At 43.3% G+C, this 72089-nt stretch overlaps 1 protein-coding gene across 2 annotated transcripts; it reads left to right on the forward strand.

The window, feature by feature from the left end:
• The first annotated feature begins 25001 nt into the window (after window positions 1-25001).
• On the forward strand, window positions 25002-58014 carry LOC147447341 (Cyclin/Brf1-like TBP-binding protein). Of its 2 annotated transcripts, none has more exons than XM_086523173.1 (18): window positions 25002-25232; window positions 25462-25543; window positions 25655-25763; window positions 26819-26904; window positions 27000-27076; window positions 27166-27222; window positions 27301-27413; window positions 27808-27902; window positions 27984-28070; window positions 28179-28351; window positions 28436-28526; window positions 28614-28976; window positions 55570-55764; window positions 55838-55918; window positions 55997-56134; window positions 56430-56516; window positions 56634-56687; window positions 56956-58014. In XM_086523173.1, exons 1-18 carry the CDS (start codon window positions 25168-25170, stop codon window positions 57250-57252), a joined length of 2250 nt encoding a protein of 749 aa, XP_086379299.1. In that variant the 5' UTR covers window positions 25002-25167; the 3' UTR covers window positions 57253-58014. The 2 variants fall into 2 exon arrangements, with proteins under 2 accessions (XP_086379299.1, XP_086379300.1); XM_086523174.1 differs by having other exon boundaries at window positions 25003-25232; window positions 28179-28259; window positions 28368-28526.
• Window positions 58015-72089: the final 14075 nt, after the last annotated feature.

Genomic DNA, 72089 nt, shown 5'->3' on the forward strand with positions numbered 1-72089 from the left:
ATACTACTTCTTGGGTATTATCAACTTTCATACAGATTGTTGGTAGCTGTTATTGGAGTACCAAGGTTGATATGTTATGCCATATGCTAAATATCCATGCCAAATATGGTGTACTTTAGAGGGCAATAAGTGCTTGAGGATAATCTTGTCAGGAATGTCAACCTCGCTGCTCACTCAATTCATCCCATCATTTCCCCTTCTTTTCCCATTAAAACCCTTAAAATTGCTTTAATTTGGGAAGAGGAGATGTGGCAACCATGGAGGGTGTCTGATGATGCCGAGAAAGAAGATAAAAATGACCAGTGGCCCCTAGCACCCCTTTTCAACCCTTCTCTTGGCAGTTTTTGAGCAGCTCCATCTAGCTAACTGCCAATCATCAAGGCTTGTCATACGCCACATCAATCAGGGTGTCCTGATGGGCAGGAGAAAAAAGGGGGAGGGGTACTATGCAAAGAAAGGAGTATAGGGAACAAAGCGCGAGGAGAAGTGTGGCGAAGCAAGGAAATCCCTCTCTCTCGCGACAAAGTTTGGCTAGACTGCAGGCCATCAAGGAGGGCCCAAGGGAAGGTCGCAATGTCTCTCTTGACAAGCAAAGGGGACTAGGGTTGTGAAGGAGAAGTGTGTCAAAGAAGAGGATACAAAGGAGGAAAAGGATCTAGCACTCTATCTCTCTCTCTCTCTCCAAAGCTAGGCTGAAATCTCTCTTGCTCTCTCTCGACTAAGCAAGGAAGGAGAGATCAGATTCAAGCTAGCACTCTCTCTTCATATCAAATTTTTGAATCAAGCATAACAGGGAAGATCAGAGAGGGAATCAAAATTAGTAACATCTCTCTCTCTCTCTCTCTCTCTCTCTCTCTCTCTCTCTCTCTCTCTCTCTCTCTCTCTCTCTCTCTCTCTCTAAATTGTGAATCGAGCGAAAGAGGGAAGCTCTGAGAAGAAATGAAGCTTGGTAGTGGCTCTCTTTCTCTCAACCAAGGCAAAGGGGCACCATTTTTAAGCGCTAATAGGAGGAATACTAAAGCTAATAAGCTTTCAAGGTGTAACGAGGGTTGACTTTTACTCTCTCAAGCAAAATTTGGGAGGATTAAGCTATCAGGAGCTTGGGAATTGATCTAGTACTACCATTAATAACAACTTTTGTAGTTGAATTCTAGTGTGGTTAACTATTAGCAGCTTAAGGCTTCCAGGGTGTTAATTTTAAATAATATAAGTGTCATTTGAGCTTTTTGTTTGGTGTCGTGCATCTTGTCTCTCTTCTTTTCCACAACGAGTAGCCCGGTACTTGCAGGTACACAGGGGGTTTTTTGAGCCCACCTACACCAGTTTCTCCAGGTTTTCAGACACTTACGTGCATAGAGCCTTTCAGGTAGTTTTGACAATCATTTTGACAATATTTTCTCTGCAGGCAACTGCGTTTGACAGATGCATGTTTGTTTGAGCACATCTAGTGCTATTGAGCTCTTTTGAGAGTAGATATCCCCGCAAGGATCCTTTTTATTGCGCGTAGCATTTCTTGGTGCCTATTCGTGCGTAGTCACTAAGGATGACACATCCTCTCAGCACAGTGATTCACAAATGAGTGAGTCCATTGCAAAATCAGTGGAACCTATCAATCAAGATACATTTATTAATGAAATGGTCAAGAGGTTAGCTCCTCTGGTAAATGTTGATTCAAGGGAGCTTAAGTGGTGTAAAATTGAGAGAAAATGGACAAACCATACGAGAGAAGAGTGTTACTATGGCATGGAATATGCTAGGGAGAGGTATGTACAACCTGTTCCAGTAGCACCTCCTCCACCTAGATACGCTACGGGGAATATGCCAGGACCAGTAGGAGTTGAAAGACCACAACCTGTCTTAGGACAACAACCTCTATTGCCAAGTGCTAGAATACCTGTAGACATGACATATACACTGATGATGGAACCATCCAGCAAACAAGCACTGGTACCAGCTACAATGTATTATAACAACCAAAGTAGGCACTGCCCTTCGAAGCAACAGAAGATGAGAGAAACACATGGAGTGGTGAGGCATGTACAACCTCCACATCTTGTGTTTCAACCTGAAGAAAGAAGGTATGTGATGGACGAAAGGACATTGCGGTTCATTGCAAATAGAGGCTTAGCTAGCTCAGAGCCTGTTTGCAGCCAAGAGGAATTGCAAGAAGAAGCTCCTCAACCAGAGATAGACTGTCACAAAAGCCGTGACAACCACTTGGTCAAACAATGTCCTCAAATGGAGATCACACAAGTAATGCCTATTGTCTTGATTGTGGTGTCATTCACTTGATCCTTGATTGTCCAAAAAACCCAAACCAAGTCAGAAAGATCACAACCAATGTCTCAAGAATTGTTCAGCTACCCAGTAGCTCAAAAAATAAAAAAGGCCGTACAGTTCAGGTAGTTACGAGAGCACAAGCTCGAAAGGAAGCTGATAAGAACCTAGAGATAGAGAAAACAAAAATTGACGCAAGTCTAGAGATGAATGAGCCAAAGACCGACGCACCTAGTCAAATAACCAAGAGCAAACGGAATAGCTGGAAAGGTAGAAAGGCTAGGATGAAAGCACGTAGGGAACGAGAGCAAAAATCCATGGCTGAGAAGCTTACCCAAGCTGAAGAGAAGAATAGACAACATGAGGAAATGGTAGCACCTTCTCTTACACAAGATGTCTCAACCTCTAGAAGAACCATCCACAGATGAGAAACCGAGAAGTTCTAGTTCAGAAGGATCAACGTTGGTCGAGAAGGTTAATGAGCCATTACAGGCCCTCCTAAAAGCCTATGAAACACGTCTCACAAACAACCAACCCCAAGAACATAGATGGATGACATATCCATATACGCAACTAGAAAGGACATGCTTGAAATGTGCAAGAAAAGGATTCAAACAGCCCAAGCTTTACTAGAACCACAAGTTGAAAAACTTGAGGGTGTGATCCTTGTCCCACCTACACCAGTAATCCCACCAAACCAGGAACCTAAGAGCTAGATTTGAGTCACAAGCACATACAAAAGCTCAAGGACCCCGCATCAGAGCCAAGGATAGTGTTGAATACCGCGAACAACTCTTTCAAGGGATTTTAGATAGCTATACATGACAGCTGTAAAGAAATAGATGGTCTTGACGAGTTGTGGAAACAAGTCAGAGAGGCCAATGAAGCAAGTGAGATAAGTAGACGAGTCAACCAGACAGACGATGGAAGAGGAGTGTCTCTTCCACCAATAGAGGAAATTGAGACTGGATCTCAAATGAATCTAGAAGTGGAGTTGTATTGGGGTGACAAAGGATCTATACAGTCTATGGGACAGTCAACCCCATTCGCTAAGAACACTACCATTCTATACGAGAGAGCACGAGGCCAAGTCAGAGGTTGCTGCGGGCCCATCACAGAGACTGTCTCCCAACAAGGTCATCAATTCAAAAGGGCCGATCGACATTTTGTCTACCCCAGTCAACTATACAATAACGTTACCCGAGTTGTTCAGAATACGACCAAACATGCGGGCTACTATGGAAAAATGCCTAGAGAAATTTGGTATTACAAAACCAATGACTCAAATTGAGGAAGGGATCAAAGAGCTTGAAATGTCTCAGCTAAACACTTGACCAGTACCTCTAAACAAGGTAGGCAAGTACTATGAGGGAGAAGATGGGAACACCACTCTTCCTATGGAATTTCAAGGTGTAAGAACCATGGAAATCCTTGATAGCGGAGCTGGTATTTTCATCGCAACAATAGAGGTCTGAAAAAAATGGGAAAAACCAGCAATGAGGGCTACTAGGATGAAACTGCATCTTGCAGACGGACACATGGAAAGACCCATAGGACTGCTAGAAAAAGTAATTGTTACTTCTTGTGGAATTGAATATGAGCAAACCTTTGCTATTTTTTACTTCGGCAAGAAGAACAATTATGATATCATTCTAGGAAGACCATTCATGAGACAATTGAAAATGTTCCAAAATTGGGGTTATGACTATATCTACGTGAGACATATGAAAACTATGACAAGAATAAATCTGAAGGACCATAGTTACAGGGATGTGACGAGAAAACATATGGAGGAGTTTGATTCTGCTATTGTAGTAGGATCAGAACTTCCAGCATGGTTGGGTAAGCCTAAAGAACTGTGGATGTGTGGAGCTTTGCAATGCGGAAGCTTAAAGCGAGAGGAAGGCATCCTAGAAAGGGAAATTGAAGATACATATTATATCCCAGAACCCTTTCCTGAGGAAGGTTTAGAGACACTTGAATGGGAACACATCTTGACTACTCTTGATGTGCGCTATTCAAGACGATCCAATAACAAAGTTTTGTGATGAAAATGGCTATGATGTCGTTCCTTACTTTGCAGTGGTGTGATCCAGGAAAATGAAGACGAGTTCTATGACTCTGTAGAACACTTGGAGCTTCAATAAGATGCCAAGAACGAAAATTCGGACGACACAACAGGTGACATAAACAAAACTTTAACAAATGCACGGTTTTATGATTGTCCAAATCAAAGACTCAGGAAACATTGTCATCTCTACAAGAATAAAATGCATCAAAAGTGGATTCCAAAATCCTCGGTGAAAACATAACTACAACAAGCATCCTCATACGTGGCTCCCATACATGAAGAAAAGACTCATCCAAGAAGAACACAGCCATGTCAATGAGCTACCAATGCTCTAATGAAGTGGATAGAAAAGTCATCCCAAAAACAACAACCCAAGAGCAAACAGGCAGCAGCTTTCCATAACCAACCAAACCATAAAGGGAAAGTGCTAGAATGCAACCTTGCAGAGGATAGCAACGACGGTGATGATTCTTATGACATTCCCTATATCATAAAATCTAATATCTAACCAACCCAAATCATTTTCTCATATTAAACTAATCATTTAATGTGGGAGAATAAACGGGAAAAAGGGTTAGAATATAGACATGTGCTTATGGATCTATCTCAATACGGGGCCAAGGTTAAAGGGGTCCAAATGAGAGATGGTATGTTAAGGAGAAATGCTACCTAATGGAGCTTAAAGACCTTAGGGTTAGCTTCATTAAAGACCTCCAAAAGTTAGTGTTGAAATTTTCTTTGACCTTAGGCAAGCTAGGGCTGACCTTGAGGTGGGAACCCTACCCAAGCATGAGGTGCTTGTCGGCTTGCTAACTAAAGTTCTTAAAGAGTTTGTGGGAACCTTGACCAAAGCTTGAGGTGATTTTTATGCTTAAAATGATTGAGGTTCTAGAAGTGTTCAATTCAAAGATAAACTCTCAAGAGGCATAAATGGTTTCCATGCTTGATTGACTAAGTGTTTGAAGTGTTTAATTCAAACCAAATGACTTAAGAAGCATAAAAGACACATGGAAAAATTCTCCACATGTGGCCCTCATGATGTGCTTGAATCTTACTGTAGGCTTTAAAGGGGTCCAATGAGAATTTAGATGCATAAAAATAAATAATTAAGTTTTTTCTCTCAAAGAGGAAAAAGAGGACACATGCCCCAAATGATATAATTAAATATTATTAGAGAGAGAGAGATGTGGACCAAGCATGAGATGGGGGTATACTCTCCCCCACACACACACACACACACGCATTCTCTCATTGTGTAGAGTGCAAAGTGTAAGAGCTCCATTTCCTTCTCCAAGCTTGTTGAGAAGTGGAGAGCCTACACCAACACTCTTAGCTATGGAATGCAAATCCGACCAAGAGCCATGCTTCAATGCTTAAGCTTGCCATATTATTCATCTTCATTACTATGCTATTATGCTATGCTAAGCAAGAAGAGTGATAATAAGTGAGGAACTATTTCTTTCTCCTATGGAGGATTCTTCTTTCTCTTCCCTACCCTCATTCCTCGCTAGCTCTCTCCACCTTCGAAGGTGTTTAAGGCTTTGGGACCGAGTCTTGGGATAGTTAATGCTTTTTGCAAAGTTTATGTTATGCTCGTGATGCATGAAGCATTCCATCTTCATAGCATCACCAAGGCCACAAGGAACACAAAGATTGTGTTGTAACAAGTCTCTCTTGATGGGAGAATCTATAATACAAACGCCTTTTGGAGGGGGGACCGGCTCCAAGTAAATCCGGTCCTCAACTATTGTCATGTTCTCTAATACTCTCTCTCTTGCAAAAGTATTGTTCATGCCAAGTTGATTAAGTACTATGTTTATGTTGCTACCATCAATTAAGTTCACCCCCTATGTTCTCAAAGTAATCTCACAAAAATTCTCACTCTAATTCTCTTAATTCCGTTATTCTCAAAGTTCATAGGCCATTTCCATTACATTGGTATCAGAGCATTTGGTTTCTCTTTTCTTGCTTAAGAAGAGAGGTCCTTGAGTAGCCTATTAACGGTTGATTTTGTAAATTATATTAGGGTAAGTGGAACTGGGATCTATTCGGTTTTGTTGAGCCCACTATGTGGGATATGGTGCACACCTCGCGAGCTTTGGACTTAATAATGGGGTATTTGTAGACTTGCCTACGGCTTTACCATTATTGAGCCATAAGAAGTCTAAAAGGAGCTATCCCTCGACAAAACTGCTATGTTAGACCACCCCACTACTCTCTGTAATTAACCAATTTGAGTCGTGGGTGTAGCAACTAAGGTTTTGGATTGCCAAAGAATATACTAAGTAAACACATAAGTACAATTAACATGGCTGACAATAACCAAGAGAGTAGAATGAACATTGATAACTTTGATTTTGCACATGAAGGTGCTAATGATGATGCCCCCATGTTTATCAATTATCTTGTTACTAGGTTGCATCAAGCTATGGGCAACCCTACTTTGCAAGCCGAATTTACTCAACAACTTCGTACTTATGGGATTTTTGTTCCTCTCCAAGAGGAGAGAAATCTTAGGAGGCCTCTTGATGAGAATCCCAAAAGAAGACTCTCTCCCATACGAGAGGAGGAATCCAAAGGACAAGAAAGTAATGAATCCCTAAGTTCCTCTGAAGATGTGGCTCCCCGAAGACGGTGGTCTAGACGATCACCAACTCCTCCCATGAGGAAATGGTCAACACATAGTCCTTCTCCTCGTCACTTCGAAAGGGAAGAGAGGAAACAAAGGAAGAAAATGTCGAGAAAGAGGTCACCCTCTTCTCCTTCTTCTTCACCTTCCTCCTCTCCCGATGAAAGCTATGGCTATTCTACTAGAGAATACAAGAGGGGAGGACATCGCAAATCATACCCTGCATGGCGAATATCACAAAAGCTCTAGAAGTTCAAAGAGGGAGGAAAGAGTATCTCTTTTCTCATCTATGATAGCACCTTTGGTGCCATCAACAAAGTATTGGCCCTCATCCAGCAATTTGATGCGGCCTTTGGACACAAGGTCTTCACGGAGTCCTCCAAGCTACGCCATGTAGCTATGCACTTCGAGAAATCGGCTCGTCAATGGTGGGCTAGCCTGCGTGGCAACGGTGAAGCCTCAAAGACATGGAAAACTCTACGAGTTTCCATCATGGAGCAATTCCTTGCAAGCGATGCAAAGGACAAATTACTTACCGAATGGTGCAGTTCTTCTCTCACATGATCTATTCACAAATACGTGGACAAGTTTTGGGATTTACATCTCAAGGCTACTGTCTTCCAAAAGATAGACTTTGCTTAGCAAAAGCAACAATTTTGTGCGGGATTACCTGACGAAATGGCCAAATATGTCAACTCCCAACGGCTTGGTTCTATAACGAAGTAATCCACCACACCATGGTTGCTTCCCGCATCAATTTTCACTAAGGGACTAGACGAAATGTCAAACACGTGGAAAACAAAGACAAAAATGATGCAAAGGGGAAAATCAATTCTTCCCAAGGCACTTCCTACAACAACAACGACAACAACAATAGGTCCAAGGAGAAGGGAGTTTACAAAGGTAAAAACAAACTCTCTCATGAAGAGCTTGAAGCTTTTCGCAAGGACCATAAGTGTTTTAAGTGTGGGGAGAAAGGACATGGCTATCGTTCTTGCCCCAATTAAAATACTTGCAATGAGACTCCTAGGGCTTCCACCATCGAAGCTCCAAAAGAGGATGCTCATTGCAAAGGATCATCTCTCTCTTATGCTTGGGGAAAGGTAACAGAGCATGATGCCTTCATCTTGTTTGACCCTGGCTCTACTCACAACTTCATATCAATGGATTTGGCCACCAAGTTGGACATTCAAGCTTTTGAGATAAGAGATATTATAACAGCAGACACAGCTTTCAAGGGACAACAAGCCTCTGTTACTCCCTTGATTGGGAAGTTGAGGCTTCATGTCTAAAGCTATGTCACAAAGAAGACTTTTTCATCTCTCCTCTCCAACATGAGGATGCTATCCTAGGGGCGCCATGGTTTGATCTCATGGCTGCCAACATGAAGTTCCTTGAAAGGAGAATATGCTTCACCTACAGGGGAAAGAACATGTATATAAATGCTAATGAGTTTGGTCGTACTATACCACTTGTAAATTCTCCAACTTTTGATCAGTCAATGAAAAGCTCGATTTATGCGTACATTATTTTTATCATAGAATCCACTAATCACGCTAATAATTTATCAAATGAAAATGGTAGGAATCAAGAAGAGTTAGACTTGTCTACTTTTCTAAATGGATTCCAAGATGTTTTCATTGATGATATCCCTATGGGCTTACCTCCAAAACAAGGGGACGATGACCATCAAATTGAGCTCCTACCAAGAAGCTCACCGCCTAACAAGCCTTCTTATCGAGTTTCCCAAGCTCAACAAGAGGAGATCATGAGGCAAGTACAAGAATTGGTAGACAAAGGGATGGTGAGGCATAGCTCCTCTCCCTTTTGTTCTCCAGTCCTTTTATGCAAAAGAAAGAAGGTACATATCGTTTGTGTATGGACTATCGAGCACTAAACGATATCACTATCAAAAATAGATTTTCCATGTCTTGGGTAAAAGATTTGTTTGATAAGCTACAAGGCTCTACCAACTTTAGTAGGATTGACCTTAAAAGTGGCTATCATCAAATAAGGATAGTGGATGAAGATATCCTAAAGACCACGTTTCGTACAACGTTTGGTCTTTATGAATATCTAGTCATGCCTTTTGGCTTGACCAATGCACCAACCACATTCAATCGTTTGATGGAGAAAACATTTAGACCCTACTGCAAGTTCACTGAAGTGTTCTTTGATGATATCATTGTTGGAATTAGGGTTGCAGAGAAACACACACGGCTTGGAGAAGAAGAAGGAAGCTCTAGGCACACGATAGAGAGTGTGTTACTTAGTGTGCAATGGAAAAATAGATAGCCCTAGAGTGATGGGCGTATATACAATGCACGGGGGAAAAAATCTCCTAAAGAGGGAAAAAATGCCCCGGCGGTCCTAGTGTGTTCATACACATCACTACCACATGTATATGGTAACAAATCCCCCCTGGAGTGATGCGGTGAACAAGAGCTGGCACATGAGTAAAGGGAAGTGCCATGCCCTGAGGACAGGATCAGTCCACAAAGGGGAGTAAGCCCAAAGCTTTGCGGAAAGCTTCAAGCTTCTCACGAGACAATGCCTTTGTGAAAAGATCTGCAAGGTTGTCCTATGTTGGCACATAAGTCAAGCTGATCTCTCTTGCTGAGAGCCTCTCCCTGACATAGTGGTAATGCACCTCAATGTGCTTTGTGCGAGCATGAAAAATTGGGTTCCTCACAACTGCCAATGCGCTCTGACTTTCAGTGTAGATAGTGTTGGCAGTGTCCTGTCCAACACCCAAATAAGCCATAAGGCGTCTAAGCCATACACACTCAACCGTAGCTCTGAAGACTGCCCTGTACTCAGCCTCACAACTCGAAGTGGCCACAGTAGGTTGCTTCTTGCTCAACCATGATATACATGAACTGCCAAGCATGAAACAAAAACCACTTGTGGACACTCGCGTGTCAAAACAACCATCTCAATCTGAGTCCGAAAAAGCATGTAAGTCTGGCGGCAATGATCCCCCCTTGGGATAAAACAAGCCAAGATGTAAAGTGCCACTAAGGTAGCGAAAAATCCTCTTGACAGCCTGCCAATGCTTAGACCCTGGGCTATGCATAAATCTGCTGACTTGTGAGACTGCAAATTGAATATCCGGCCTCGTGTTGCATACATAAATGAGGAAGCCAACAACAGTTTGGTAAAGAGTGACATCAGCAGGATCACCAGCATCATGTAGACTCAACTTCAAACCTGTTTCCATGGGAGTGGCAATAGGTTTGCAATCCTCAAGTCCAAACTTACATAGCAATGTCTCTATGTAACTTTTCTGACACAAGGCAATACCACCATCACACTGCTTAAACTGTATACCCAAGTAATGATGCAACAGCCCCAAATCTTTCATCTTGAAAGTAGCATTCAAATCAGCCTTAAATTCAGCAATATGTCTCTTATTTGTTCTAGTGATCAGCAATTCATCAACATAAAGAACCACAATGAGAAGTACATCACCCTCACGCTTTACATACAATGTGCTTTCTGTTGGACTGTTAATTACGAAAGCCTCGTTTAACCAAATGAGTGTCAGCCTTCTCATACCAAGCACGAGCAGATTGCTTCAACCCATACAAAGCCTTCTTACATCTGCACACTTTGTCCTCTTGTCCTTTTATGACAAAACTGCGAGGCTGCGTTACATAAACTTCCTCAAATATGTCACCATTCAAGAAAGCAGTAACAATGTCTGATTGATGTACATCCCAACCAAAATGAGCTGCCAATGCACATAGAAAATGCACAATAGTCATACGAAAAGTGGGAGCAAAAGTCTCTTCATAATCTATGCCTTTTTGCTGTGCATAACCCTTTGCAACAAGTCGAGCCTTATGGCGATCGATCTCACCATCCGGCTTGCGTTTCAACTTGTAAACACACTTCGTACCAATGGCCTTTTTGCCAGGAGGCAAATCACATAAAGTCCATGTGTCATTTTCTATAAGTGCATCATATTCTGATTGCATGGCAGCCATCGAATTTTCTGAATTTTGTGCTTCATCAAAAGACAGAGGCTCCTCAACATCATGTAAACTAGACACAGCCAAAGCATAACAATCTGATGCATAAGATGCATGGAGAGAGCCTGAACGAGTACGACTAGACAAAGGTGCATCCAATTTACTGTCACGCAAAGTGTGCACCAACCATTTTTGCATACCTCTAGCCTGCTCATTTTCAGCCCTTTCCTCATCAAGTACATCATGTACATCTGCATCAGTAATAGGCTGATCTAAAACATTTTCAGAAACCCCCATAGTCTGTACATTTGTCTCATTGGAACTTACATTCGTATTTCCACCACTGAAAAGAGGCAACAAAGTGTCATAAATGTCCTGTGAGCTTACATTATTGTCTCTAGTACATGACAGCAAGGGCTGAACAGAATCTTCCACAAACACTACATCCCAAGAAACCAGAATACGTTTTGTTATCATCCAATTTTCTGCGCTGCACTTGCGGCACCAAAGCATATGCCAAACAACCAAAAACACGCATGTGCTCAATAGAAGGTTTTCTATCATGCCATGCTTCATATGGAGTAATAGACTGCAAAGCTTTCGTAGGACACCTGTTAAGTACATAAGTGGCACACATGATGGCCTCAAGCCAAAAAGAATGCGGTAAAGCTTGACTTTTGACCATACATCGTGCCATTTCTGTTAGTGACCTGTTTTTCCTCTCAGCAACACCATTTTGCTGAGGTGTATAAGGCACTGTACATTGGTGTTTTATCCCACGACTAGCCAGAAATGCATTAAATTCATGAGACATATACTCCCCCCTCGATCGGAACGGAGGGTGCCCATAGTACATTTCGAGACATTTTCAGCCATAGCCAGAAATTGTTTGAAGCACATAAAAACTTCGGACTTTGCTTTAAGCGGAAATACCCATGCATGCCTGGAGTAATCATCAATGAAAGTCACGAAGTATAGGTAATTGCCCAAGGACAGAGTTTGCATGGGCCCACAAACATCACTATGCACAAGCTGCAACCTGCATGTGGCCCAAACTGAACCATCCTTTGGAAATTTAGAACACTGCATCTTACCCAAAATACAGCCTTCACAAACATGTTTGACAGGTGCTTCAAGAGGCGGCAAAGAAGCAACCATATCAGATTTCTGCAAACGCAGCAAACTGGCAAAATTCAGATGACCAAAACGTGCATGCCAAAGTTTTGCATCTGAAATAGCCCTTGAATCTGCAACACATTTGCAAAATTTTGTCCACACTTGTCATACAAAGTGAGCTTATACAGCCCACGACACAAAAGGCCAAATGCAACAATTTCATCACCAAAACTGAGATCATGAACTGTACATCTGTCATCCACAAATTTGTCTACAAGTCCAAGTCTAGCAAGTGCGGATACAGACAAGAGATTCTTCTTGATCCCAGGTACATAAAGTGCATCAACAAGTGTGAAGGAACTGCCATTAGCAGCAGTGAGCACAATCTTTCCAACTCCCTGAACTGGATAAGAGGCGTTGTTGGCACAAGTGACTGAATTCCCATGAGGGACAGACTCGAGAGAGGTAAACAATTCACGATGTGAGGTAATGTGCTTTGTAGCACCACTATCAAAATACCACACATGTGAATCTGCAGCAACTGACAAGCATGCATCATGGACAACAGGATTGTAAGTGCAATCTGCACTAAAAGCCCATTCTGCATCAACATCAGCAACACAGTCTCCTTTCACAGAAGACTCAACAATGGTTGCATTTGTAGTGGAACCAGCATTTGCAGTGGAACCACCCTCTTTCTTCTTAACCTCTTTGTCCTTCAACTTAGGACACGACTTGATCAAGTGATCATTAGCTTTACAATAATGGCAACGCATCTTCTTTTTTCCCTTATCACCAGAATTGCCAGACGAAGTGCTGCCAGCAGAAGCATTAGGAACAGAATTTTTGCCACTCGCAGCAGAACCATAAGAAGTGGTTGCATTATTGTTACCACCCTTTCTTTGAGAAGCAATAAAAGCCTGTTCAACTGCACGCTGCCTAGTCCTGTTTTTTCTAGAAAGTGACTCTTGCAACAGCAATGTGCATAATGCGTCAAACTTGACAACTTCAGGATTTCCTTGGGTCATCAGTCTCCAAGTACTAGCAAAAGTCTGGTAGGAATCTGGTAAGGCATCAAGAACAGTCTGCACAAGAGAACTGTCTGGAAATAACTTCACCTGCAGAAATAAGCTACTCATTGATATCCTTGACACTAGCAAGGAAAGTGTCCATATCATCTTCCTCATGCATAATCGTCGACTCCAGCTCTTTACGCAGCAAAGCAATTTTAGCCTCATTGCGGCTTGCATAAAGACCTGCTAGAATATCCCAAGCCTGTTTTGCAGATTTTGTTGAACGGATGTGAGGAACAATGGTGCGCTTCACAGACAACGCAATCAATGCCTGATCCTGCGTAGGCAAAACAACTCTAACAGCTGCAATCCTTGCAGCAAGACCTGCAACATCCTCAACATCGCCTACATCCTCAGAACCAGGACGTACATCAATGCCCTGCACAATGTTCCAGACACCCTTTGACACAAGAACATGTTGCATCATATAAGCCCACATAGGGTAGTTGTCCCCATCCAACCTGTCCTCAGCAGCAAACATCTTGAACACATCTGTGTTGTTGTTGTCAGCCATGGTAAATGCTGCACCTGATGTGAAAACTGCCCGAAAATAGGAGAAACGAAGCGGGGACAACCTGTGCTATATAACACAAACCGTAGAAGACTATAAGGCACCTGTTATGTAGAAAACGGCACTGACAGAAATTCTGCACAAAATGACAAAATAGCCTATGCAGTACTGCCTGTAGTGGAAACAGAGGCCGAAATGAGCCCAAATCAAAATTCTGAGCAGACCAAGCTCTTCGAGCACTCCCAAAATTTTTGTCGACTTGCGAACGCTCGCCAAAGCTCACTGAAATCGGAGAAAGTGAGCAGGTGTGTGCTGGAGCAGCTGGCGACTAAGCCCGAGAGGACATGGCCTACTCTGATACCAATTGTTGGAATTAGGGTTGCAGAGAAACACACACAACTTGGAGAAGATGAAGGAAGCTCAAGGCACACAATAGAGAGTGTGTTACTTAGTGTGCAATGGAAAAATAGATAGCCCTAGAGTGATGGGCGTATATACAATGCACGGGGGAAAAAACCTCCTAAAGAGGGAAAAAATGCCCTGGCGGTCCTAGTGTGTTCACACACATCACTACCACATGTATATGGTAACAATCATCATCTACTCCAAGTCCTTGGAGGAACACAAGCAACATCTCCAAGTGATTTTTCAAACATTGAGGGAGAACAAGCTTTTTCTCAACCAAAAGAAAAGCGAATTTTTCCTTCAAGAGATTTGATACTTAGGTCATATTATCTCTTAAGATGGTATCTGTATGGATTCATCAAAGTTAGAGGTAATAAAAGCATGGCCTAATCCAAGGAATCTACATGAGCTAAGAAGCTTTATTGGTATGTGTGCATACTATAGACCCTTCATAGCAAATTTTCTCAAATATCAGGACCATTGACTTAACAAAGAAGAACGTTAAGTATTCATGGAATGATAAGGAGCAAAAAGATTTTGACAAGCTCAAAGAGAAGCTTACCTCTCAACCAACCCTCATGCTTCTGGATCTCTCGAAGCCATTTGAGGTCCAATGTGATGCTTGTGGTGATTGCCTTGGAGCAGTCTTACTGTAAGAAGGACATGCCATAGCATATGAGAACCGAAGGCTCAATACAGATGAACAGGTCTTGGGCATTTATGAGAAAGAGCTTTTAGCTGTTCTACATGCCCTAGACACATGGAAGCACTATTTATTGGGGACTCCATTCATTTTACGAACATCCCATCAAAGTCTCAAGTACTCCATGACACAAACCAAGCTTTTCGACAAACAAATAAGGTGGACAAATTTTCTTTCACAATTTTATTTTCATATTGCTCACATTGCTGGTAAGCACAATCAAGTGGCCGATGCACTTTCATGATGACCAAAAGTCAATGTGGTGTCTATAGCAACTCACAATGATCTATCTTCTATGATAGATGAGTATGCTATTGACCCTGACTTTAAAGATGTAATGTCAGCCCTTGCTTTGGGGAAAAAAGAGGAACCATTCACCTTGCATGATGGTTATCTTCTTCATGGCAATAGGCTATGTGTTACCCACTCCCTTCGTGAGAAAGTCATGTGTGTATATCATGCTCCTCCCTATGCGAGGCATAGAGGCATTCAACCTACTCTTCCAAGAGTAGAGACGTACTTCTATTGGCCTACCATGAAAGTGGACATACAAGAGTATGTTTCAAAATGTGTGGTATGCCAAAAGACTAAGCATGATAGAGGGAAGAAATCTGGATTACCCCACCATTGCCCATCCCTAATTTACCATGGGAGAGCATATTCATGGATTTTATCTTTGGATTACCCAAGTCTATCCATGGGAATACGAGAATATGGACAATAGTCGACAGGTTTAGCAAGTAAGCACACTTTATTCCTGTCAAAAAGACTATTAAGGCACACCAAATGGCAACCATATTCATATGTCAGATTTTCAAACACCATGGATTACCAACATCCATCGTATCAGAGAGAGATCCTAGAATGACCAGTAATTTTTGGAAAGGTCTCTTTGAAAATCTAGGTACAAGATTGAATTTCTCTTCGGCTACCACCCACAAACGGATGGCCAAAGTGAGATAGCCAATCTTACAATACTCGATCTACTAAAGACTTATGTTACAGAAATAGATCAACGATCATAGTGGGAGAAGTATTTACCCCTTGTAGAGTATGCGTGCAATAATACTGCCCATACTACTACAAGAAAAGTACCTGTTGAGATCATAGAGGGAAGACCTAAAAGTCCCTTGCTACTTTAAGTACATGGGAAGATCTTCGCTGCTGATGAGTATAGTCGTGACCTACAAGAATCTTTTCAAAAGGTTAAGGAGGCTATATCCATCTCTCAACAAAGGCAAAAAGCTGCTATTGACAAGCACAGAAGGGCCTTAACTTCAAAGAAAATAATTGGGTCTTACTTAAGTTTCCCAAGGCTCGATTGAGGCAAACGACGGGCAAAAATCCTACGGGCCATCAAAAGTATTATGCTAAATTAGCAAAAAGATACTATGGTCCTTTTCAAATCTTGAAGCCAATCAATGACATGGCTTATCAACTCAAATTTCCCAACCATTGGCTCATACACAATGCTTTTCATGTGAGCCTACTTAAACCCTACAAAGGAGAGTTAACAAGGGGACCAATTATTGAAGACCCTCCAAAAATCAAAGACCAAGAAGAGGTGTTACAACCCAAAGCTATCCTTCGGCATGAAGACAAGGTACTACGGCTTGGTAAGATTATCCAACGGTATCTTATTAAGTTAAAAAATTATCCTTTTGAAGATGCTAGATGGATGTAAGGAATATAGCTTAAGGATAGTATGAACCTTGTCAATGCTTACAATGTTGCACTAAAAAAGAACAAGTCAGAGCCAAAAAGTTTGACAAATTTGGATACCAAAGAGCCAGATTGGCCAAAAACAGGTATGAATCAAGAAGACAAAGATCTTTGATGAAAAATCAAAGGATCCAATGCCAAAAACAGGTATGAATCAAGAAGACAAAGATCTTTGATGAAAAATCACAGGATCCAATGCCAAAAGGAAAACAGTCAAAGCCTGCAAAAACATCTACAAAAGCCACAAAGTTGGAAGCTTTTGTAAATCAGATTTGGGTTCCAAAGAAGTTGACTCAAGCACAAAGAGGTCAGGAGTTCATTTGGACTCCCAAGTCCTCAACCAAGAGTACAAGAGCAGAAGCAAAGACCACTGAAGACTCACACAAAGACAAGGTGGATCTCAAAGCATTCTCTTGAAACACAAACAAAGCAGGGACAAGTATGGGTTCCCAAACGAGCAACGTTAACAAAACAACCAGTAATCACAAATTTGTGAGCCCCAAAGGTAACCAACAAAACTATTGTTACTGCACCGCCGCTTGAATTCTTTCAATCCCTCCTACAATTATAGTACAGTTAGAAGAGAACCCACTCTGAGGAACAATGCCAAATACGACAACGAACAACAAGGCTAACTGGATTCTAAAGAAGCATGAAACAGATAAGTAATCCTTTGAAAAGCTCTACAACCTTTAATCAAGAAAATGACACAGGAGCTTCAAATGCCGTCACATTGCTTAGAATAGGAAGCTTTGGCAGCAAATGCCGATAAGCAAATTGCTTATACCCACATCTTGCACAACATAAATCTTTTCCATGCATTGACTGTGTATGCATAATATGGCTATATTACAAGGCTTGCATAGGCACCAATTTCAATTGCCCAAGCACATCACATACCCTTGGCGATACCTTGTCGTCTAGGAGGACTCCAAATAGGAGGGGGGGGGGGGAGGCATTTTCTAAATGTGAACCTAATATTATGAATATTAGAGGACAATGTTTTGTGAGTTATATTGAATTTTTGCGTTTGATTGTGATGATTTCTTAACAAAATTCAGAGTATATGCCCTCATAGTAAAGTTACAAGAGGAGTACGGAGACAAAAGCCATATATGAGCCCCTAGGGACATTGTACAGTGTACATAGCGTTTAGAATTCTATTAGAATGATTTTGCTTTTTGAGTTGAGTTGATTTTTGGTTTTATTTTGTTATTTTTGAGATTTTCAAAAAAAAGAAAAAAAAGGCTCCGGAATGGACTATAAGGACAAAGAAAGTTGGTGATTGACTAAACAAAAGTAGCCATCAAGTGTAAAGTTGCCTATCAAACATTTCATGCGACTACAAGGCCGTATACAGGGAGTAGATCTTTATACTGTAAATCTTCTACTTGTATGTGAAGCTTAACAAACAAAAGGGACTAACAATACTGACAAGAACAAAAGGGACAGAAATGATAGTTCAGTCATCGATTGTGATCGATGTTTGCAGGCGCAACCAAGGGTCAAGACCAATTCTGATCATCATCATTGGTTCTACATGTGTTTGGTAGCTTGAAGGTGCCAAAGATGCCCATCAGTCATTTTCAAGGCTGAAATCCAAAAAAAAAAAGTCAAACACAAGTCCAAATCAAGCCAAACTTTGTCACGAGGCTATGAATAGAGAGTACAAGCTAAGGGTTATTAAAAATGAAAATTAAAAAATCTAACCCTTAGCCAAAGATGCAATTTTTTCAAATCTGAATCCATGATAGCCATTTACATATCCTTTACATCATGTATATGAGCTTTGGGGATAAATGGATCATGATAGCTCATAGTGGTCATCTATCGCAAATGATGTTGGATAAGCCCTTTTGAAGCAAGTTACTAACTTGGGGCATTAATTGGGGTTTGTCGGGCTTTAACTAAGTCATGTATCAAGTAGAAGCAGTATAATGATATACACATCACACAAAAGCTAATAGTGGCAAATGCGGCTTTGATCACCTTGATGCAAGAACAAAGGAGTCCTCAATGATGAAGAGTAGACATAAGGGTAATCAGAGGATCTCAAAAGCTTGTCCCTGATGAAGCAGATCAAATGTTGAACATGGGTTTGGAACCTCAAATCAAAAAAATCATCCTGGCAGACGATTTGCATTGGCTTGAAGGTTTAGCCATACAATTTCTACAGTATCCTTACAAAGTTTTCATTGGCTCACAAGATCTAAAAGCCGATCACTCAATTCTATAGAAGTTGTTTCCGAGAATGAGAAATACTCATAATTGATAGATTTGCTAGAGCAAGTGATGGATAGAGCTGTATCTATCCATGATGATAAGAGTCAAGTTGAACGAGATTGGATTCTTTTTGAATTTAAATCTGGCAAGAGCCCTATAATGAAAGCAGATGATGTTGCAGCTCAAGGCTTGACAGAGAAGGACATAAAGTTCGTCATCAATTATGATTTTCTTGAATCATGTGAAGACTATGTACGTCGGATTAGACGAATAGGACGAGCTCGTGCAAAGGCTACAACCTATACTTTCTTTACATCAGTAAAATGCTAACAAAGATCATGCCGACATCGACAACCAGGTCATGTCAGGGACGACATGAATGCAGAGGGGGGGAGTGTTGATGGTAGGGTCAACAACATGACATAACTCAACAAAGCCTTATTTTTTGAGAGTTATGGAATGCTGAGGATTATGATTATAAAAATCATTTGTAATAAGTAGGTAGTCTAGTTGCAAAAGTCGGGGTACAATGGTGCTTCCAAATTGTAAATACCAGGCCATTTGACCCCTCAAACTCTATTTTTGGTTAAACTAAGGTAGTCTTAGTATATAAGGTACCTAGGTCACTTTTGTAAGAACACTTTTATCATAATTATAAGTTTTAAGCTGTCGTCAATTGTGTGTGTGAGAGGAAGAGAGAGAGCCTGAGATTCATCCTGGCGCTACTCCCCACTCGCTCATCGCATTGGAGATCCGAATGCACCATCGTGCTAACCTCGGCAAGAGCTACACGACAACGCCTAGCATTCCTCACGGAACAGAACGAATCCGCTGACGTATCTATGAGCTAGTTGCGGTCGTAAGTATATCAAACAATGTTTGTTTTCTACGTGCAAGTATCATTAGAATCGTGGCGACATAAGCTACACATAGATACCATAGACTTCAGTTTCGGGCACTTTTGAAAATCTGGCTTTGTCTTTATACGTGTTTTCTGTTGATGGGTCTTGAGTGAGGGTTTTGAGTGTAGAGGCTTTGGGACAAGTGTATCCTAGTGAGGGGATGGTGTTCCATAAGTTTCATATGATTTTGACATGGTTTAGTGAGTTTCCTTCCGTTGTGTGTATGTGGGTAGGTGGTGTAGTTGAGAGCAGTGAGATTCTAGATTGTGGTTTAGTTGGCCTTCCAGAGTGTTGTATGTGTAGGATGGTCTCAACTTGACAAGCTAAAGAGATTTCCTCTATGTGCCTATCGTGTCATCTGTGTCCTTGATTGAAATTATGTTGATCTAGGTTGTGTTGCATGCAATTTATGGGTGGTGTGATTTGCTCCCGCAACAATGTTATGCTCGTGATTCATGAAGCTTTCCATCTTTGTTGCATCACCTAGGTCACAAGGAACACGACGATTGTATTGTACCAAGTCTCTCTTGATGGGAGAAACTATAATACAAATGCCTATTGGACCGCCGGTTCGACATAAATCGGATCCTCAACTATTGCCATGTTCTCTAAACTCTCTCTCTTGCAAAATTATTGTTCATGCCAAGTTTACTAAATGCTATGTTTATGTTGCTACCATCAATTAAGTTCACCCTCTATGCTCACAAAGTAATTCCACAAAAGTACTTTCTCTAATTTTTATGCTACTCTCAAAGTTCATAGGCCATTTCCATTACATTGGTATCAGAGCATTTGGTTTCTCTTTCTTGCTTAAGAAGAGAGGTCCTTAAGTAGCTTATAAATGGTTGATTTTGATAATTATAATTGGGTAAGTGGGAATGGGATCTATTATCAATTTTTTTGAGCCCACTACGTGGGATATGGTGCTGCACACCTCGGGAGCTTTGGACTTAATAATGGGGTCTTTTTAGACTTGCCTATGGCTTTACCATTATTGAGCCATAAGAAGTCCGAAAGGAGCTAGCCCTCGACAATTTTGCAATATTAGATCCACTCCACTACTCTCTATAATTAACCACTTCGAGCCATGGGTGTAGGTACTGAAGTGCCGATTTTCAAAGGCTAAGAGGAGTAGCAACTAAAGTTTTGAATTGCCAAAGCATACACTAAGAAAGTACTCAAAATTTTGTTAACACGGCTGACAATAACCAAGAGAGTAGAATGGACATTGATAACTTTGATTTTGCACATGAAGGTGCTAATCATGATGCTCCCATGTTTGTCAATTATCTTGTTACTAGGTTGCAACAAGGTATGGGCAACAACCCTGATTTGCAAGCCGAAGTTACTCAACAACTTCATGCTTACGGGATTTCCCTTCCTCTCCAAGAGGAGAGAGAGCTTAGGAGGCCTCTTGAAGAGACCCCCAAAAGAAGACTCTCTCCCATACGAGAGGAGGAATCCAAAGAGCAAGAAAGAAATGAAACTTTAAGTTCCTCTGAAGATGTGGCTCCATGAAGACGACGGTCTAGACGACTGCCAACTCCTCCCAAGAGGAAACGTTCAACCCATAGTCCTTCTCCTCGTCACTCCAAAAGGGAAGAGAGGAAACAAAGGAAGAAAGGGCAAGAAAGTGGTCACCCTCTTCTCCTTCTTCTTCACCTTCCTCCTCTTTCGACAAAAGCTATGGCTATTCTCTTAAAAAATACAAAAGGGGAGAACACCGCAAATCATATCCTGCATGGCGAAGGTCACAAAAGCTCAAGAAGTTCAAAGAGGGAGAAAAGAGTGTCTCTTTTCTCACCTATGATGACACCTTTGGTGCTACTGACAAAGTGTTGGCCTTCATCCGGCAATTTGATGCAGTCTTTGGAGATGAGGGCTTCACGAAGTCCTTCAAGCTACGCCATGTAGCTATGCACTTCTAAAAATTGACTCTTCAATGGTGGGCTAGCCTTCGTGGCAATGGCAAAGCCCCAAAGACATGGAAAACTCTACAAGTTTCCATCATGAAGCAATTCCTTTCAAGCGATGCAAAGGACGAAGTGCTTACCAAATGGTGCAGTTTGAAGCTTCTCTCCCATGAGTCTATCCACAAGTATGTAGAAAAGTTTTGGGATTTACATCTCAAGGCTACTGTCTTCCAAAAGATAGACTTTGTTGAGAAAAAGCAACAGTTTTGTGCGGGATTACGTGAAGAGATGGCTAAGTATGTCAACTCTCTATGGCCTGGTTCTATCACCGAAGTAATCCACTACACCATGGTTGCTTCGCGCATCAACTTCCAACAAGGGGCTAGATGGAATGTCGAGCCCATGGAAAATAAAGACAAGAGTGATGCCAAGGGGAAAACCAATGCCCAAAGTTCTTCCCAAGGCAATTCCAACAACAAAAATCGGTCCAAGGGGAAGGGAGTTTACAAAGGTAAAAACAAACTTTCTTCTGAAGAGCTTGAAGCTTTTCGCAAGGACCATAAATGTTTTAAGTGTGGGGAGCAAGGACATGGCTATCGTTCTTGCCCCAAGAGAAATGCTCGCAATGAGACTCCTAGAGCTTCCACCATCGAAGCTCCAAAAGAGGATGCTCATTGCAAAGGTGCACCTCTCTCCTATGTTGGGGAAAAGGTAAGGGATCATGTTGTCTTCATCTTATTTGACCTTGGCTCCACTCACAACTTCATATCAGCGCAGTTGGCCACCAAGTTGGGCATTCAAGCTTTCGAGATGGGAGACGTTGTAACGGCCGACATTGCTTTCAAGGGACAACGAGCCTCCGTTACTCCCTTGATTGGGAAGTTGATGCTCCATGTCCAAAGCTATGTCGACAAAGAAGACTTTTTTATCTCTCCTCTCCAACATGAGGATGCTATCCTAGGGGCAGCATGGTGCAACCGCATGGCTGCCAACATGAAGTTCCCTAAAAGGAGAATCTACTTCACCTACAGGGGAAAGAACGTGTACATAGATGCTAGTGAGTTTGGTCGTACTATACCACTTGTAAATCCTCCTGCTTTTGATAAATCAATGAAGAGATCAATGGGTTTTGAAGACCTGAGTCCAGATGTGAGAGACGGCCTCTTGGACTACTCGCGTAGATTGAATAAGGAGGGATCTGTGTGAAACCAGCTATTTCTTATCTTGGAATCTTTGTCGTCCAGGGTGAGAACTAGAGGGTAATGGTAAAAAATACAAGTGTTATATCTGGGCCTTGGCCTTTCCTCTTGAGAATGCGTTGGCAATAGACACATTTAGATAGCATTTGTCCAACCAAGCTTTTTTGGCGAGGTCCCCTTTCCCATAGTTCTACTAGGTGAATTCACTTGTGATTCCAACATCCCACAATTGGTGATCGAGCTTGAGTGACTCCCAAGCTTCCTGCTCAATTTCTCTGACAGTAATACCTTTGGAATGAAACGTGTATCCAAAGACTCTACCATATTGAAGTCCCCAACTATTATGAGAGGCTTTTGAAGGGCAACTAGAGTTTTCCAAATTTTTGTTCAATCAGAATCGATCATGCGTAAACCCCTACAAGCCTGACATTAAAAGGATGGGGAGGAGAGCTGAACACCAGTTGTAACTGGAGAGAAGAGAAAGGTTGACATTTCTACTCCTTTGGGACACCAAGAATGCATCCGCCCAAGCCATGCGAATGAGTGTCATGGAGCCAAAAGTGGTTCCTTGAAATCCCCTCCAAGCCTGAAGCCAGATCTTGACTAGAGGTCTAAACCTCCTGGCCGGATTGCTAAGATGCAATCCTCTCGACTTTGTTTGGGTAAGAGAGACCCTTGACATTCCATGAAAGCGCCTTCATTTAATAACTCTTTTGTTTTTGTGATTACCTGATTCCTTGGTGGGGTATGAGCCACACTTGCATGATTTCGTTTATTATCCTTAAGGACCTCCATGGGGGTGGGACCGTTCGGGGCTGAAATCAGGGCGGCCTCTCCAACATGCAAATTTTCTTTGATGAGGTCGGGTAGAGGCTGGTTATCCAAAGCATTAACTTTCTCTTCCAATCTGTCTACGGAAGGAGGTTCCTAGGCTTGAGTTGGAGGGATGAACTTCCCTGACTCTTCAGAGTCGGAGTCAACATACTCCTGTATCCTTGCTAAGACAACGAATCTGTTGGGGGCCTTGCCCTTAGAATCCTATCTCCTGGCATTGTTGGATTTACTAGGGGCCTGGGTACCTCGAGGTTTGCTAGGAATTTGGCCATTGTCCAATTGGGTAGGTTCAGTGTTCTTGGGAGTAGGATCCACCGGGGCTTGGTCGGGTGTGTGTGTGTGAGCGTGTGTGTGTGTATGTGTGTTTGTGTGTGTGTGTGTGTGTGTGTGTGTGTGTGTGTGGAAGGAGCCTTAAGGGGGACACTCCCTCACAAAGTGACCCCGCTTACCACATAGGAAGCAAGTATCGAGCAAGTACTTGTACTCAATGGGTTAGTCAAAGACCTCCACGTCATCAATCTGGATCTCAATAAAGGGTGGGAGCTTGTCAGGGTTAGAGATATCCATCTCCACCAGCACTTGGGAGTGCTAGGGTGGATTATAAAAGTCCTGCCTTTAGCGGCCTCTCAACACCTTGCCTATTTGTCCTGGGCTGGATTATAAAAGTCCTTCCTTTAGCAACCTCCCAACACCTTGCCTATTTGTCCTGCAATGGGTCCGAGCCTATTTGTCCTAGGTGTCCGAGTTTTTCAACATTGACCACACATATTTAGTATTAATATCAAAGTTTAACCCATTAACCCTTTCAATTTTGGACATTGACCACACACATTACTTTACCAATACTGCATATTGGTGGCTGTGATATTATATTCATTTCTTCATGAGATTCCTTCAGATCCCATTGTTTCCTCCTAAGGATCATACCTTATTGTTTTGCTTAGGCTATAAAAGGTCTGAAGCGGGTTCGAACCGTGACCCATGAAAGTATCGTCAACAAATCGACCTCTTAACCAGATGAGCCAACGCGTCAAGTTGCAACATAATCGATCCATAATTAATAACAACATCCGCCAGTGCCTCCCACCTCGCACGTTGCCAACTGCTTTTCCCCACCTCTGCTAGCCTTTTCTCTTGGAGCGACATTTGCCCAAGCGTGCATGACATCTGTAGGCTAAACGCCATCTTGCCTTTTTTTTAGAGATGGCCTTAAAAAAAAAAATTTCAGCTCCATCATTGGAATCTTTTAGCCACCTACTTTGCACATACCTAGCATCAAAGTTTAACCCTTTAACCCTTTCAATTTTGGACTTTGAAAAGAAACCTTCTTCAATTCCCATGAAGCATGAAAAATACCTTACCCATGATGTGGGGCCATTGGGCGCTATATTTTCGTAGGCACCCTCAAGACTCTATCAATACAACGTCCCGAAAAGCAATCACAAGGGCATGAAGAGAATCGAACGCTGCTCATGTGTTTCGTGGGCATGAATCTAGACCGCTAAGATATCATCGTAGCAGGCTCGAGTAAGGGTTGAGCTCTGGTAAAGTGTGATAATCACAGCACTCGCGCGAGCCAGAGAGAGAGAGAGAGCGCCTTTTCTGTATAGTCAGGATGGTGTGGTGCAGCTATTGTGCAAAGGATCAAGTTGCTGAAGCTGATGACATCAATGGTTTCACGTAAGTGCCCTCAAATTTTGTAATTTTGGCAGCCATGAGAGGCCTCTGCATACTTTGCGGTGGCGAGCAAGTCTGGTCATAGAACCAGATGTTTTTGTTTTACAGAAAAAATGGCAACTCATCACCATCACATGCCCTGCTGTTTTAACGTGCTCACTAGACGCTTCAAAATCATGTTTAGAGATGATGTATTGACAGATTATGGGGCTTAATGTATCTCTTTGTGCAGATGCTGTACTGGATGTGGAAGAGTGCTCGATGACAATGTTTACTCCTCAGACCCTACCTTCACAAAGGGTGCAGACGGACAGGTTCCCCCCCGCCCCACACCCCAACAAAACTCCAAAACCATGTTGTTATAGCAAAATCAAGGCTCTCTCGTCATATACATCATGTCACCCTGTTTTGTTGGCTTTTTTCAGAGCTCAGTACAGGGGAATTTTGTTAGAGATAGACAATATGGTACCTACAATGTTGGAGGAGAGGGTCATCAATATGCAACTGACTCACATGAAAGGACTCTTGAACGAGGTGTGGACTATAGACTATGAATCCAGATATGAATTTGGTTAGTGTCTGTATATAACTGATTTGGACGAATGGATCTATGTGTAAGTCTGATCGAGTCCAACGACATTATATTGTTCATAGATTTTGAAGGCTCTTAATTTGGAATAATCAAAATATCGCTCATCTAGCAAAAAAATAGTTCAAGGAACGCTTGGTAAAATTCATGACCACATATTATTCTTCAAAGCAAAATGTAATGAAGCTATGCATCATGAATTGCTATGACTCTATGCTTTGTTTTGATATGGAGGGCTGAGGGGAATAGAAGCACTTGGAAGAAACCGCTACCTTCCAGTTACATCTGCGGGTGTAGGGTCACTATTCCAAATGCCACAGAAAAAAGGTGTCGAGTGTCAAATGTCGAATTCCCACCCGACCACACAACCACCCTAGTGTTCTCTTAATTGCCATTCAACTGAATAAAGGATATGCAGACTTATTCAATGAGGTCAAGGATTCACAGGCTAAATTTTTTAATCAATTTGCTTAATTTTTAGAGGTTTTGTTGTCTGCACCTACACTTCACACATCTTAAAGAAGAATTTACAGCATTACCTTTCTGGTTTGCGCCTGTCAAGAGCTTGCTTATGTGAATTGCATGAGAGTATGACGGAGGTTGTAAAGAGAAAGGGGTTTTATTTGATAATCTGGCCCTAGCGCAGTTGGAGAGTTGAGTGCATGGGGCCAGGAGGTCAAGAGCTCAACTGTCAGAGTCGTGCACCAGTTACGGCAAAATAATGTTTGAACTTGGGATGTCCGAGTCGGAGCCAGTGGCATTACTGCTGTGCTGAAAACGTGCTATGAAAAGAAGAGGGATATCATTGATTGTGTGTTATTTTTTATTTTTTGTTGCCGGGTTGGAGCCAGGGGCATTACTGGTTTGCTGAAATGTGCTATGAAAAGAAGGCTAGCATTGATTTTTGTTTTTTTTGTTTTTTTTTGTTTCCAGCATAATAATCTCAGTAATGCTTGTTTTGGTTCAAGCTGAAAGTTGAGCCCTGAATTTCATTTCTCAGGGCGTGATGAAATTAGGGACATCTCCGACTTTCTCGCCATGAGTTCAAGAGAGGATGCTGTGAATGCAGCTCATCGCTTGTACATAGTGGGTTTTCACAACCACCGACTTCAGCAAGCTTTTTTTGAAGTTTGGAATAACTTGCATCATTTAGTTTGTCTGCTTTCTTTGTAATTTTGCAGATTGCTGTTGAACGGAACTTCACAAGGGGTCGTCGAACTATCCAGGTGGCGGCTGCATGCTTGTACATAATTTGCAGGTATACTTCCAGCATAGACATTTCTTGTTTACAAAATATATAATGACCGGCTGGCTTATCATGATTTTATTGCTATTTGCATCATTCAGGCAAGAGCAGAAGCCTTTTTTGCTGATCGACTTCTCTGACTGCTTGCAAACTAATGTGTAGGTTTTTATTTACATGTGTAATTATATTGTTTCTTTTCTGAAGGTGTACAATCCACTCATGTAATTTTTGTGCAGCTATGTTCTCGGTGCCGTGTTCCTTCAGCTGTGCAGACTCTTAAGTTTAGAACAGCATCCTATTATACAGAAACCTGTTGACCCAAGTTTATTCATTCACAGGTTTACAGATAGTAAGTTATCCTGGTTTTTAGTTACAAATTGTGCATAATCGAACTTCTTTCTACTCTTATTTCCAAAATAGGTGTAAATGCAAATCTATGTTTTCAGGGGATGCACTGATAAGAAACCATCTCTAGCACGTGCTTCTAATGGTATTAAAAAAACATATTGTGAGGCAATAAAATGACCCCTTTTTCTTGTTACTCTTACGGGTTTTCTATTTTCAATTAAAAAACCCCTTTTCTAAAAAAAATAAATTTAAGTAAATTTTATGATTTAAAATACCCCTCCTTTTGAACGCACGTGGACACTAACATCTTTTGAGGTGCATCCTACGAGTCTGTTGGGACAATGACCACTGTCCAGCCTTCTTCTGCCTGAAACACACATGTGCTTTGTCCACAGGACTTTTAAGGAGGAGCTCTGTCGAAGGAAAGCGAAACATTGTTGCACAAACAGCTCTTCGTTTAGTTGCTAGCATGAAGCGAGATTGGATGCAGGTTCTACTCTTGCTGATGGTGGTTGCTTGTCAAGCATGAGAAATGTGACATCTAATTCGGTGTCTATCTTGAATACAACAGACAGGAAGAAGACCAAGTGGAATTTGTGGTGCAGCATTGTTCATATCAGCACATATTCATGGATTTGAATGCACAAAAACAGATGTGGTACTATGAGAGCTTGTTAAAAGGAGCTTTTGCTTTTGCGATTCCTTTCTGTATCGTTGCTTCATGTTTTTTACCAATGCAACAAGGGCACCTATTGGCTTGTGGCAGGTGAGCGTGGTTCATATTTGTGAAGGTACGCTGACAAAACGCCTAATTGAGTTCGAGAACACGGAATCTGGGAGCTTAACTGTCAGTAAGCTTTATGCCAAGGACCATCTCGCCTGCAACAGCGTGCTTGGACCTAGTTCTTGTTTTCTGGATGTTTTGGGTCGTAATGCTAGGTATAGCTTGTTGCAGGCAGAAGAATTTGAATCACGAGCTGAAGAGTTTCAATCACTTTCTCAAACACCAAGGCTAGTTTGCAGTAAGGAAATCGATCGAGAAGTTCTCTGCGAACATAAGGCACAAGGAGCAGCTCATTATGCAGTTGGATTATGTAAAACCTGTTACGATGAGGTGAGAAGGCACTAGACATTACAAAGGATGTTCACTTTTCATAATGTTTGATAGGCTGCTCTCATAAATCATGCTGAATTTGTTCAGTTTATTAGGGTCTCAGGAGGTATGGAAGGAGGTGCTGCTCCTCCTGCATTTCAAGCTTCAGAAAGGAAGAGGGAGGCCGAAAAGAAGAAACTTCAGGAGCAACAACTGCTTTTGAGTGCTAGTGATGCAAGTAAGTTAAAGGCGAAATTGGGTGAGACTCAAAGCCGAAAGCTACCAGATGATAAACCAAGGGCGATGAGGGGCCAGATACCAGACGTAGCAAGAGTCAAAGCAGCAAAAAACACAAGACTACAGAAGGCGGTAGATCACACTACGACTACAGGTCCATCCATAAGTGAAAGTGCATCTCAAATAAGTGAGATTATTGATGGCCATAGAAGTCAAGATCCTCCAGACAAATCGGTAACTTCTTTGAAATATCTGTATTGGTTGAAGTTGATTCGCTAACATAATGACACACCATATTCTAGTTAGTACGAGGAGTTGCAGGTTCTGATGTACATACTAGAGTATAGGAAATGTGAGGGAAAAGGTCATGTAGAAAGACCTAGGTATGAGAAGGAGCATTGACCATAGGCATGCCTAGTTAGCTGTGGATGGGTAGAGATGCTACATAAGACTTCTCTTTTTAAAGTCCAAGGACCTATACAGGTGACTTAAGGTCGCGCTCTCCTCAGGGATTTTCATGGTATCAGCGCAACATTGGCTTCTTCTTCTGCGTGGAAAGCAGCCATGAGTGCTCTTGAAAAGAGACCAGTTATATGAACTTAAGAATTTGTTCCTTTAGAAGTTGTTGTGTGGAGTCTGATTTCTAGGATTAAGTCTTTGAGATGTCTTTTCCTTTTTAGTTTAAAGCTGAGTACTTGTTTCAAGTTTTAGCCAAGTAAGCTGCGTCAATTTATTTTGCGTATGCCTCTTCTAAAAACATATTGAGTAAATAATGGTTTGTTTTATCTAGTTCTGTTTAGTAGCAAATAAAGTGATTTAGTTTTTTTTTTCCGTTTTCTTGTGTCCTTACTTTGTAATTTTATGAGGGTTTTATCCCCTCTTATAATTTGTGAGTTTAGACTATTCTGAACTTATGAAGGTATACGAGTAAACATGCGTTGAGATTTCTTCCAGAGACCTAATTTTCTGTTGCAAACCTTTACTTTTGATGGCACAGGTGTGCCGGCTGGTTGGCGTGGTGCATGGCTGCGTTTTTTTGGCCACTTAGGGAAGCATTGGCTGCACCAATCACCTCTACGCTTGCCAGCTGTGGAGATCACATGATTAGTAGGACCTCACAAGGCCGGGCACATCCACAAAGAAGCCCTCACGCACTAGATTTAGATGGGAAACCTAGGAGATGACCTTTAAGACTAGTAACAAGCTGCCATTTCTGGTGAAATAAATTTGGTCTTGGCTCCGTTGTTGAAGAAGATCAAGGCTTTTTGATCTTGCTTAGCAGACTCCGTACATTCTCCCCGTGATTCTTAAGCATCCCCATGAAATCTGCTACAAGTATTGCTTTGGTCTTGTCCTTCTTTGCCACTCTTTCTTAAGTTGCTTTAGAAGTCTCTGGCTTGTCTTCAGGCTTTTCCTCTTTCTTCTGACACTATGCCAAAGTGCCTCACCTCCCTACCCTTGCTTGAAAAACTCTGCCTTTTACTCCGCAAACAAGTGAGGAACAATAGAATTCTTTTATTGTACGAACTTCATGCCTTTCTTCTTCCCTTTTTTCCTTCTCTATTGCCTCTTGAAACACTTGTTTAGTAAGTCAAGGAACTTTGTATGCAAAGATTAGTCATTCAAAGTGTGGTCCATAAGCTGCAAGCTGCTATAGGACTTGTGCTTCAGGTAGTAGCTTTGTAGCTCGTCTAATAAGCCACAACAATAGCTCTCCATTTGTCCCTTCAAAGAGACCTTTCTGAAAGAAGCTACAGGTAAGAAAGTGTCTCAAAATCCCTGGTTGTATGCATAAGTGTTTCTTCCTTTGTCATCCGAAGATGATTCCAAGGAGTCAACTTTAGCTTCGTACTTTGGTGTCGACCACAATGATGAGAATACGTACTTAAACCCACTGCAAGGTGCTTGTCCATGCAACAAGAGTGTTGACCACCAAGCATGTGCCTCCCCTTTAAATTAGAGGTTGCCTTTCTCACACTAGACTGTAGAGGCTTTTGTGAAGTTGGTGTCAAAGTGGAGGGGATGGTGTGGTGACTAGGGAAAACATGGGAGAAAGAGAGGAGAAGAGGAGCAAAAAAGAGGCACAAGCCCTGTGGGGCACAAACTTTGCAAGCAAGAGAGTACAAGATGCTGGAGTATTGCCAGAATAGAAATCTTGTCCACCAATTGCAACAAATGCGCACAACTGCCATGAGTGTCCGCTAGGTCTATACAACATCCTATGGATATTCATCGTGCCGTCTGTGTTTGCCAGGCACAACTCTCTTCTTCCGCGACTCAAAATCTCGTCTTTTTCCTTTGTGTCATCCAAGTTCTTGTTGTCGAAGTTGACTGCATCCCTATGGTGTTTCACAAAAGCATCCTTGCGGGTACCTCTTGAATCAAATGCATCAAGACTAGCACCCTTTATAGCTTGCTTTCAGTTCAAAAAACTCGAAAAAGACTTCGACTCACGTCGCTTGCGAATCTGGAACATGCCCCAAATTGGCCAGCTCTTCGTAAGCCTGGCGGTGAATCTCTCATTGTAACTCCTTGTGTGTGATGAAGAGTTGGACCCTTTCTTGTTGGCAGAACTTGTCTTCTTTGGCTCTGCTTTGAATCTCATCGACATCTTGGATTTTAGCTGTCACTTCTTGTACAATTTGTTCATTGGCCGAGTTTGTATGTAAGGTGCAGCGGAAGTGACGTTGAACTTTGCTCAAGATGAGTGCTCCGAATTGTGCTCAAGGGTTCCTTTTACTTATGGAAGGGAGAGCCTTTCGTTCCTTTAGTGAGAGAGTGCAAATGATCACAAACAAAGGGGTAAACATTGTGAATGAAGGTGCTGAGATGAGAGATAGAGAGAGAAGAATACGACACCATAATGTCGTCAAACCCTCCTCCAAGGGCCCCTCTCTCGATGTCGAGAGAAGTCTTTGCTATTGATTGCACAAATCTCTACAATGGCCTAAATGCAATGGTCTTGCCGATGATGTCGACGACGATGAGGACGGCGACGAGACGGGCTGAAATCTGAAGGGTTGAAATCTGCAAATCTTGTATCTACTGAATTGACTCCATGTCGATGACGACGGCGATGACGACACGTTGAAAACACAGATGCTGAAATCTGCGAATAGCGGGCTGAAATTGCAAACGTTGGCTGATCTGACCGTGCGGCGAGGATCTGCTGCGGGAAGGTGAGATCTGCGAGGTTTGGGGGCTGCGGTACGGAGTCTGACTGCTGAAAATGCAAAAGGCTGATGCTACTGGGTGTTCTGTTGCGGGGAATCTTCAAAACGCTAAGGGGTTGTAAGTTGCAAAAACGCTATGGATTCTGTTGTCGCCAAGCTGATGATCTGCAATGCTGAAAAACGCTGGGGCTGATCTACATTTGATGAAAACGCTGGTTGGTTCTGGGGGGTCTTGCTGAGAAGGTGCACTGTTAGACTTGTGGTCTCTGCTGCCTCTTTTGCCAGAAAGTGCTAGTGCTAGCTTTTCTTATATACTGATTTGCCAAATTGCCCTACCTAGTTTCCCAACAAAGTCACTTATTAGTAATAAGTGAAAAATGGCTAAAATAGGGAAAATGGATTCTATGCATTGTAAAATGCTCTTGATGTGTACTAACTGTAATCTGATGATCATGCTGTGTGCAACCAGAGGAAATGCAAGTACTCTAAGTGCCTGGACATGCACGGCCTGCGAACAGACTCACAAAGGTGCCAGAACACTTCCTAATCTGAAGTGAACCCTAGACATGAAGTAGCTTGTCCACGTACACATAGGGTTAGATGTGCACGTGACATCCCCTCCTTTTCAAAGTGAGGTACTGACACCAAACTGTATGGCGTCGAGGGAGATTGCCAACCGTGTCGGAATCCTGTGAAGGACTCTTTGCCGGCCCACTTTGATTCGTGGATCGTGCAATACTTGAACTTCGTAAAGGTCTGCAACGCTTGCTTCTTTGGGCCGCGCTGAAAGCGACAAAGTCATCTGTGGCAGCTTCAATGGTCCAACTGTGTCTATGGACGTAGGTCCACCTTTATCAAGAAGCTTCGAGGAGGAAAATTCCTGAAACCACTTCCAACACAAAAACATGAACATACCCATTCCATGTAAAGTGACTGGAAAAATACTTGTAAGGTGCTGTGGATGTGAATGTTGAACTTTACTCAAGATGAGTGCTCCGCACTGTGCTCAAGGGTTCCTTTTAATTATGGAAGGGAGAGCCTTCCTTTCCTTTAGTGAGAGTGCAAATGATCACAAACAAAGTGGTAAACATTGGGAATGAAGGTGTTAAGACTGAGAGATAGAGAGAGAAGAATACGACACCAGAATGTTGTCAAACCTTCCTCCAAAGGCCCCAATCTCTATGGCGAGAGCGGTCTACTATTGATTGCACAAATCTCTACAATGCAATAGACTTGTGACGATGTCGACGACGATGAGGAGGATGACGAGATGGGCTCAAAACTGAAAACGCTAAGGGCTGAAATCTACAAATCTTGTATCTGTTGAATTTTGACTCTATGTCGGTGACGACGGCGATGGCGACGATGCGACCAGGACGCGCTGAAAACGCAGATGCTGAAATTTGCGAATAGCCGGTTGAATCTGCAAACGTTGATTGATTGATCTGACTGTGGGGCGAGGATCTGGTGTAGGAAGGTGAGATCTGCGAGGTTTGGGGGCTGTGCCGAGGCTAACTGCTGAAAATGCAAAACGCTGGTGCAATGATACTGAATTGTCGCCGGAAACTGCAAACGCTAGGGCTGGTCTGCTGTTCCCAAAACGCTAGGGCTGAAAATGTATCTGCTGCAAAAAACGATGACGGGAGCAAAGCGAACCCCGAACCCCGACGGCCTCTAAAACACCCGGGACCGAGTGGCGCGCCTCGAGCTTGTCACGGTAAAGCGAACAGGGGGCACCACCTAGCTTTGAGCGGCTAGGACGCAAACAACACACCACCATAACAAAGTTTTCATCCAAGAGAGATGGATGCTTGGGAGTAATGGTGAAGAGGAATGAGATCAAGTTAGAGAGAGAGAGAGAGAGAGAGAGAGAGAGAGAGAGAGAGAGAGAGAGAGAGAGTATAGCGGCTTAGTACTTAGGCACCATAGAAGGATGGCGAATCCCCACACCCTTCACACATACACAAGCTCACTCCAAACACAAAACTAGGTGGCGATTCCACACACCTCACACGGGCAAAACATTGCAAGAAACATACTCACAAAACCTCAAGCTTTATTTAGAGAATAAGGCGATGAAATGGGGAGCATAGGGTACGGGAAAGAGAAGGGAGAGAGTGGTAGAGCACATGGCGGATAGGTGGGAGCTGATGGCGAAGACTCGCACGAAGGTTATGGCCATCATCCTTCATTTAGCTGCCCTTCATCTTCGATAGCCCAAGGGTGTAGAGGTCATGCTCAAGTCGAGCATGGTGACTGCGGTGATGGTGATGGTGTGGGTGTGTGTGTGTGCGCTAGGCACACACAGTGCATAGTGTACTATCTGGTGATGTTGTGTGTGTCGTTAATGTGATGGTGACCCCTCTTTATATAGGGGAGGAGGGGGAGGATTTCTAGAATTTTGGAAATCAAGAAATTATTATCTGCACCGGCCACGTGACTGTGGGTCCCACTTGTCTGGCTGTGTGTATATGCGCCAGAACAGCAGTCTCATGAGAGAGAGACTAAGAGAGAGAGATGGGTTGATGAAAAAAATGAGTGAGATGGAAAATAAGTAATTACAAGAGGGAAGAGAGAGGAGTGTGTACAGAGGTAAATCTGTGTGCAGATGTGGGTGTACACTAGAAAAAAATCCGATAACCATCATGTAAAGGTGGGTCTGTGGACACCTTTTTCAGTAGAACTGAGTGTGTGAGTGTGGGGGAGGCCATCTAGCTACAAGACAAGAGAGATTTCGAATTTTAGAGAGAGGGGGGGTATTTGGATCATGGGAGAGTGTAGGAGAGAGAAAAAAGAGGGTGGGGTATGCTATTTTGGAAGATAGGAGAGGTGGCATGTGACAAAGAACGTATTATTGGTGAGGACAGGGGTGGGGTAGCTTGAGGGGAGAGAGAAAGGAGAAAGGACAAGGGGAAGAGAGAGGGGGTTGACCTTGGAGGAGAAGAAAAGGGACACACGGTGGGGCAACAGTGAAGAAAAAAGAGGCAGGGTGGGGATGGACTGCCCCGTAGGCATGAGGTGGCCTATTTTACCTTTTTCACTTATTTACATACTCATACTTTATTTATTTTCTTACTTTTCCAATGCTTTTTATCACTCCCTCCCTAAGAAGGGGTTTCCATGGGGTGGGGAAGAGAGAAGAGGGGTATGAGAGCCTGGCTTGTGAAAAGCCCCGATCATTAGCCCTCCCCTTTTGGCTAGAGGCATTCATGCTTCTAGCTCTGACTCTCATTCTTCTTCGGCTTAGCTGTAGGAGCCGATATTGAGTTGCCTTCTGAACTAGCCATTCCATTTGGCCATTGGTGAGATTTCTGGGATATTCATGAATCTGTAACAGGTCCGAGTGATAGCTTGTTCCTTGGAATAGTGTCGGTTTATTAAACGGGAAGCCCATGGCTTCCAAAACTCTGTGCCAGTGTCCTCCTGGATCCCAAGTGAAAAATAGGATCATTGTCTGCAGTGATTGGACAATAAAATTTGCATGCCAAATTGGACCAAATTTGTAACCACCAGTAGCGAGAGGGAAAATGAGTATCTTGGCTCCTGCAAAGACAGAACTGAAAATTATGATTCCCAAGAGTGTACCAAGAATCCACCATATATGGCTGCCTTGTTGGTGTGGTGAGCTCAAGTTGTCTTCACAATCCTGCTTACTACCATGACTGGAAAAAACTGGAAGCATATCATGCTTCTTTTGGGTGTGCTCAAACATATCAGCTTCCTTTACTGATGCTAATAGCAAGCCACCTACCTTGCGGCTTAAATACAAGCGTAAACCACTTACCTTTCTCCAAAGAGAGGATGCACTATTTGTAAAAAATTGTACCAAATTGGGAATGAGGTCTTCATTCTTGCATTCTATCAGCCTTTTGTCTATCCATGGATCCTTAGCTCTTATCTCCATGCTGATCTTATCTCTATATGTTATAGCGGCTAGCCATAGCCATAGGTCTGATGCATCCCATGCAAACACAATGCTGTGTTGTGGAGGAGTTTGGAACATCCTTAAAAGGTTGACAACATATTGATCATTAGGCAAAATTTGGACTCACAAAGGGGCCCTTTAAGGAGTTTGACTTTACCTCTCTCTACCAAAACGGGCGCATGGATAAATTTTTGCAAACAAACTCCAAAGTTGGCGGAGGTTTGACAGTTAGAATGTCCTCTTCAAGCTCTATCTACTGATATATAGCACGCCATGAGATTCCTCATATTTTAGAAGATTCTTTTTTTGATTCACCTATGATGTGACAACTCTGTCGGAATCTAAGTGAATCAAAAAAAGAATCTTCTAAAATATGAGGAATCTCATGGCGTGCTATATATCAGTAGATAGAGCTTGAAGAGGACATTCTAACTGTCAAACCTCCGCCAACTTTGGAGTTTGTTTGCAAAAATTTATCCATACGTCCGTTTTGGTAGAGAGAGGTAAAGTCAAACTTCTTAAAGGGTCCCTTTGTGAGTCCAAATTTTGCCTAATGCATCAAACTTACTCTGAACACCCTCACATAAACTGGAGGCATTACCCATCTCCAGGTTTATAACACCCTTCAGTAGACTAGAGGCATTACCCATCTCTAAGTCATAACACTACACAATAAAGTCTTGCTCGGCTGCCAAGCCTCTGGAGCAATATCCAACTCCAAACCTTCAGTCATACTTACCTCTTTGTTATGGTCCTCTAGTGAAACTGCCTTGATGCAAGATTCCTTTAGCTTGCTACAGTGTCCTGGGTCCATGCTGGTGCACAGGCTCCCGTTTTCAAAGCCCTCCCCTTTGCTTGATATGTTGTCCATCTTCTGCAAAGCCTTGCTAGCAGGTTGGTCTTCCTCTTCTCTTGTATCTTTCATACCCTTTACATTCCTCTTACTCTGACTAGGCCTAATCAACACTTTACACCTTCTTACCCTTACTGCCCAATGCTGTCGATTGATTGCCTTGGTGCCTATTTCATCCAAGGTTAAAGATGTACTCACATTTGTAACACGATTTTCTTGACTTACCTCCCCCACCTGGATAGCATCTTTTGATTCTTTAACCTCTTGTTCCACTGCTTCAGTTCTTTGAATAGTCTTCTTACTTGATCCTTCTTCTGTTACACTCATCTAGACCTCTCCTGCAAGACCGATGATACTTGGTGTGCGGGTACCAATTGGTGGTGGACGTAGGATGATTGTAAGTGGTGATTGTGGCGGTGGTTGCATTGGTGACTGGCGTTGAACTGGTGTGGCTGGCTGTGGTTGCACCGTTGGTGGTGGGATTTGAACAGGTGGGATTGGTTGCCTGGGTGGCGGTGGTCTTGCTCTTAGTGGAGAGATCTGATTCTGTCTCCCTCCTAGAGTGAAATTCTGTCTCCTGGACATTGGATGTGGACAGTAGTACATTCCATGGCCATCTTCCCTGCAGTTGTAACAGTGGTACTCTCTGTTTTGTCGTCGTGCTCTTCCAGGGTCTTGATCTCTTTCCTGACTCCTCCCTTGTTGTATTAAGTGGACAAACAAATTCTGCAGTTAGTCAGTAATATGGGCCAACATATCCTGTTGGTCATCTCTTACCCCAAGAGCCGGTGGTGATGGTGGAATGGTGGTTGTCGTAGTTGCTGGTCGACGCGATGTTCTTGCTTCTGTTGACTCGGTTTCTTTGGCTTTCATTCGCAGCTTCTTGTCCTTAAGGCGAGCAATCTCAACGGCTAACTCGTACGTAGCTGAGAATCTAGCTTCACCTTCTCCTTGAGAAGCGGCCATAAGCCATGTGTGAACCGATCTTTTTTTAGGAAATCGGGTGCAGCTTCCCCCCTTGCCAGTGACTCAACCCACCGTTCCCACAAATCTACAAATTTGGACTCATAGGTGGCATATTCTAAAAGACCCTCCTGCTTCAAGTCTCTCAACTTGTCCCACAACTTTTCTGAAGTGGTACCTCCCCCAAAGCGCCTCTTAAAAGCGGTTTTTAAGGGCTCCTAGTCATCCTTGGTTGCTTGTGGAAGTGCATTGTACTATGATCTAGCTTCTAGCTTCATGAGATGCTTAAATATTCTAACTCGGGATTCATCCGTATCTTTGTTGCTCACTATACATGCTACTTCAAAGTTATCTAGGAAGTCTGTTACCAAATCCTCCCCCTTCTTTCCTTTAAATGTTGGAAATGCTACACTTGCCATGATTACTGAGAGAGAGCTAGAAAGATACACTGCTTAACTTGCAAAAGTTTTTTCTTCTTTACAAGGAGGCGTGTATACCCTCTTATACTAGGACATAGATTAAAACTTCAAATGGTACATTGCCTTGTACCAAAGGTAAGACAAATGGCTGATCTGATGCCAGAACCTCAAAAAACCGCTCCCCACCCAGCATGGTGTCGATGACGTGTTGGTAGTGAGCCTTCAAGTCCAGTATTACCTTGATAGAGCATACACGTGTTGGTATGTGATCTGTCTTGAGGTAGGTTGTACTGATTCATGTGAAGCTTAGAGGTGCTTAGTCACTGTCTAAGCTTGTGGGAGAGGTTGGTGTTTTTTCCTGAAACAAACTCAATAGATCCCTAGTTTCTCTAGTGAGAGTGTGAGCCAATGCTTCCGTTATCTGTCAGGTGTGACTTGGAAACTGACTGTGATAATTACCTCGGTGACGTGAGTTACCCGATTCTCAAAGTAGAATAGTGTTGATTCTCTATTGTGCAGAGCTCCTTCCATCTTGTTGTTGTGGGTTGGTTGTAGGTTGCGGACATGGTTTCGACCTTCTCCTTCTTCTTCTTGGCACTCGGCCTATGTATATCCACTGGGTTTGGCGTGTTGGTTGACTCTCCCACTGAAAATCGATTACCGTTACGCCTGGCACTCCAGCTTCGATGGAGATGCGGAGTTCGTCTAGTTGTGCTTGGAGCTCTTCTTCTTTTGTCGTCCAGTTAGCAAATCCTGCTAGCCATTTATCCATTCACAATAGTTTAGGGGTTTCAGTCTTGTAAACTGAAGGGTTTCATGAAAAGATCCTCGGTGGGTGCACCAAATGACGTGAGCAAAGCGAACCCCGAATCCCGACGGCCTCTAAAACACCGGGGACCGAATGGCACGCTTCGAGCCTGTCACGGTAAAGCGAACAGGGGGCACCACCTAGCTTTGAGCGGCTAGGACGCAAACCACACACCACCGTAACAAAGTTTTCATCCAAGAGAGATGGATGCTTGGGAGTAATGGTGAAGAGGAAGGGGAATGAGATCAAGTTAGAGAGAGAGAGAGAGAGAGAGAGAGAGAGAGAGAGAGAGAGTGTATAGCGGCTTAGTACTTAGGCACCATAGAAGGATGGCGAATCCCCACACCCTTCACACATACATAAGCTCACTCCAAACACAAGACTAGGTGGCGATTCCGCACACCTCACACGGGCAAAACATTGCAAGAAACACACTCTCAAAACCTCAAGCTTTATTTAGAGAATAAGGCGATGAAATGGGGAGCATAGGGTAGGGGAAAGAGAAGGGAGAGAGCGGTAGAGCACATGGCGGATAGGTGGGAGTTGATGGCGAAGACTCGCACGAGGGTTATGGCCATCATCCTTCATTTAGCTGCCCTTCATCTTCGATAGCCCAAGGGTATAGAGGTCATGCTCAAGTCGAGCATGGTGACTGCAGTGATGGTGATGGTGTGGGTGTGTGTGTGTGCGCTAGGCACACACAGTGTATAGTGTACTATCTGGTGATGTTGTGTGTGTCGTTAGTGTGATGGTGACCCCTCTTTATATAGGGGAGGATTTCTAGAATCTTAGAAATCAAGAAATTATTATCTGCACCGGCCATGTGACTGTGGGTCCTACTTGTCTGGCTGTGTATATATGCGCTAGAACAGCAGTCTCATGAGAGAGAGACTAAGAGAGAGAGATGGGTTGATGAAAAAAATGAGTGAGATGGAAAATAAGTAATTACAAGTGGGAAGAGAGAGGAGTGTGTACAAAGGTAAATCTGTGTGCAGATGTGGGTGTACACTAGAAAAAAATCCGATAACCATCATGTAAAGGTGGGTCTGTGGACACCTTTTTCAGTAGAACTGAGTGTGTGAGTGTGGGGGAGGCCATCTGGCTACAAGACAAGAGAGATTTCGAATTTTAGAGAGAGGGGGGGTATTTGGATCATGAGAGAGTGTAGGAGAGAGAAAAAAGGGGGTGGGGTATGCTATTTTGGAAGATAGGAGAGGTGGCATGTGACAAAGAACGTATTATTGGTGAGGACAGGTGTGGGGTAGCTTGAGGGGAGAGAGAAAGGAGAAAGGACAAGGAGAAGAGAGAGGGGGTTGACCTTTTGAGTGGAGGAAAAGAAAAGGGACACACGGTGGGGCAACAGTGAAGAAAAAGGAGGTAGGGTGGGGATGGGCTGCCCTTTAGGCACGAGGTGGCCTATTTTACCTTTCTCACTTATTTACATACTCATACTTTATTTATTTTCTTACTTTTCCAACGCCTTTTATCACTCCCTCCCTAAGAGGGGGTTTCGATGGGGTGGGGAAGAGAGAAGAGGGGTATGGGAGCCTGGCTTGTGAAAATCCCCCATCAACGGTAGGAGATCTGCTGTCGCTAGGCTGATTTGTAAGTTGCAAACGCTGGGGCTGATCTGCACTGAAGAAAAACGTCGGTCCTTGGTGGCTGAAAACGCTAGGTTGCCTGCCCGGGGGGTCTCCCAAAACGTTAGGACTGAAAATGTATCTGCTGCAGAAAACGCTAGAAGATCTGCTATGGCTAGGTTGATCTGCAAGTTGCAAACGTTGGGGCTGATCTGCACTGAAGAAGAACGCTGGTCCTTGGTGGTTGAAAACGCTAGGTTGCTTGTCGGGGGGGGGGGTCCTTGCTGAGAAGGTGCACTGTCAGACTTGTGGTCTTTGCTGCCTCTTCTGCTAGAAAGTGCTAGCGCTAGGTTTTCTTATATATTGCCCGAGTCAAATTGCCCTACCCAGTTTCCCAACAAAGTCACTTATTAATAATAAGTGAAAAATGGCTAAAATAGGAAAAATAGGTCTGTGCACTATAAAAATGCTCCTGATGTTCTGATAGTAATTTGATGATCATGATGTGTGCAACGAGAGGATATGCATCTACTCTAACTGTCTGGACATGCACGGTCTGCGAACAGACTCTCAAAAGTGCCAGAATACTTCCTGAGCTAAGCTAAGTGAACCCTTGTCATGAAGTAGCTTGTCCACATGCACATAGGGTTAGATGTGCACGTGACATCTCCTCCTTTTTAAAGTGAGGTACTGGTACCTAACTGTATGGCGTCGAGGGAGATCGCCAACAACGTCTGGAATCGTGGAAAGGACTCTTTGCCGGCCCACTCTGATGCGTGGGTCATGCGATACTTGAACTTCATAAACGTCGGCAGTTCTTGTTGCTTTGGGCCGCGCCGAAAGCGACACAAAGTCATCTGTGGCTCCTTCAATGCTTCAACTTCGTCTATAGTCATGCGTGTACCTTCTTTAAGAATCTCCGAGGTTGAAAATTCCTGAAACCACTTCCAACGCAAAAATGAACATACCCATTCCATGTAAAGTGACTTGAAAAATTCTGCATGCAATGTAGATGAACATATAGACGGAGTGCCAAACCGTTCATCAAACATACACAAACAATGGAATCGAAACTTGTCTTTTTGATCTAAATCTATCAACTGCGGCAAATCACAATGGAAATGCCGATGCTTGATGCTCAATCCTTCTTGTGCTCTTTTAAATACCGTGTCATGCCAGCTCATTCATGAGTGAATCGTGTTCATCGTACCATATGGCATGCCTATGAAAAGGGATCACATAAGGACGGTGATTAAAATACAGGAAACCATCACGAATGAAACACTCGAACAATGCGTGCTAACTAATCATATGCATACATAATACTTTCTGTGAGGGTTCTTGGGACCTCGACTCGAGAGCCAAGATCAGTTCTTCGTGATTGATCGAATCTGCAATGAGGTCAGCTTCACTAGACTAAGTATCAACTAAACCATCATCCTTGTGAACAATCACATCTTTATCCTGCAAATCATCATCCTTGTGAATAATCACATTTGTATCATGCAAATCATGCGTGTCGTGCTTTGGAGAAGAAAAGACTGAGAGAGTCTTCTTCTCCTGATTCTTTTCAATCTTCGCCTGCACGTTAGAAATGAGAGATGAAGAATGAACAACTTGCTCCCCACGAATGACAATGGAAGAGTCGCTTTTGGTATTGAAAGCGAACGTATTTTCTGCCCAATTAATGAGAGGGTTATGCTCACTAAACCATCGAATGCCCAAAAGCATGCGGAAGGACACTTGTTGCATTGTGAATAACACATCAAGGCACTCTCGTGTAATGAGAGTCGATACCGGGAGCGAAGCCCGACACCTTGAAAGAAGATGTCTTGCTAACCTCCAAGCGGGCTCTTTCGACAAGAGAGGGACTAATCACATCTTGCATACTACCAGAATTGTAAGGTGCAGCGGAAGTGAATGTTGAACTTTGCTCAAGATGAGTGCTCCGAACTGTGCTCAAGGTTCGTTTTACTTACGGAAGGGAGAGCATTCCGCTCCTTAGTGAGAGAGTGCAATGGACACAAACAAAGTGGTGAACACTGTGAATGAAGGTGGTGAGACTGAGAGATAGAGAGAGAAGAGAATACGACACCAGAGACGTTGTCAATCCCTCCTCCGAAGGCCCCACTCTCTATGGCGAGAGCGGTCTACTTATGATTGCACAAATCTCTACAATGCTTGGACTTGCCGATGATGTCGACGACCATGAGGACGACGACGAAACGGCTGAAATCTGAAAATGCTAAGGGCTGAAATCTGCAAATCTTTATCTGCTGAATTCTGACTCTACGGCGATGACGACGGCGATGACGACAATGCAACGACGACGATGCTGAAATCTGCGTTTTCCGGGCTGAAATTGCAAACTTTGCGGGATCTGACCGTGCGGCGAGGATCTGCTGCGGGAAGGTGAGATCTGCGAGTTTCGGTGGTTCTACTGCGGGTACTGATTACTGAAAATTGAAAAAGCTGAGTCTAGGGCTGATTCTGTCGCAAAGATCTGCAAAAACGCTGAGGTGTCTTGCAGATGCAAAAACGCTAGGGCTGAAAATCTTTTGTTGCTGTGGAAATCTGCTAACTGCTAGTGGATCTACTGTCTGCTGTGGTCGCCGGGCTGATCTGCTGTGCAAAAACGCCAGGGCTGGTCTATGGTGCAAAAACGCTAGTGTTGATGCTGCGTTGCAAAAACGCTAGGCCGTGCTGAGAAGTTGCTTGTTGAGCAAGTGCTGCTGCTGTTTCTTCTGCCATAAAGTGCTAGCGCTAGGTTTCTTATATACAAACTTAGTAAATTTGCCCTACCTAGTTCCCAACTAAAGTCACTTAAAAATAAAAAGTGAAAAATGTCAAAAATAGGGAAAATAGGTCTAATGCACTAGAAAATGCTCGTGATAAATTGTGATGGTAATGCTGATGATCATGTTGTGTGCAACGAGAGGATATGCATCTAATCTAAGTGTCTGGACATGCACGGTCTGCGAACAGACTCACAAAAGTGTCAAATCACTTTCTATTCTAGACTGACTTGACTGAACTGAACCTTGGTCATGCTGTAGCTTGTCCACAGACACATAGGGTTGATGTGTCACGTGACATCCCCTCCTTTTCAAAGTGAGGTATTGGTACCGAACTGTATGGGTCGAGGGAGATCGCCAACAAGGTCTGGAATCTTGGGAAGGACTCTTCGCCGGCCCACTCTGATGCGTGGGTCATGCGATACTTGAACTTCATAAAGGTCTACAACGCTTGCTTCTCTGGGCCGCACCGAAAGCGACACAAAGTCATCTTCAATGCTTCAACTTCGTCTATAGTCATGCGTCTACCTTCTTCAAGAATCTCCGAGGACGAAAATTCCTAAAACCACTTCCAACACAAAAACATGAACATACCTATTCCATGTAAAGTGACTGGAAAAAATATCGTCTTCCTCAAAGACTGTGCATGCAATGTAGATAAACAAATAGACGGAGTGCCAAACCGTTCACCACACACACGCAAACAATGAGATCGGATCTTGTCTTTCTGATCTAAATCAATCAATTGGGGCAATTCACAACGGAAATGCCCATGCTTGTTGCTCATACTTTCTTGTGCTCTTTCTACGAATGTGTCATGCCAAGGAAGAGACATGGAATGTGACTTCCTTGAATGCAAACATTTTATCTTTTCATGAGAAATCCGCATACATCTTTGCTCATCCATGAGTGAATTGTGCTCAACGTACAATATGTCACGCCTAGGAAAAGGGATCACAAACGCTGACTAAAATACAGGAAACGATCACGAATGAAACGCTCGTACATTGCGTGCTAACTAATCATTCGAACACATAATACTTCCTGGGAGGTTTCTGTGGACCTAGGCTCGAGAGCCAAGGTGAGTTCTTCCTGAGGGGGCACTTTGGACCTAGGCTCGAGAGCCAAGATCGGTTCTTCCTGATTGATCGTCTCTGCAATGAGGTTAGCTTCACTAGAGAAAGTATCCACTAACACATCATCCTTGTGAACAATCACATCATCTTCATGCAAATCGTCATGCTTGTGAGAAATCACATCTTGATTAGGCAAATCATCATGCTCATCATTATCATGCAATTCATCATGCTTGTCATTATCATTCAAATCATTATGCAAATCATGTAATTCCTGTGTGTCTTGCTTTGTAGAAGAAGAGACCGAGAGAGTCTCCTTTTCCCGAATCTCTTGCATCTGTGCCTACACTTGAGAAAAGAGTCGCAAGAACTCTGTCATGTGTTGGTCGCTCTTTTCTTTTCTTGCTTTGGTCTCGCGATCAAATTCTGCTTGTCTTTCCAGGCGTGCTTGCTCGTGCTCACGCTCTATGGCTTCCATTCTTGCTTCATATACAGGATCTATGGCGGCCCTTCTTTCTGCGGATTCACGATGTATGGCCGCCATTCTTTCTGATTTTCTTGCTTTGCGTTCTAACTCCTTGTCCATCATTCTCTTGTTGAAAGCCTCCATAGGAGTTAGTGCAATCCTTGTTGTAGATGGGGAAGGGGGAGGGTCAGAAAAACCTCATGGTGGGGAAAATTCTTCTTCGCCTCTCTCATGCTCATCACCTCCGGGCGAAGTATCCATTCCGCTTCAAGTGATGACCATCCACTCAAGTCGTGGGTTCTTGTGGTCTTGGGTTCTTAAGTTCACGAGGAACTTGGGTTCTTGGGGTCCTTGAGGTTCTTGAGGGTCTTGGGGTTCTTGGGTTCTTAAGGTTCTTCTTTCGCTTGCAATCTATGTTAGAGAAGGATCTTTTCTTCACCCGAGTTCTGCTCTTTTCCGCGGGTGCACTCCTTGGTGGCCTTACGCTCACACCAAGGTTGCTTTTTCCCACCTCACGTAGATTGGCCGGCCGCAAAGTGCACGGTCCGCTCTCAATGAATGAAAAGAGGCACAAGGGGAGGCTGGACAAGCCCTTCTTTCTTGGGTTTCCCGTCACACTTCAAAAACACGATTAGGAATCGACACGCCCAAGAGGACTTGGGTTACGTGTGACCGCAACAAGCAAAAAAATAAAAATAAAAATTCTGTGGTTCTTTTGGTTCTTTCCTTGAGTGATACAGAACACTGCCAAAGCTCTGATACCAATGTAAGGTGCAGCGGAAGTGAATGTTGAACTTTGCTCAAGATGAGTGCTCCGACGGAAGGGAGAGCCTTCCGCTTCTTAGTGAGAGAGTGCAATGGACACAAACAAAGTGGTGAACACTGTGAATGAAGGTGCTGAGACTGAGAGATAGAGAGAGAAGAGAATACGACCACAGAGACGTTTTCAAACCCTCCTCCGAAGGCCCCACTCTCTATGGCGAGAGCGGTCTACTTATGATTGCACAAATCTCTACAATGCTTGGACTTGCCGACGATGTCGACGACAATGAGGACGACGAGACGACTGAAATCTGCAAATCTTTATCTGTTGAATTCTGACTCTATGTCGATGACGACGATGCAACGACGACGCGCTCAGCATCTGCAGTTTTCCGGGCTGAAACTGCAAACTTCGCGGGACCTGACCTTGTGGCGAGGATCTGCTGCGGGAAGGTGAGATCTGCGAGGTTCGGTGGTTCTACTACGGGTACTGATTGGTGAAAACTGAAAACGTTGAGTCTAGGGCTGATTCGATCGCCAAGATTTGCAAAAACGCTAGGGCTGAAAATCTTTTGTTGCGGTGGAAATCTGCTAACTGCTATAGAATCTGCTAACGCAGTGGATCGGCTGTCGGCTGTGGTCGCCGGGCTGATCTGCTGTGCAAAAAGGCCAGGGCTGGTCTATGGTGCAAAAACGCCAGTGTTGATGCTGTGTTGCAAAAACGCTAGGCCTTGCTGGGGGGATCTCGCTGAGAAGTTGCCTGTTGAGCAATTGCTCCTGCTGTCTCTTCTGCTAGAAAGTGCTAGCGCTAGGTTTCTTAGATACTAACTTAGTAAATTTGCCCTATCTAGTTCCCATTAAAAGTCACTTAAAAATAAAAAGTGAAAAATGTCAAAAATAGGGAAAATAGGTCTAATGCACTGGAAAATGCTCCTGATGGATTCTAATGGTAATGCTGATGATCATGTTGTGTGCAACTAGAGGATATGCACTAAGTGTCTGGACTAACTTGACTGAACTGAACCCTGGTCATGCTGTAGCTTGTCCATGGACACATAGGGTTGGATGTGTCATGTGACAAGAATCAAACAAGACCACCATGTGTTGACCATTCACATGACCATAACGCTTCATGAGAGACTCATCAGTGGAAGGATCATGAGAAACTTGGGACACACTCATGTTGTCATTTTATGGCATTAACAGAGGATGTGGGTTCTGTGGGTTCTTTAGATTCGCTAGATTCAATCTTAGGACATGTTCTTTTTATGTGACCCTTGATGTGACAATGGTAACATCGACCTTCCTTAGAATGAATGCTTTGTTCTTCCGACGTGATGTATGCTCCTAAAATTCCTTGTTCTGTCTTTTCATCCGGAGTGAGCTTAGGTTTAGCAATTGTGTTTGCTTTACCCTTAGGTTCATTGTGTGAGATCTTTTCTGAGAGACTAGAGGAAGATTGGTTAGAAGAGTTACCATTCTTACCATTCTTACCGTTCTGAGGGTTCGGAGGGTTCTGAGAAGCGTGAGTGGTACTTGGAGAAGTCTTGTTTTCCTTAGGCTTTTTCTTATTGTGCTTCATCTCTTGTGCGAGAGCAATCGCTACCGCCTTGTTGAGATCTATTGGATCGAGTACCTCGACATCAAACTTGATATACTCGTCCAATCCATAAAGGAATGCCTTCTTGCGCTCATCATCCGATTTGCGTAATTGGGTATCGAGTTGCAGAACACGATTAGAGAAAGACATAACTTGCATATCATTTTGCTTGAGACCGCGCCAATTGTCTTTCAACCGTGCTAGATACTGTGGTGGCATAAACCGGGCCTTGAGCTTGTCTTGGAAGTCGGCCCAATTGAAGGAAAGGGGCGTGTCTCCGTCGGCTTCCTCTAGGTGCGCGGCCAACTGTGCCTCTTGCCATGCGTGGTACCAATTAATGGCATCACCGGCAAGGTACATGGCTGCCGTTAAAACCTTGCTATTTCTTGTCTTCTTAGTTGTCGCAAAGTAAGCATTAAATTGATGCAACCAAGAATAAATAATAGTAGCATCCATCTTACCGTCATACTTACTGAATGTCAACTTCTCGGTGACGAGGTTTTTGGAGTCCGAATCTCGGCTTGCGCCACTTGATGAACCACCAACATCTTTGGCCCGCTCGGGTTCAAGGTGAGTACCTGTAGGACCAACTCTTGCATGCGTTGGTCTCTCTGCGCTTCATGCTCTAACTCCAACGCCGCGCGTCTGTCTTCGGCCGCCACTCGATGGGCTTCGCGTGTTTGCTCTCGCTCATGCTCAATAGCTGCCTTTCATTCTTCGGCCGCCAAGCGTGCTTGCTGACGCTCACGCTTAGGCTCCAAGGCTACCCTTTTTTCCTCGGCCGCCAAGCGCGCTTGCTCGCGCTCACGCTCCAAGTCGGCTTTCTTTCTGCTTTTCTTCCTTCGCGCTCGCAATCCAATTGTGCTTTTCTTTCTTAGGCCGCCAAGCGCGCTTGCTCGCGCTCATGCTCTAAGACTGCCATTCTTTCTTCGTGTTCACGATCAATTCTGCCTTTCTTTCGTTGCGCTTGTGCTCCAAGGCAGCGCCTTGCGCTTCTTGTCGTATCATCATGTCCATCATCGTCTTGACCAAAGCCTCCATAGGATTTGGTGCAATCCTTGGCGTAGATGGGGAAGGGGGAGGGTCGGAAAAACCTCCTGGTGGGGAAAATTCTTCTTCGCCACTTCCATGCTTATCACCTCCATGCGAAGTATCCATTCTGCTTCGGGTGACGACCATGCACTGAAGCTTTGGGTTCTTAAGTTCACGAGGAACTTGGGTTCTTGTGATTCTTGGGTTCTTGAGTTCTTGAGGTTCTTCTTTCGCTTGCAATTTGTATTAGAGAAAGATCTTCTCTTACCCGAGCTCTTCTCTTTCCCGCGAGCGCACCCCTTGGCGGCCTTGCGCTACACCAAGGTTTCTTTTTTCCACGTCACGTCGATTGGCCGGCCGCTAAGTGCACGGTCCGCTCTCAATGAGTGAAAAGAGAAACAAGGGAAGGCTGGAGAAGCCCTTCTTTCTTGGGTTTCCTGTCACACTTCAAAAACACGATAGGAATCGACATGCCCAAGTGGACTTGGGTTACGTGCGACCGCAACAAGCAAAAAAAATTTATGTGGTTCTTTCCTTGAGTGATACAGAACATTGTCAAAGCTCTGATACCAATGTAAGGTGCAGCGGATGTGAATGTTGAGCTTTGCTCAAGATGAGTGCTCCGAACTGTGCTCAAGGATTCCTTTTAATTACGGAAGGGAGAGCCTTCCGTTCCTTTAGTGAGAAAGTGCAAATGATCACAAACAAAGTGGTAAACACTGTGAATGAAGGTGTTGAGACTGAGAGAGAGAGAGAGAAGAATACGACACCAGAATGTTGTCAAACCCTCCTCCAAAGGCCCCACTCTCTATGGCGAGAGCGGTCTACTATTGATTGCACAAATGGACTTGTCGTCGATGTCGACGACGATGAGGACGATGACGAGACGGGCTGAAAACTGCAAATGCTAAGGGCTGAAATCTGCAAATCTTGTATCTGCTGAATTCTGACTCTTATGTCGGTGACGATGGCGATGATGACGCGCTGAAAACACAGATGCTGAAATCTGCGAATAGCGGGCTGAATCTGCAAACGTTGGCTGATCTGACCGTGCGCTAAGGATCTGCTCCGGGAAGGTGAGATCTGCGAGGTTTGGGGGCTGCGGTACGGAGGTTAGCTGTTGAAAATGCAAAACGTTGGTGCAGTGATGCTGAACTGTCACCGGGAAATTGCAAACGTAAGGGATGGTCTGCTGTTCCCAAAACGCTAGGGCTAAAAATGTATCTGCTTGCAGAAAACGCTAGGAGATCTGCTGTCGCCATGCTGATCTGCAAGTTGCAAACGCTGGGGCTGATCTGCACTTGAAGAAAAACGCATGCTAGGTTGCTTGCCGGGGGGGGGGTCTTTCTGAGAAAGTGCACTGTCAGACTTGTGGTCTCTGCTGCCTCTTCTGCCAGAAAGTGCTAGCGCTAGGTTTTCTTATATATTGCCTGAGTCAAATTGCCCTACCCAGTTTCCCAACAAAGTCACTTATTAATAATAAGTGAAAAATGGCTAAAATAGGGAAAATAGGTCTGTGCATTGTAAAAATGCTTCTGATGGTAATTTGATGATTATGCTATGTGCAACCAAAGGATATGCATCTACTCTAAGTGTCTGGACATGCACGGTCTGCAGACAGACTCACAAAAGTGCCAGAACACTTCCTAAGCTATAAGCTAACTAAGCTAAATGAACCCTTGTCATGAAGTAGCTTGTCCACATGCACATAGGGTTAGAGTGCATGTGACAATACTTGTCTTTCTAAAAAACTGTGCATGTAGTGCAGATGAACAAAGTGACGGAGTGCCAAACCGTTCATCAAACACACTCAAAAAATGGGGTCGAATCTTGACTTTCTGATCCAAATCAATGAACTGTGGCAAATCACAATGGAAATGCCGATGCTTGATGCTCAATCCTTCTTGTGCTCTTTCGGATACTGTGTCATGCCAAGGAAGAGACATGGAATGTGAATTCCTCGAATGCAAACATTTCATCTTTTCATAAGTAATCCGCATACTTCGTGCTCATTCATGAGTGAATCGTGTTCATCATACAATATGGCATGCCTATGAAAAGGGAACACCTAAAGATGGTGACTAAAATACAGGAAACCGTCACGAATGAAACACTTGAACAATGCGTACTGACTAATCATGCGCATACACAATACTTCCTGTGGGGGTTCCTTAGATCTTGACTCGAGCCAAGATCGGTTCTTCGTGATTGATCAAATCTGCAATGAGGTTAGCTTCACTAGAAAAAGCATCAACTAAACCATCATCCTTGTGAACAATCACATCTTTATCCTGCAAATCATCATCATTGTGAATAATCACATCTTTATCATGCAAAACATATGTGTTATGCTTTGGAGAAGACAAGACTGAAAGAGTCTCCTTCTCCTGATTCTTTTCAAGCTTCTCTTGCACATTAGAAATGAGAGATGAAGAATGAACCACTTGCTCCCCACGAATGACAATGGGAGAGTCACTTTTGGCATTGAAAGTGAAAGTATTGGCTGCCCAATCAATGAGAGGGTTATGCTCACGAAACCATCGAATGCCAAGAAGCATATCACATCCTGAAAGAGGAGACACTACAAATTTTTTGCGGAAGGACGCTTGTTGAACCGTGAATAAGACATCAAGGCACTCTCGTGTAATGAGAGAGTCCATACCGGGAGCGAAGCCCGACACCTCGAAAGGAGATGTCTTGCTAACCTCCAAGCGGGCTCTTTCGACAAGAGAGTCACTTATCACATCATGCATACTGCCTGGATCAAACAATATGACAAAACACTGACCCTTCACATGACCATAACACTTAAAGAGAGACTCATCAATGGAAGGATCATGAGAAACTCGGGTCACACTCGTGTTCTCATTTATGGCATTAACAGAGGATGTGAGTTCTATGGGTTCTTTAGATTCCCTAGATTCAATCTTAGGACATGTTCTTTTTATGTGACCCTTGAAGTGACAATGATAACATTGACATTCCTTAGAATAAATGCTTTGTTCTTCTGACGTGATGTATCCTCCTAAAATTCCTTGTGCTGCTTTTTCATATGGGGTGAGCTTAGGTTTAGCAATTGTGTTAGCTTTACCCTTGGATTCATTTTGTGAGTTCTTTTCTGAGAGACTAGAGGAAGATTGATTAGAAGAGTTACCATTCTTACTGTTCTTACCGTTCTGAGGGTTCTGAGAAGTCTGAGAGGTACTTTGAGATGACTTGTTGTCCTTAGGCTTTCTCTTGTTGTGCTTCATCTCCTGTGCGAGAGCAATCGCTACCCCCTTGTTGAGATCTACGGGGTCGAGGACTTCGACATCAAACTTCATATAGTCGTTCAACCCAAAAATGAAAGCCTCCTTGCGCTCATCATCCGATACTTTTCTTTCGTCGCGCTCGCGATCCAAAGTTGTCTTTCTTTCTTCGCGCTCGCGCTCCAAGGTGGCGCGTTGCAATTCTTGTTGTAACATCATGTCCATCATCATCTTGACCAAAGCCTCCATAGGATTTGGTGCAATCCTTGGCGTAGATGGGGAAGGGGAGGGTCGGAAAAAACTCCTGGTGGGAAAAATTCTTCTTCTCCATGCTCATCACCTCCATGCGAAGTATCCATTCCGCTTTGGGTGATGACCATACACTGAAGTCTTGAGTTCTTAAGTTCACGAGGAACTTGGGTTCTTGTGGTTCTTGGGTTCTAGAGGGGCTTAGGTTCTTGAGGTTCTTTTTTAGCTTGCAATTTGTGTTAGAGAAGGACTCTTACCTGAGCTCTTCTCTTTCCCGCGGGCGCACCCCTTGGCGGCCTTGCGCTCACACTAAGGTTGCTTTTTCCCACCTCACGTTGATCGGCCGACCGCTAAGTGCACGGTCCGCTCTCAATGAGTAAAAAGAGAAACAAGGGGAGGCTGGACAAGCCTTTCTTTCTTGGGTTTCCTGTCACTCTTCAAAAATACGATTAGGAATCGACATGCCTAAGTGGGCTTGGGTTACGTGCGACCGCAACAAGCAAAAAAAATTATTGTGGTTCTTTCCTTGAGTGATACAAAACAGTGCCAAAGCTCTAATACCAATGTAAGGTGCAGCGGAAATGATGTTGAACTTTGCTCAAGATGAGTGCGCTGAACTGTGCTCAAAGGTTCTTTTTACTTACGGAAGGGAGAGCCTTCCATTCCTTTAGTGAGAGAGTGCAGATGATCACAAACAAAGTGGTAAACACTGTGAATGAAGGTGCTGAGACTAAGAGATAGAGAGAGAAGAATACGACACCAGAAAAACCCTCCTCCAAGGGCCCCTCTCTCGATGGCGAGAGAAGTCTTTGCTATTGATTGCAAAAATCTCTACAATGGCCTAAATGCAATGGTCTTGCCGACGATGAGGACGGCGACGAGTCGGCCTGAAATCTGAAAACGCTAAGGGCTGAAATTTGCAAATCTTGTATCTGCTGAATTCTGACTCTATGTCGATAACGAAGACGACGCGCTGAAAACGCAGATGTTGAAGTCTGCGAATAGCGGGCTGAAACTGCAAACACTGGCTGATCTGATCGTGCGGCGAGGATCTGCTGCGGGAAGGTGAGATCTGCGAGGTTTGGGGACCGCGGTATGGAGTTTGACTGCTGAAAATGCAAAACGCTGATGCTATTGGGTGTTCTGTCGCGAGGAATTTTCAAAACGCTAAGGGATCTGCAAGTTGCAAAAACGCTAGGGTTGTAGGTGCAAAAACGCTATGGATTCTGCTGTCGCCAGGCTGATCTGCAATGCTGAAAAACGATGGAACGCTAGGAGTTCCACCGTGGGGGTCGTGTTGAGAAGGTGCACTGTTAGACTTGTGGTCTCTGCTGCCTCTTCTATAAGAAAGTGTTAGCGCTAGCTTTTCTTATATACTGACTTGCCAAATTGCCCTACCTAGGTTCCCAACAAAGTCACTTATTAATAATAAGTGAAAAATGGCTAAAATAGGGCAAATGGGTTCTATGCACTGTAAAATGCTCCCAATGGGTACCGATTGTAATCTGATGATCATGTTGTGTGCAACCAGTGGAAATGCAAGTACTCTAAGTGCCTGGACATGCACGGTCTACGAACAGACTCACAAAGGTGCCAGAACACTTTCCAAGCTGAACTGAACCCTAGACATGAAGTAGCTTGTCCACGTACACATAGGGTTTGTCACAAGACGGACATCACGTGCCAATAGAAAAGAACAGACTGAATAGACTTTTAGCACTTTAATAACAACTAAACTGAAAGAGAGAGACGACACGCGACACGGAGTGGCGGAATTCCACCCCAGAGAGTATTGGCCCCAAACCTTGGCGCCCCTTTCGGTATTTCTTTATATTGCATCAACACAGTACAAGCCGGTACTCCAGACTCTGCACCTTCTCCAAGAAGCATGCCAGGTTATGAGCGCTAACCTCATATTTAAAGGCCCTTGGCCTAAAAAGCAGTTACAGTGAAAAGCTTAAAAAACTCAAAAGCTTCTGATCCAAAAGCAATGCCAAAAAGCTGCCAACGTAAATCACGGAAATCCGTACAGTCCTGCCAGCGTAAAAAGCGAAAATCCGTACAATTCTGCCACGTCAACACTACCAACGTGAAAATCAGAAATCCGTACAGTTCTGCCACGTCAGCAGTCGCAACGGAATTTCCAAAAATCTATTGCTGCTTCTTCTGTTGCTTTTGCTTCTTCTAGGGTTTAGCCCCTCGGCCGGTAGCTCCGTTCTTCAGTAGGTCGACACGTCAGTAGTTTGTTAGCTATTGTATTTCTATTTGTTCATCATGGAGAGTTTCCCTCTTCCTTGCTCGTGTACCATGTATTCTCTTGATAGGGAAGTTATAGCCAAGTGGGCGTTTCAAAAGACTATAGATGTTAGTTGTAGTGGAAGGGTATAATGATTTTAGCTCAAAACTAGTACAAATACAAGGTTATTTTACTTGAGAGAACTGAACTTAACACAATGAGAGAGAGAGAGAGAGAGAGAGAGAGAGAGAGAGAGAGAGAGAGAGATGACACCGCATGTCGAGTCCAACCACCCTCAAGGGCCCCCTTGCTCTGTTGTGAGAGTAAGACTTGCTTTAGATTACTTGCACAATGCTGATACAATGTGAAAGGGCTGATTTGATGCAAAAACTCTAGGATAAATCTGATGCTGAGGATTGATCTGATGCAAAATGCTGGGCTGAAGCTGCGCTGCGGGTATTGTGGCTGAAATGCTGGGATGGTGCTGGTGCTAAGGCGTTGGCTGCCCTCTGCGAGTACTGGGTTCTGATGAGGATAGGGAGAGCCCTAGGCTCTCATATATAAGAAAATGGGAGTGGGCTCGAGCAAAGCCAGATTCAGCCCCCCGATTTCTCTTAAATGAGGTTTTTACAACTTATTAAATTTTAAGCGACTGTTCCCATGCCTAAATGTGTAAGTGATTTATGAATGCTTGTGCAAGTGAGGGTATGTACTACTGACCTGTCTGGGCATGTAGGTCCTCTGAGAGGTTCACAAGGGAGATCCCTAACTAAGACTGACACTAATGTGTAGTAGTAGCTGGTCCACGTGGCTCAAGTGCAGTGCACATTTGACAAAAGAAGGGTATTTTTCACACAAAAAACAAGTTCTTGATGAGTTTATGTGCATATCTAGGAGCAGCTACGGAACCCCATCTTGTATATTTAAGAGCTGTTGATTGTAGAGGTTTTCCTTATCTTTGATTTGTTTTCTCCTCCAAAATTTAGAAGCATTTTCCTTGAGTGCAATTGATTATTATTGGGGCTATGGAAATGCACAGGGAAGCTAGTTGAGTGTTGGTGACGTTGTGTATATGCAAGGGTGAGCAAATTTGGCCCATATCTGCTTGTGGGAGCTACTTTCTTTATCCTCATGTATCATGCGAATACGGAGGTGTGACATAGGCCACCCCCAAATCCTTCACAGCGCATGTTATCAATGTGTCTCATAAAGGGATTTTCTTCTCTTTCCTTCCAATATGTTTTTAACTCTTCTACAGACCTCTCCTTTGGGCTTCCCCCTTTTACCTTGGAGTTTATACCTCATTCTGTCCCTTACTTTACGTGTAGGGGAGGAAATTTTTGGGGGCTTACTCGTAACTTGTGCACTCTTATGGACTTTTTTTTAAAGTACCTCTCTTGTGCACTTACGTGGTACGAGAAGTTTCCCATTGTCGATCCCAGTTGGTTGGAGGAGTAGTGGGTAGGTTTGCAAGCATAGCACGATAGCTTACATTACTTGAATAAAATAAATGTAAATTAAGGTGCAAACTTACTCAATGCCCTTGCGACCTGCATCATCAAATCCACCTTGTCTTAGCCATGTTATATGCTCGTGCGTGTAATCTTGACACAAATGTTTTTTTTTTTGGGTTGGCATGTAGGATTCATCGGACTTAGAGGGGAAACTTGGCAAGGCTTCTGAGATGGTCTTATCTTGCATTGAGGAGTCTGAAGCTGAAGCTGAGAGAACGAAGGATGGAAATCCTACGGAAACGTTTGTGAACCACTTCATGACTCCACCTGAGCTTGATGACCCTGATAACGAAGATACTCTTTCCGACATTGATGATGATGAGGTGGCTTAATCCTCTTGTTTATGAGAACTTGGTTTTGTGTGGTTCTTAAAACAAAAAAATGTGCTTTGTTAAGGTGGATGGCTATCTTCATAATCAAGAGGAAATTCGACTGAAGACCATCATCTGGACAGAAATGAACAAAGAGTATCTAGAGGTGAATATTCATAAGCTCTTCAGTTTCCTTTCTTTCTTTGTTTTCCATAAGCCTCCTAATTTGGTTTGATGTTTTCAGGAGCAACAAGCTAAGCAGGACGCTCTTGCTGCAAGTCAAGCAGCCCATGCTGCTGCTCTAGCAGCTGGTGATTCAGATTCAGCTAGTGCAATTGAGCTTGCAGCTGCAGCTGCAGCTGCAGTGGCAGAGTTGAGAAAGGTACAAACCAATCATCAGCCTACATTCTCTCTTCCTCTTGAATAACAGCCTTTGAGTTCCCGAATTGTCGGATAGAGGTCTCTTGGGGCTTTTTCTACGACGCTAAAACTTCTCTCCACATGTGAGAGAGCATGCGTGTGTGTGTGTGAATAAGAGGAAACTGGAATAGCTTGTCCTCACCCACATCGGAGAATTGAGCTCTTGATCACAGTCCCAAGCGCTTGATTCTACCAACACTGACCTACTGCCAAATTGGCTTCTCTTTCCCCTCATTTGGGTTTTCACCAATGTTCAGGATCGAAAACGGAAACGGGATGAGGCGAAAAGCAAAGGGCCAGCTGAATCTGCTACAGAAGCAACCCGGCAAATGCTTCAAAGCAAGGTGATGTTATGTTCAGTTGGAACTCAGCTTCTTTAGGAGTTTAGAGAAAGCAGCTTTGGGTGGTATGTCCCCTGCCTGATGTGCTGAGGTACTATGATTTTTTCTTTCTTGTTGCAGAAGCTTAGCTCAAAGGTGAATTACAGTGCGTTGGAAAAGTTGTTTGATGGAGAGGTAGGTCTCTCTCTCTCTCTCTCTCTCACACTCACACACACACACACACACACACACACACACACACACATTTATGTACATCCATAGACCATACACATACTTGTATGTACACTCCAAAGAGCAAATATCCTTTGAAGTGATTTATGTATATCCATAGAACATACACACATACTTGTATGTACACTCCAAAGAGAAAATATCCTTTGAAGAGACGAGAGAGAGAGAGAGAGAGAGAGAGAGAGAGAGAGAGAGTGAGATTGTGAAGCAGGTCACACCTGAAGCAACGAAAAAAGTGAGTGAAGACGAGAAGAAGAACGAACAAAGGAAGGATAAGCATGTAAAGTGGGCGGATACCGATGGGCCTAATGGTTTGGGAGGCAAGCAAGATTTATCCGCGACAGAGGTACATACAGAGGGCGATGTGGGCGGAAAGGAGGAGGTAGAGGACGACGAAGATGAAGAAGAGGGTGCCGAGGAGGGTGATGCAATCAATATAGGGGATGATCAAAATTATGGGTTGCCATATGTTGATGATTATGAAGAAGATGGCTATGATGAATATTGACTATTGGCTTGTCATGAGGGGTTCTGTAGAAGCAAGGAAGCGTGTCCAGCGTTGCCAGGCAGAGGCTAAGTTTGGTTTTCTGGAGGAGGTTGGGTGTCGAGAGTGCGCGTTGCGCCTTTGCAATGGCCGCCCGCCCGCGCGCGCGCGCGGACACACACACACACACACACACACACACACACACACACATATTGGTATCAAGGGGCCAGAGTGAACTGGGCTAAGTCTTTGGGCAATACCCCACTAGCCTATGGAGGGTGGCAAGCCTATCCTTGGGCAATACCCCACATTGGTATCAAGGGGCCAGAGTGGAGCTGGGCTTTAAGTCTTTGGGCAATACCACCTTCTTGTAAAATATGAAGCCTTGCAGCAATAATTTTGCCATGTGCCCGTATTCTTTATTGCAACATTGTAGCGTTCATAGAAATAGCTCTCTCTCTCTCTCTCTCTCTCTCTCTCTCTCTCCCCTTGTCATTTTGAATTCACATTCAACTTACGCTCTATTCAAAGTGTGCGACAGAAGCCAATGTCTTTTGCTTTTAGCCAATCAGGTCGCGTCTCTCTTTGCATTGTTCACACAAGGCGGTGGAAACGGGTAGCCACGTCGAGCTAAATTATCTCTTCCAACCCCCATAGAAACTCTTCCAACCCCCTCCCCCTTGTCTTAAGCTCTCTTGCACGTTGACACACCACATAGTCCTCTTTAATCTAGAAAATGCAATAAGTATGTGGTGCACACATGAAAGAGTGTTTTCTAGGTAAGCAATGGTATCTCTGTCGGATCCCTTTTGAGTTTTCTTTATTCGAGGCGGTGGTTAGTGACCTCTTATTTTAAAAGGGTCTCCTTAAATCAAGCAAGGTCTCTCTCTCTCTCTCTCTCTCTCTCTCACACACACACACACACACACACACACACACACACACACACACACACACACACACTCTTTTTTTCCTTGTAAATCTTGATTTAATTTACAAGTGGGAAATCTCAAAGCGAGGAAAACTCAAATGAAGGAGAGGTACAAAAGAGGGAGCATTAAGAAGCTCCGAGAACTAGAAACAATCAAAGAAAATCTTGTAAGCATCAAGAGAGGTGTCTCCCACATCATAAGCAAAGTGATTTGCTTGTTCAAGCGAAAACTTGAAGTACTAGAAAGGGTCAATTTCTAGTGCATGAAACATTTGAGAGTTACGTTGGTGCCATATGGTCCACGTAACCCAAAATTTGACCCAATTGAAGAAGATCTCAAACAGAGGATGTAGCCGATAGAGGACTCCAAAAATCTAGAACTGTCTGTGAAAGATTCCGGATGGGAACAAAGGTGAAGAGTAGAGGACACTTGCCTGATGAAAGCCTAGGAGCAATGATAATCCCAAAGTAAATGCACAACAGACTCATCAGCCCCATCACATTGAGAGGAGGCAATGCATCATACATGCAACAAAGTAACAACCGGTAGAGCACCCACCATGCATCGCCATAAGAAAATGCGCTCTTTGAGAGGTAAGTTATTCTTCCATATGTGAGACAACGTTCTTTGCCACCACATCTAAGACTTGGAGAGTGACCATAGCTGGTTTCCATGAGACACAATCCATGCATCCAATTGCAGCAAAGCATATACTGATCCAATTGATATGCAGTCCATACTAGTATGGGCAAGTTACCAATTGGAAAGCCGAGAGTCCTCTAGTAGTTGAGGCACTGGGGAAACATCGGCAAGTATCTCCTGAATGTGTTGCCACAAATGTCGATAATGAGGTCCCAACTCATGACGAAGAGCGGTAGTAGGAAAAGAAAGAACCTGTCTTGAGTCATCCACAACTTGATCAACTTGGCAAATCCCTTTTTGCAATAGGAAGTATGCTTGTTGAGGAGAGCGTTGAACTAGAGTAAGAGAAATGCTTTACTCCAATGGATGCTCTGTAATCGAAGTGAGTTACCTTGAGGGGATTGAGGACCTTGCTAGGATAAATAGGAAGTAATAGCCTTCCAATCGGCAACAAGAGATGACATGAAGGGACATCCCGAAATATGGTTGTCAAGCTGTCCAAAGATGACATCCGAATACGGCGGGTCTAGTGACCAAAGGGAGGCGTGACAATACCGTTGCATAGATGTGAAATCGTGATCGTCTAGGGTTGCTGATCCACCAAAATCGGCAAGAGCATAGCTTTCTGGGCCAACATGTTCTGACGTAAATCTAAAATGTTAATCCCTCCCAATCGCTTAGGTGTGCATAACTTATCCTTGGATAAAAACCGCAACCCCTTCTTGTGGAAGAATGTCTGCCAAAAATGCTCTAGCATACAAGACATAAGAGACCCAAGGCCACGCCGAGGCCAACATAAGAGCGGTAAATAGAATTGCACATAAGCCATCATAATGCATTGGGCTATTTTTGAGACACACATGCAATGGCCACGTTAATAGTTTCCAATAGCTGAGCTTTAAATGCAATCTTTGGAGTACCTTATCAAGTTTCTGTGCCGCAGACACATTCTAGCCAATCGGATATCCCAGGTGGCGTACTATGGCCTAAGGGAGAACAATCTCCCTTGGCCATAGAAGCTTGCCAATCAAATTCATTCAGAGGTAGCAACTTGGAATTACAAAAATTAACATTATGCAATCCGGTTGCCAAACCAAATAAATGCAAAGCTTGCATAATCTGTTGTACATCCTCCTGAGCATTTTTGGGCATGAAAAGAGAGATCAACATAGGCTTGTCCTATAAACTAAATCCCAGAAGGTAGAGCTAGACCATGCAAATGGCCAGAGGAAGTGAGGGCCTCAAGATGTAACAGCAAGGGGTGCGAAGCAATTGCATCAAGCAAAGCACTAAGAGGACAACCTTCTTTGATCGAACGCCCCAGAGCCCAAGCACTTGTGAGAGAACCACCCAACAAACCCGCATAAGTGCTTTGTGCATACAGAAGAAAGACCACCTGTGAGATTTTTGATCCAAAACCTAGCCTTTGCATTGTTTCTGCAATATAATCCCAAAACACAGTATCGAAGGCATTTTCAATGTCAACTTGCATGACCGATACATCTTGTTGAGTGTATTGTGCATATTCCATGCCAATAATGACATTCGCCAGGTTGTCACTAATGTGCCAACAAGGTATGAAACCATATTGGGATTGATGAAGTCCTTGATGTAAGTAATCTTTAATACGGTTGACTACCATTTTGGCCATCAATTTGTAAACCACCGGCATAAGAGTGTTGGGCCGCCAGTGAGGAAACTGGTCACAAAAAGCATGCTTTGGCAATAGCTTGAGAAACCCTTCCTTCTAAGAAAGGGGGACATCCTGCTTGTCCCAAGCCATATTCATCATTACCAGTAATGGTTGCTTAAGGTGATCGCAAAAAGACAGGAATATTTCAACCATAAGTCCATCCCAGTCAGGAGATTTCCATCTACCTATGTTTCACAAACTTGCATGTAACTCTGCCTTAGTGAACGCAGCTTTCAAACTTTGTGCTTGTGGTATAGAAATGATAGGAGAAACATGAGATATTAAAAGATTGCGTGCCTGTCTGACTTCTTGGGTAAGAGGGGGTGGGGCTACAAAGATCTTCCCAAAGTGAGCAAACAAAGCGTCTGCCAACTGCTATGCCTAGAAAGAAGTTTGACTCTTTTGCTGTCCTGCAATTGACGAGAATGATGCAAATGCTTGAAGAACTGTTTGGAGGCACAACCTTTCTCAGCAAAAGCATGTTTCCTTGCACAAATCTGCCACTTAGCCAATTTCCTCTCAGCATTATGCCATATAGTGGTATGGGCTGAAATCAATGTATTAAGTTCAACCTCCAAAAGCGAGAAGGAATTAGCCCTATGAATTAATCGTTGAAAGATATCCCTTGCTTGTTGAACATTGCCCCACAACTGAGACATATATTTATTGCCATAATCACTAGCTACACACTGGACACACATAACATATGGGAGATCAAAGGCGGGATTATGTTCATAATCATGTTACGGAAAACTTCATGCGTTAGATATGCATTGCTGACGTGCAGAAGCCGTTTCCTTGGCAAAGAGGCAAAATATGAAGATGGGCCAAAATGTAGATTCAAACATACAAGTGCATGATCCAAATGACAAAAAGTGTAGTCAATCGTGCATATGACATATATACTAGCAGTCAAGGCAAACACAATAAGAGGAACGAACGTTGTGCTGGAAGGTTACGAGATTGGGTACCCTCCTATTGTATGTGTTTAACTACAAATAGGATATCTAGTGTGTAATGGTTAATCATTGTGCTATCTTTCTATTTTTACTAATAGTGAGATGATGCTGTATAGAGTGGAACTTTGGAAGTTGAGGAGAAGGCATTGGCATTAAATTATTCTCGACCATTATCATTTGCATAGTGTTATAGTATATTTTTCCAATAAGCCACTATCGCTCGCTTATAAATAATTAGTGAGAACTCACCCTATAGGGGGTCATGTAATAAGTGGTAGCCACCACACAAAGACTAAAGTGGAACTGAGTGTAAAGAGGAGCCTCCAATTTTTGGCACTAATAAGCAATAAAAAATCTTAAATAGCAAACTCCAAACGAGGTGCCGTGGAATTTGGGGCTATAATCTTTAGACCATTCTTGTGTGAGATACTATCAATTTTTCCTTTCCCCTCTCTTAACCTATGTCTTGGGCTATGGAGCTTCGTTGTGTCATCTTCCTGTGTAAGTGTGTGTAAGAGTTTGTCTCCTTCCTTCGTTTCTTTGTGTACTACTATGAGTATGTATGTCAACATCTCCATCTCATTCTTTCTATGTCAACATCTTCCCATTCTATCTCTCTCTTTTCCTTCTCCATCATGACATGGTCAATCGTTATATTTCATGACCAAGGGTGCAACCCCCCCTTGCTCCCAATAGTGGTATCAGAGCGAGGTGACGGTCTAGGAAACACGACCACCATGGGGATGAATATTCATATTGGAAATTGGAGCTTTCTGAATTCTCTTGGCAGAACAACAATTCACAACCATGGAGATCGTGTTGATCAACCATTATAGCTAAGTTTGATTTTGTTTATATCTTTATGTAGTTTGTTTTAAGATTAAGTTTAGAGATGTGCCTCTTACATCCAAATCGATGACAACAATCAATATTTTCTCCCTCATGTTTGTCGGTACAAGGGGGAAGACCTTTGCAATAAGCCTTCAAGAGCAAAATCGAACTATAAGTGTGTCAAATTTGCAGGTTGTGTCAAGATAGGGAGGATTGAGTCCAATTAATTTTTGTGATTGTTGTGATTTACATATGGTAAGAGTGGCATTTTTAGGAAAGAAAAGTATAACCACATTAAGCGCATACTAGGCGACATGATCCATGAGATGTTGAATAGGGATGAGGACTTCTTTCTCAAGTTTTGGACCCTCCCACACCCTACAGGCGTCCTCAAAATCTTTGTGTAAGCATTCCTTGATGAGGGACATAACATTGACTGATCAAGAGTCCATTTCTTTGCATATTTTGTAGATGTAGGGATTATCCGTCATAAAACCTAAGCACACTAATTTCTCGAGTAACAAATTTGAAACCGACAAACAAAACTCTATACACCAATCTACATCACATCCAAAGCACACCGAATGACTGAAACCTTCACAATTTTGTCATGCCACAGTTTAGCACATAAGTACCCTTTAAAAACATCGATTTTTGAAACTTTCTGATAGTGGTGATCATACGTTGTACAACTTGCAACTCTTCTTCTTCTAATTTTTGTATACACGCACTTTCTATACACTACTTTGTAGATTTGTTGCACTCACACACACTCACTCTTTGCACACTCTCTAATACACTACACTACACTACACACACACACACACACACACACACACACACACACACACACACACACACACACACACACACACACACACACACACACACACACACACACACACACACACACACACTCACATGCACGTGTGTGCACACACACATCGTTGACACTGTAGACACAAAGAAGCATGTCACGCAGAGGCAACAATAGGGCGTGCAAAACTTGTTAGGGTTTATAGTTGGTGTTGTGATGCCTCGCCCTCATAGATATGCGTTGGGCAGGAGGTGGCCCTTGTCTCAGTAGCACCGAGCAGATGGTCGCACTGGCCAGTAGGTTGTGCATGTATTAGAAAGTGAATGGAGTATAGGAGGGCCTCTTTATTTGGCAGTTTAAGGAAATGCTTAAAGCTTAAGCCAAGTTTGACCGAGCCAAAAAGAAAGGCTAATAAGGTCTATGTTGGGATTTTTAAAAATGCCATTTCTATATTCTGTATTAAAAAATAGACTATTTTAACCCAAAAGAGAGGTGAGTAACTGAATTTTAAAATGCCATTTTCCCACCCCTCTCCTCTAAAACACTGTCTCTCACTTAGATCCCATTAAAGGAAGCACTTCTCAACCCCATGCCAAAACAGCAGATTTCCCACATTCTCTCATTGCATTCCCTCTCTAAAATGTGAGACAACTCTCTCTCTTTCCCCCTCTTTTCTCTCTTGTCACTTCCCTCTTCCAATCATTGAGGGGACATTCTGTGCTGCCTACTTTTGACAAAAAGTGCAGATCCTCCAAGGCTGCAGATCTGCTCTCTCTCTCTCTCTCTCTCTCTCTCTCATGCTTCTCCCACTCCAGTTCTAGGTGAAAGCAATGCGAAACTCCATTACCTCTGTGTGCAACAACATTTCTCTCTCTAAAACACTCATGATCAGCAATTTGAATTCAAAGGAGACTGAGCTGCACTCCCTCTGTTTCTTCCCTCCACCATAACATAATCTTTTTCTTCTATCTCTGAGTAGTCTCTGCCTCTTTCCTCCATAGCCAATTTCCTATGCTTGTAGCAGTCACCATTACACATTCTCTCTCTAATTTGCTTAATTTGCTACTAACATAAATGTCATTCAATTCCCTACCACTGCAAGACATTACTAAGATGGAAGAGACGGACTGTTTGGCTATTGCTGGAGATTGTATTTAGCTTTTGTCAATGAAATGGAATTAAGAAAATATCTCTTTGCTGCCTATTTATCATTGCAAGAGAATTTACGTGAAGAACATTCAGCAAGTCAGTGAGAAGACAAAGCAACTCAACGATGAGATGGTGAAGCTTAATAAAAAAGTAGATCAGCAAAAAAAGAAGCAAGAGTGACAATTGGATAATTGCGTTCAGCTACAACTCACTGCACGTAATATGCATCAATGAATCAATCATCTCACACACATTCCCTTGGGCTACCACATCCGTAAGCGCAAGAGACAAGCGATGTCTATGCTATCTTCAGGTGGTGGCGCACATGGCCTTTTTTTGCGACGTTGGACCCTGGCCATCCCGCCACCTACGTACGCTCCCCCTGTTGCTCGGTTTTGTAAAAAATTCACCCCGGCGGCTCCCTTTCCCCGGCCATTGGGTGCTTGATTCGTAGAGGTTTTGTGTGTGCGGACAATATGAACTTCCTCTAACACCTCATCTCCCTCTATCATCCGATCTTTCTCCTTAGTGAAGCTGGGCTCTTGCAAGAGGACGCGTGCCATAGATGCTTTAGTCTGCTTATCAACCTCTTTGAGAACTTCAATTGATTCCTCCAATATGGTCACAAAGAGGTTTTTGGCTGGCCTTTTCCTTTAATTTTTCCTTCTTAATGCCCTCAGGAACAAGTAAGACCAGAACCATGTCCCAAGAAATGAATTGGGTACCTATGTACCCCATGCTCAAGTCTAGGAGGTCATCCTCATCCTCTATCCTGCAGTCCCGTTCAGTGAGCCCTTTAATAAACCTCAACAAGCAAAAGCGAAAGTTTTTGTTGGCTACATAGATGTGTTTGAGGAAAACCACTGGCAACCACACCTTATCAGATCCCTCAAACAGTATGGCATATTCTTCCATGTGCAGCGTCCTGTAGTCAAGGAAGATTTGGAATGCCTTTGCATGCAAGTTGGCAGTGGCTTGCATATTGATCGTCCCTTCAAACACGCTGACTAGTTCATGTGCTCGATCTGCAAGTCCTACCTTTTTTAGTTGCATGAGAAGTGTATCACAAGATGTTGACATGGGTTTGTTCGTGAAGAAGATGGGAAGAGAGCTTAGAGATAGAGTTTTGTGAATGTGAGAAATGAAGTGTAAAACCTAAAAAGTCACTTATATACCCAAGTTCACTTTTTAAAAAGCACTTAAAATTAACATCAAATTAACCTAAACCTATAATTTTTTAACAAAATCACGCGACAAAGCATTGAAAGACATCAACACTAAAAGCATTCACCTTCCAAATCAAAGAAATTGCACATTTCAATCAAAATCTTGAATAAATTGAGAATCAACAAGTATGCGCAGAAACGAGATTCAAAACACCATATGCATCAATGGGAGCAAAATCCGCATCAGTTACAAGGTTTTACAAAAATACATCGTGGAAACGTAATGTTCTCACACAAAAAGCTCTTCTCTTTTCTGGAACGAACAACCTTTTTGTTGATTACAAAGAGGTATTGCTTGAGCAAGGTATATCTGAGATTAAGATACTCACGAAGATGACTAAGGTGCCAGTCATTATTCACTGAGATGTGTGCACTGCATCGTCATGGAGACAAATTTGTAGGTCAACTGATTCTCTAGCAGCAACATCAGAGTCTAGTGTCTCCCATTCTCCCATCGTCAGCTTCCATCTTCTGTAGGGAAAGACCATTGACAATATTTGCTTTGCAATATGGTATCTGAAAACCACATTCTCAACAACTACAGAGCACTTGATTCTATCTCCTTGGTGGTTAACCACCTTAGTCTCCCATCTAGTTGCAAGGAAGCCGTTGATTGTACTTCCCCCTTTGCAAGTCCACATTGTTGGTGTCTCATGAACACTCTGCAATCATAAGATATACACAAACACATAGACATATACCATGTTACCGTTGCTTTGTGGGAACCATAGGTGCACTTCATTAATGCATGCACATCCTCCTTGATTCTCCTTTTGGTTGCTGCAATCAAGGCACTATCTAGCTTAAGCCATTTCAAAATCTGCAAGGTTGGCAATTGAACCGGTGAAAGATTACCATACCCATTTTGCCTAGGCATTACATAAGTATGGTTATAATTTTTTTTTTCGTGAGGCAAGCTTAGAGGATGGACAACCAACATAGAGCAACTTGCTAAGGTTAGCGTGGATGGCCTCAATAGCTCCTATGATGGACTCTATTGGCTCCCACTCTACAAAATCGGATGGGAAAACATCTGCAAACATGAACAAGCAATGGAAATCTTACAGTCATCAAAGCAACATATATAGAAAAAATACAAAATAGACAGGAACTTGACAAAGGAGTGAAATTAAAGTTTGTAGGAAACCTCGATGGAGCCAATGTTGTCTGTAGCTTCAGTTGTGAATCAACATACACATGTTGCACCTTTGCAAGCTTCTTTTCATCTTAAGTTTGCTTAAACTCCATGATTCTTCCCTTTCAATAGTGTGCTCAAGAAGCCATGTGGCTCCTTGAAACCTTGTGTGCACCTCTTGAGCTAGGCTGCATTATTACCCACATCAATCGTTTGAACTCCATCGTCACCCAACATCCACTATCGTCTTGTACATTGTTGCGTGAAATGGAGTCAATGACACTTCTAGGTCGTCGAGTACTTGATGATGCCATGGGGAAGAGTGGCACAACGTGAAAACAAGCACTTATGATTAATCTATGCACATCCATGTTCTCTTAGCTACATAAAGAGCAAGATTATTGATGGTACAGAAAGACGGTTAATGCCACTGATTGCTATACTGTTCCACCTGCAAGTTGGCTAAATGGGGAAGATAATGTGCAAAGCTTGAGGGGGAAGTATATCCCCTCTATAGAGCTTAATGGAGGAAGGAGTAGGAAACCTGTCGAGGAAAGAAAAACGAAAGATCTAGCAAAAGAATATGTTGCAGATCTTCAACTTTAGGTAGAGGTGTGTAGTGAGGTTCATGGAGCAATGGAGAACTTTAGCTTGAGGAGAATGTAGCAAGCTGGAGAAGAATGCTGTAAACTTGAGTACGGAAAGGAGGTTCAAACTTGTGTTGCATAGCTATTTGGAAGGGAAAGTGACATTAAGAAAAGAGATACAGTTTGCAAGGTGGAGTGGAGAGAAGTGAGAGATGGTACAATAGAGAGAGAGAGAGAGGAAAAGAATAATTGGTACGTTTTTGGAGGGATCCCCTTTTAGGAAGGGGGGGGGGGAATTGGCAGCCACTAGAGAAAGGATTGGTTTTTACCCCAAGTTTTTAGAGAAAAGTTCAATTTGTTGAATTTATATGAGATTTCCTCTTTATATTTTATAAACAAGTACAAGTTTGACCACTTACTTTTAGGCCGTGCCATACCCACCATTTTAGTCCACATGGCATCCACCCATTTGCTCCTTCCTCCGTATCTCCTTTCTAATCCGATGGCAAATAAAGAGGCCCCCTTAGACCCCATTGCCTTCCTACTGAGAAGTAGGTTGCATTGGACACTTACACACACACACACACACACACACACACACACACACACACACACACACACACACACACACACACACACACACACACACACACACACACACACACACACACACTTTCACGACTGTCCCCAACTAAGGTAGTTCACCCTATTGCACATTTTCAATATATGATTATTTTATCGTTGACAAGAGACGTTCAATCTCTGAGTACGTGGGTGCGTAGATGCGTGTGTGCGCGGTGCGGTGTAATGAGTGCGGGGAAGGGGAGGAACACAAGACAGTGTGGGTGGAGAAACCTCTTGAACTAACTCAGTGTATGAGTGAGGTGCTCCTTATTCTTATATATAGAAAGAATAAGGAAGTGTGTATACACAATGGGCGGTCGGACACTGAATGTCCGGACTAAGCAAAAGACAGAGCACCTTTATCCCAAAAATCTCCCACTGAAAGGCAATGCGCCGATAAGTGAGGCCTACTAGCTAAACTTACTAGTATGTACAAGAAACTAGGTGAGAGACTCTCTCAACCTATGTCCACTGGCTCACTCTATTGATGTACACGCAGTCCTACAAGAAACTAGGTGAGAGACTCTCTCAACCTATGTCCACTGGCTCACTCTATTGATGTACACGCAGTCATATCGACTCTTGTGGTAGGGGAGTGTGCAAAGCTCCACGAAGCATCATGCTAGTGTCAGTCACCATACGACTGACTATCCCGACTGCAAATGCTCCCATTGCAGCTATTAGATCGGGCCTTGACACTAAAAAGTCGAACATGACATGCCCGAACGCTGAAAAATCTGCACAAACCTGGCTGTACTCACCTCCCCTGCGCTATCTACAATCACTACATCATCAAGACTACCCATCGTGTATGGATATGACAACATCGACACTGTGGGGAAGCTACATCCCTCTCACCTATAGACAAAACTGTGCATCGTGGTATCAACTCATTAGCCTCTAGCATGAGCATGTCAGAAAACCCCATATCTGTCAGCTCTATATGTGTCTCTAGGGAGAAGGCCTGCTCTACCTCTGCCTACACAAAGTCTGACAACACCTGCTTGTCTCACTAGAGCACTGCCGCTCTATCTCTGTCTCTACAGAGTCTACTGGCACGTCCTGCGTAGCTAAATGCTCTGTCTCTTGGGCATGATGGAGATCATTGGCAAAAGAGACACGTCTCGTCTCTCGCTCAAAGCATGCCAGCAACAAAACCGAGACTATGTTGTCTCGTACCTCCAGACACATGCATAGGATATACCAGGCCGTTGCAAGCTCCTCATCTGGCAATCACTAATGAACCACAATGCATATGGAAAGAGTGCTCTCTAAGCAGTATCTGACAACCAATGTCTGCTATTTGTCTCACTGATATCAAGCTCTATCTCTGTTGAGGAACATAGCGCACATGTCGTAGCGTAGGCAAAGACAAACAAATGTCACCTGCACCCTCTATGTCAAACACTGAACCATCGGCCAAGTGCGCACAACCAAGTCTCTCACTAGAAAATGTGTTGAACCACTCACGACATGGTGTGATCTGGAAAGCAACATCGCTATCTAGTAACCACTGTGGAGAAATGTGCTATCCATAGACAAATTTGCAAGAGGTACACTCGAGGCAAGCATGACACCACCGTTACCGGCATAGACTACCACTGGAACTGCCTCTCTAGCCTGTGTCAAAGCCGTATCTGCACTATGCATACATCTCTACTATTGCCTCATACGTCCAAAACAACGACATCTAATGTGCCCTGTGTGATCGCATGCCAACAATGCAAGTATCGGCAAGAACGAGACCGCCATCTCTCAAAAGTTAGCATAGTGGACTCTTCACTGTCACACATATCTGCAACTATAACTGAATGGCTAAGAACCAAAGTATGGTGAGATGGGAAAAATCTGGCAAAATCTCCCCTATAAACTGAGAAGAAACTCTAGTACAATCTCAACCATAAACCATGCCAAAATGGCAACAAAGTGAGAGGTAACTCGATCACTACATAATGCTCAAAAGCATGATCAATCGCATCAAAACCGATGCTCACATATGCATAAAAAAACTCCTCAACGTGCAAACTCTGCAAGCATAAACTAGGACAACTGCTCAACCGAGCGTAAAGCGCATAACCATATACGCATGTAGAGAGCAAACTAGCTCAAAACTCATCCCACAAGAAAAACTGCCTACAAATATATGCAAAAACCTGTGAAACATGTGACTGCTTGTCTGTAGCCACATAAGCATACGCTATCCTCACTCCTGGGAGAGTGGATACAAGAACACTAAATTGGGTCCAAGCTGACAAAACCTGTCAAAGTGAGAGTAAAACACTCGATCACTGTTAAAGTGGGAATCTGGCTTGACCACTAAACCATCAGAGAGCAAAATGTGAATACGCATAAACCATGGCGAGAATCTGGGAAAAATTATGCAAAGTTTCCCTTGGAAATTGAGCAAAAACTCAAAAAAGTCTCACCAAATCACATAAAGAACAGGCACACAATGTCTCAGTAAATAGATCCACAAATGGTCTACATGCAATACCAAAAGCCTGGCAAACTAGCTCACTCCTGACCGAGTGGCTCTATGGACATATACCTGTCCAAAAACACCGGTAAACCTGCAAACTTGCTACTTGCGAGCTATACCAAGCTCAAGCTGTATCCACAAATGCATACATAGCATGAAACTGCACAAGACCGTGCAAAAAACTGCTCTCTAGTGCTCCACACAAGCTGCACTCCAAACTGTGAGCAAAATCGTTGGAAAATTGGCAACTACTACCTCATCAATTGGTACACACGTTGATCAAAAACGCCGTCCAAGAGCTATGTGCGCTCAAGGAAAAACTTCCTCCGGAATGGGCCATCGGAGCCGAAAATGTTGGTATGTGCCGTTGAAACCAAAATTGGAGAAAATCGCCGAAGTAAAAAAATCATCGTCGATGCCGTATTCCATCACCGAGCGGAAGTGTGCTTGCCAAATAGTCGCAAATCGGTGTCAAAACCGATGTGTCGAGCCGTCAGCGCGACGCCGTAGAAGAACACGTTGAGACGCCAGTGGTCCTTGCATAAAATCAATGATGGCCAATGAAAAATGAAGATACTCTCCAAATCCTACTCATATTACAAGTACATTGAAAGGCTTGGTGGCTGACAGTGCCTATATGAGGCGCCTATGATGGAAGGTGGCTTTGAGAACTCAGGGTTACTGCTTAAAGGATTCTTCATCCTACTACCCATTATATAAGCCCCTAGCCTTCCATATCAAGAATCCCTTGTCCACACCTAGAAGCCATCCCTTGGCCTGGGTCTGTGACCATCCTGGGTTTGCCCTTGGACTTACATTACTTAATACTTCCCCCTTGGAGAAGCTTTTCCTCCTTGAAAACAAAAGTGGGCAACTTCTTCTTAAGAACACTAATGTTTTCCCAAGTGGCACCTTGGTTGGTCTTTCCACTTGACTAACACTTGTTGATGCACATGATGACAAGTACGTAAACCATGATATTCTAAGACGTGTTTAGGCTCATGCGGTTAGGCTAGAGGTTCAATGAAATCAATTGAAATATGTTGGTCAATCACATTGTCATCCCCATGTAAGCGTTTATGACTCGCATGAAATACCACATGAATACAAGAGTGTGAAGGTAATGAGAGTTTGTAAGCCCTATCACTAACTTTCTTGAGTATCTTGAAAGGTGCACAATTCTCAAAAGATAATTTAGGAGTTGGACCAGCCTTCAAATTGGACCAATCTTCAAACTTTCTAAATGCTTTGGGAAATGCAAAAATACCTCTTCTCCTTTCATGATAAACTTCTCGATGTTTCTCATTAGTATACTTCTTATACTGATATTGTGCTTCTTGAACATTTTGACGAGCTGTTTCAACATTTCCACGTGGTCCTTGCAAAATCCTTGACCTATTGAAGCTTTTCAGTCACCAGCCCCACCGTAACTGGTGACCTAGGTTGAAAACCGTACAAGAGCATGAAAGGACTAAAACCAGTCGTCGTTACATGCTTAGCACTAATGTAATCAAATTCAAGAATAGGGGGATAGTCTTCCCAATATGATTTCTTCTTGCAAACGTATGCTTGTATCATATCCTATAGTACTTGATTGACCCTTTAAGTCTGACCATCCATTTTAGAATGCTCTACTATACTTAGGTTGAGTTGTGTACCCAATCATTTAAATATGCCATTCAAAAGTGACTGTTAAACTTGGGATCATGATCAATTACAATGTTACTTGGAAATCCACACAAGCGGTAATAATGGTCCACAAATAACCTAGCTATCTCTGGAGT

Source organism: Adiantum capillus-veneris, chromosome 11, assembly GCF_014529385.1.
Source record: "Adiantum capillus-veneris isolate H3 chromosome 11, ASM1452938v2, whole genome shotgun sequence".
Lineage (NCBI taxonomy): Eukaryota > Viridiplantae > Streptophyta > Polypodiopsida > Polypodiales > Pteridaceae > Adiantum > Adiantum capillus-veneris.

Excerpts from the sequence above, each read along its gene's own strand:
- LOC147447341 (XM_086523173.1), top strand. The coding sequence starts at position 25,168 with ATGGTGTGGTGCAGCTATTGTGCAAAGGATCAAGTTGCTGAAGCTGAT. Across the intron at positions 28,977-55,569 it reads AAGATCCTCCAGACAAATCG|GATTCATCGGACTTAGAGGG; the intron begins GTAACTTCTTTG and ends GTTGGCATGTAG. Across the intron at positions 56,688-56,955 it reads AAAAGTTGTTTGATGGAGAG|GTCACACCTGAAGCAACGAA; the intron begins GTAGGTCTCTCT and ends ATTGTGAAGCAG.